This window comes from Schistocerca serialis, chromosome 5 (genome assembly GCF_023864345.2).
Source record: "Schistocerca serialis cubense isolate TAMUIC-IGC-003099 chromosome 5, iqSchSeri2.2, whole genome shotgun sequence".
In the NCBI taxonomy this organism is placed as follows: Eukaryota; Metazoa; Arthropoda; class Insecta; order Orthoptera; family Acrididae; genus Schistocerca; species Schistocerca serialis.
Genome location: NC_064642.1, coordinates 560,257,123 through 560,318,070, shown reverse-complemented (window position 1 = coordinate 560,318,070; position 60,948 = coordinate 560,257,123). Strand labels below are relative to the sequence as shown.

General features: G+C 38.7%; 1 protein-coding gene across 1 annotated transcript; it reads right to left on the bottom strand.

Moving 5' to 3' along the window:
- Window positions 1–6,951: 6,951 nt before the first annotated feature.
- LOC126480739 (60S ribosomal protein L7) lies at window positions 6,952–27,027 on the bottom strand. The gene is made up of 7 exons (XM_050104009.1): window positions 26,893–27,027; window positions 25,842–26,016; window positions 23,245–23,420; window positions 23,053–23,143; window positions 20,715–20,871; window positions 17,730–17,827; window positions 6,952–7,098 (listed from the first exon to the last, which is right to left on the bottom strand). The coding sequence occupies exons 1-7, from the start codon at window positions 26,901–26,903 to the stop codon at window positions 6,988–6,990; spliced, it is 819 nt and encodes a 272-aa protein (XP_049959966.1). The 5' UTR covers window positions 26,904–27,027; the 3' UTR covers window positions 6,952–6,987.
- Between the last annotated feature and the right edge of the window lie 33,921 nt (window positions 27,028–60,948).

The following is a 60,948-nucleotide window of genomic DNA, read 5'->3' as shown; positions in this document are numbered from 1 at the left end:
CGGTAAGGTCTTTGAACTTACACCCCTTATTGCAGCTATAGTCTGTCAGTGAGTCACAGGCCTTTTATTGTTACTCGCAAATGAGGAGTCATTGACATGATGATTGTAAGGTGCAGTACAATACCCGGGGACATGACCTGCAACTGTGTATATACAGAAGTTAAAAAGTCTATCCCTCCCCTGCAGACCTGTATTTGTTATGGAGAGACTGAGTACCGGCACCCTCTCAGCCTTTGCACTCACAATTTAACATTTTAAACTAATTAAGACAAAAGTGAAACAGTTTCAGAGCAATGTCTAACTGTTTGAACTGAACTGATATTTACCTCTTTCTGAGAGTTCCAAGTGACTTCCCAGGATTATCTCTACAAATTTTTTAAACTCTACAAACAATGCTGTAGCTTACTCCTGTGTATGCTACAGCTCATTTCATCGGCTGTGAGATGGGGTGAAGCAACTCTTATTTTTGTTCATCTGCTCGCAGTATTCAGCGAAATTGTTAATATTTGTGGCCCCACTCTAATGTGCAACCACCCCTCACTTTGCAACACAACACAGACAACAATCACAGTGCAATGCCTACATACAATATGCAGCATTCTGTATTGCACGGCTGAGGTTGGCAGCAGCCGGAATCAAAACACTTGTGGCCTGAAGCCAAACTACTTCTGACTATCCACAACTAGCTTGAATTTAGTGCAGACTTCAATACGGGATGCTTATAATAATTTCCACAATACTTTGCCTCAAAACCCAGCAGAAAATCCAGAGAGATTCTGGTCGTATTTAAAGTATGCTAGTGGCAATACTATCAATGCCTTCTCTGCATGACGGCAATGGAGATACTACCGAAGACAGTACTGTCAAAGAAGAGTTACTAAACACAGCCCTCCGAAATTCCTTCACCAAAGAAAAAGTAAATATTCCAGAATTCGAATCAAGAATAGCTGCCAACATGAGTAACATAGAGGTAGATATCCTCGATGTAGTAAAGCAACTTAAATCACTTAACAAAAGCAAGTCTTCTGGTCCAGATTGTATACTAGTTAGATTCCTTTTGGGAAATGCTGATAATAGCTCCATACTTAATCATAGACAACTCTTTGTTCAATGAAAGGTCTGTACTCAAAGACTGGAAAGTTGAACAGGTAAAACCAATATTCAAGAGATTGTACGAGTAATCCAGTAAATTACAGGCCCCTATCATTAATGTCGATAAGCAGCACAATTTTGTAACATACAAGGGTTGCCCATAAAGTAGTGAAGCGTGTTTTTTCTTCAACAGTTCTGTATTAAACATAATGCAAATTACACACATGAAAAAAATGGGTGTTTTATCTACACACTATTTTTCCACATAATCTCCATCCTGTTGTATGGCCTTCCTCCAGCATGAAACAAGGGTGTGTATGCTCTGTCTGTACCAATCCTTGTCCTGGTGGCATCATTTTATAGCCCAACAAGTGGTAATCCAAGGGAACTAGGCCAGGTCTGTAGGGTGAATGGAGTAACACTGCCCAACCCTGTTTTGTGATGTGTTTAGCAGTCCTTACACTTGTGTGTGGCCAAGTATCATGTTGCAGCAAAACATCTGGGTTGCTGTGGTACGGAGTTTTGTTAACATGTCGACATATGCTTCTGAATTAATAGTACCACTTCTTGAAATCACATCAATGAGAATCACATTCACAGTCCCAGAATATGACCTTACCAGAGGAAGCAGTTGCTTGAATTTTTCCTTCTGTGGGGGAGTGGATATGGCACCATTCCATCAATTGTCATTTCGTTTTGTGCTAAAAATGGTGTACCCAGGTTTTATTACCTGACATATACGGGACAAAAAGGCCTCCCTCTCAGCTTCAAAACATTGCAACAAATCAAGACAAATGCTTTTTCTGTGCGATTTGTGTTCCACCATTAGACACAGCAGAACCCGTCTTACACTTTTGAATATCCAAGAGTGTGTAATTGCAACCACACTTACTTTGCTGAGTGACAGATACGGCATCAATGGCCACGTCTTAACCCTCGCAAGACTGAGCCATTTTCAGTAATGTGTGTTACCTAGGGGGAAGGGGTCCTTTGTGCCCACCATAAAAAATTTAGAAAATAGATTTCATTGAATTACAGTAATAACACACCTTTGAAAGATCTACAGATCCATAATCAGGATCCAGAACCTGAATATTTCTTTTAAAACTGTTTTCAATAATGCATTTTATATCTTTCACTTACTGAGTCATTTAAGTTTCCAAGTCTAAATTATCTCAAGAAAAATTAGTAGTAAAAGTCTTAGTACTATTGAAGTACACTTTACTATACTACTGGTATGCTACACCAAGAAGAAATGCAGATGATAAACAGGTATTCATTGGACAAATATATTATACTAGAACTGACATGTGATAACTTTCTCATGCAATTTGGGTGCACAGATCCCGAGAAATCAGTACCCAGAACAGCCACCTTTGGCTGTAATAACAGCCTTGATACGCCCGGGCACTGAGTCAAGCAGAGCTTGGATGGCGTGTTCAGGTACAGCTGCCCATGCAGCTTCAACACGAGACCAGAGTTCATCAAGAGTAGTGACTGGCGTATTGTGACGAGCCAGTTGCTCGGTCACCGTGGACTAGACGTTTTCAATTGGTGAGAGATCTGGAGAATGTGCTGGCCAGGGCAGCAGTCTAACATTTTTTGTATCCAGAAAGACCCGTACAGGACCTGCAACATGCGGTCGTGCATTATCCTGCTGAAATGCAGGGTTTCGCAGGGATCGAATGAAGCGTAGAGCCACGGGTCGTAACACATCTGAAATGTAACGTCTGCTGTTCAAAATGCCGTCAATGCGAACATGAGGTGACCAAGACATGTAACCAATGGCACGCCATACCATCACGCCGGGTGATACCCCAGTACGGCAAATACACACTTCCAATGTGTGTTCTCAGCGATGTTGCCAAACCCTGATGCAACTATCACGATGCTGTAAACAGAACCTGGATTCATCCGAAAAAATTACGTTTTGCCGTTCGTGCACCCAGGTTCATCGTTGAATACACCATCACAGGTGCTCCTGTCTGTGATGCAGTGTCAAGGGTAATTGCAGCCATGGTCTCCGAGGTGATAGTCCATGCTGCTGCAAACGTTGTCGAACCGTTTGTGCAGATGGTGGTTGTCTTGCAAACGTCCCCATCTGTTGACTCAGTGATCGAGACGTGGCTGCACAATCCGTTATAGCCATGCGGATAAGATGCCCGTCATCTCCACTGCTAGTGATACGAGGCCGTTGGGATCCAGCATGGTGTTCTGTATTACCCTCCTGAACCCACCAATTCCATATTCTGTTAACAGTCATTGAATCTCGACCAACGCGAGCAGCAATGTCGCGATACGATAAACTGCAACCACGATAGGCAACAATCCGATCTTTATCAAAGTCGGGAACGTGGTGGTACGCATTTCTCCTCCTTACACGAGACCTAACAACGTTTCACCAGGCAACGCCGGTCAACTGCTGTTTGTGTATGAGATATTGGTTGTAAACTTTCATCATGTCAGCATGTTGTAGGTGTCGCCACCGGCACCAACCTTGTGTGAATGCTCTGAAAAGCTGATCATCTGCATATCACAGCATCTTCTTCCGGTCGGTTAAATTTCGCATCTGTAGCACATCTTCGTGGTGTAGCAATTTTAATGGCCAGTAGTGTATAATTAAAAAATATTACAAAAACTTGAGGTAATATACAAATAGCTTATGTACATAAAACTTTTGTGAGAACTATTCACCACTTTCTTCAGAATCTACTTCACACTGTGAACATACAACAGTTTTTTGCTGTTTACAGCATGTGTATCTCTTATGACTGTTGCAGATTATTGTTGTTTCGTTCACTTTGTTGTACTTTTCTGCTTTTGAACAGCTTCCACTAACACGCAAGTGATATCCAGCCTTACCTCCAAGAGCTTCCTTTGCACTGAAGTTCTGTTCAATTTTCTGTCCAAGAATACCCTCCCTACTTGAAACTACAGGCTTTGACACTCCTGCAATATTTGTAGCCCTTTCTTCAATGTATGGTTTCATGAGCTGTATTCCCAGTTCTTGAAGAAAAAGTCGTCACTTATAAGGTTTTTTCTTATTCCAGTCCAGGAAGATCAACAAAAATAGTGTGTCACTATTTAACGCTGCTGGGCCCACACGAGTATAGAAAACAAACAGCGGCCACCTTCTTGTCACCCTTTTAGTTGAATATTTCCTTACCATTTGATCTATTGTGTCAGTGTCACCTTTAGTTCAAATGGCTCTAAGCACTATGGGACTTAACATCTGAGGTCATCAGCACCTAGACTTAGAACTACTTAAACCTAACCAACCTAACCACAACACACCCATATATGCCTGAGGCAGGATTTGAACCTGCGACCGTAGCAGCAGCGCAGCTTCGGACTGAAACACCTAGAACCACTCTGCCACAGCGGCCGGCTTTCACCTTTAGTCTCACAATATAAATTTGTAACTGTTTACGTCTTAGTGTCAATAGGCGAACCAATTGCAGCATCATAGTGTTGCCATGATAGAAACAGATTTTTTTTCCACGGGGGATATAAGAAACAATTGTGATTGGAATATTTCCAGTACCATTATCACTGTAAGCAAATTCACTAGAATATAGTTCTCGTCTTGAGGTATCTTCTGTTCTCGAGGTTTTCTATTAGCATGTAATGTTCCCATGGGAGTTAGCTCGTGATTCCTCGATAGATCTTTGGCCAAATCAATTGAAGTGTAATATCTGTGGTGACATTCGCCCTGAATTATGTTCAGGAACCACCAGGCATTTGACCATAGCAGCAACAGAACTTGATTGTTGTGTACCATCATTTCTTTTCCCAGCATGTGGCTCCATGCTGGTAACATCTGGTTTTAGCATCTGTGAGCATGCATGTACTGTATTTACCAAGTTTTTCCTTTATGAAGACCTTGAAGGAACACCTGACACAGAAAAATGACAACATTCATCAGTAACAGTGGGCATCCAAACAGAATAATATTTTGGCAGTAATTCATTCATTTTATCAAAAACTTCTTGCATTGCAGCCAACTTATCACATTTCCTGTGATCACATTGCGACTAAGCTGCTGGAATCTGGTTTGACTCATGACAGCAGTAAAATAAACCATCCTGAAGACCATACATCTGTAACAGATGACTTGCCTTTTTCCTTCCCCATAATAGTAAGTAGCCCTATATAAGCCATGAATTAAAGTCTATCTTAGTTATTTTCTGACTAAATGCCTCTTCATCATTATACTTTATTATGATGTTGACCATTTCTGGTGATAAACACTTTTCAAATGATACTCTTATTGTTCCCATGGTACCTTCGTCTCTTATTCCTCCTCTTTCTGTCGCTGTTTTGTGCTACTCATCTTCTAATGTGAGGAGGTTTGGAGCTACAAATTTTTCCTTTGTTTGTAATTGACTTGTCACTAACCTTGCAAGCTGAATTATCATCTGTTTGAGGTGCCCCGAGTCCATCTTCAGCTTCTGTAGGTATTCTATCCTCGCGCACAACATTCCTCCTCAGGTTCACTCACTACATCATCAGTGTCATCAAATGCAATTTCAGAATCTGTAGATGCTTCCACAAGCTGTGATATTTCTGTCAGTCGATACACTTTCAATCATAGTTGTATAAAATACTGGACTAAGTACCACTAGCAGGAAACAATAAAGAACCACAGGGAAATGAATCATTGTTGACACCATTGTTGCTGTCAACCCAGAGAAATATGTCTGTGTGTTCTAAGGTCACGTAATGCTATTATCTGCAGAGTTAGACGACCATTGTGGGAAGTCACATCTACTACCAAGGGAGGTAGATGTTACAACCACTTAAATTTTCCGAATAAATTTAAACGAAAAATGTAAAACAGTAATAGAATCTGGAAGAAAACTTCACTAAAGACAAATATTTTTTACAAAATTTCAAAAAATGGGCATAGAGGTCACGGTTCATAGTAATTGACGGTAAGTCATCTAGTAAAACAGAAGTGATTTCTGGCGTTTCCCAAGGTAGTGTTCTAGGCCCTTTGCTGTTCCTTATCTTAAACAATTTGGGAGACAGTCTGAGCAGCCATCTTAAGTTGTTTGCAGATGACACTGTCGTTTATCGACTAGTAAAGTCATCAGATGATCAAATTAGAAAACTATTTAGAAAAGATATCTATAATGGTGCAAAAAATTGGCAACTGACCCTAAACAACAAAAGGTGTGAGGCCATCCACTTTAGTGCTGAAAGGAATCCATTAAACTTCAGTTACACGATTAATCAGTCAAATCTGAAGGCTGTAAATTCAACTAAATACCTAGGAATTACAATTATGAACAACTTAAATTGGAAAAAACACACAGAAAATGTTGCAGGGAAGGCTACCCAAAGACTGTTTCAATGGCAGAACATTTAGAAAATGTAACAGATATACTAAAGAGACTGCCTACACTACACTTGTCCATCCTCTTTCAGAATACTTCTAAGCGGGTGGTAAACTTACCAGATAACAGTACTGAGAAGAAGTTCAAAGATGGGCAGCATGTTTTATATTATCGCAGAATATGGGAGGAGTGTCACAAAACAACACAGGATTTGGGGTGGACATCAATAAAACAAAGGTATTTTTTGTTGCAGTGGAATCTTCTGATGAAATTTGCAACTTTCACCTCTGAATGAGAAAATATTTTGTTGATGCCAACATACATAGTGAGGAACGATCACCATAATAAAATAAAAGATCAGAGGTCACACGGAAAGATATAGGTGTTAGTTTTTACCCCGCGCTATACGAGATTTGTATAGGAAATTTTTGAAGGTGGTTCGATGAATCATCTGCCAGGAACTTAAGAGATTTGCAGAGTATCCATGGAGATGTAGGTATGAAAAGTAAGTACTGCAAACTTCACATTTAATTACATATTTATTAAAGTCTTTCAATTACACCATTCTGCGGAGCAGTTCATTTATTTTGTCCTCCCTATTTCCAAAGTCACCACCTTCAACATAATGGTTTGTCTTCTTGCGCCAACCACCAGTTGGTGTATTGAGCTGAAACAAAAAGTAAAACTTCAGAATCTCTTTCCAATTACAGCATTTATCCTCAGTAACAATAGCTATTGCAATTATAAATGTGGATACCATGACCAACACTTTATAGCTATCTATAGGTTGATACAAACGATAAACTGTAATAAATTAATTAGTCAAATGAATCTACAGATTTATTTGTATGCAGGGCCTGCATTCACATGGCAGCCTAGTTCTACCAAAATGGAAAGAATAGATTGCTGCTGACCCCCACAGACAAGGCTCAAGTGTTATAAAATGCACAGAGAAAAAGACTGTTATAATATTAAGCATTTGGACAAAACTGTTCCAAAATAGAAAACACACACACACACATGCACACACCCCGTGTTCACACACCCACTGTCTCCGGAGCCCAACTGCCTGCAGGGTTTTTCTATTGTTAAGTCCATCCACGACTTAGTTCTACACACATGGTTTCAGACTGCACTTGCAATGTTTTTATTCTGTGGCCAGGGCATGAAACCTGTCTCAAAATGAATAAAGAAAAACAACCCCCAAGCACTTCATTCTTGGTCTTCCACTTTTATTTGTTCCTCTTGTGTCTTATGTATTTTATATTACCAACCCTCCCCTACAGCTCATTGCTGTTTCTCAGAATTTCTAATATCTCGTGCCAGTTTGAATTAAAACTTTTTCTATATCAATAACTCCATGTGTATTGAGTTTTCTAGGTTTTGCTTCCACTATCAAGTGCAACATCTGAACTGCTGCTTCCTTTATCTTCCCAAAACCCCAAACTGCTAAGCGATCAAACAGCTCAATTTTCTTTTCTATTCTTCTCTCTATGATTCTTGTTATTAATTTAGAGCCCAGATACATTAAAATGACCTCACAGTAGTTCTTACACCTATCTGACCTTGGTATCTTTGGGATTGTGTGAATATTTTTCCACAAGTCTGATGGTATTTCTACTGAAAGTGATGGTAATTCTAATGTCCCCAATTCAACATACCAACTTTAATTATCATATGGTTGCCACTTCCCCAATGTTTTAGAAATTAGATTTTTTTTTTTTTTTGTGGTTTTCGGGCGCACAACTTCAATGGTCATTAGCGCCCTGACTACTCTAAGAATGCACCGCGAGGCACAAGTTGACAACAACAACTAAAAGGGAAAACACAATAAAAGACAGACTGACAGGCATAGGATTAAAAAACATCATCAAATGTCCTTAGCGAGGTTTGTCAAATTGATAAAACAAAGAACACGAGCAGCTGCTCGTGGGTCATCCGCTAAAATGGCATCGAAAGTATTAGGCAGGTTAAGATCGAGGCGCAGTGTGTTAAGATCAGGACAGGACAGAAATTAGGTGTGTTTAACCCTTCTGCCTTGTCCAATTGCAAATTTTCCTAAACTGTATCTCTAACACTGCATCCTTTGTGTCTTCCACATTGACTCCTAGTTGTACCACATCACGAGACAGATTCTCCCAGTCAGAGGGGTTCATAGTATACTCTTCTCAACCATCTGCTTTCTCCTCTGTATTTAACAGTAGAATTCTCACTGTATTCCATGTTGATGACTTCCATCAAATCAGTCTAACAAACTATTTCTTTTCCAATGCTTTAGATTTTTCCTGCATCTCTGTCACCTTTGCTTCCTTGCACTTCCTGTTTATTTCTTAACATTTTTTTCCTTTCTTTCATCAATAATGTATTTCTTCTGTTACCCCATGTCTCTTCACATTCACTTATGTAGCTGTCCAATTTCTGTGATTGAGCAAGCAGTAAAGGAAACAAAAGAAAAATTCGGAGTAGGTATTAAAATCCATGGAGAAGAAATAAAAACTGAGGTTCGCCGATGACATTGTAATTCCGTCAGAGACAGCAAAGGACTTGGAAGAACAGTTGAACGGAATGGACAGTGTCTTGAAAGGAGGATATATGATGAACATCAACAAAGACAAAACGAGGATAATGGAATGTAGTCGAATTATGTCAGGTGATGCTGAGGGTATTAGATTAGGAAATGAGACACTTAAAGTAGTAAAGGAGTTTTGCTATTTGGGGAGCAAAATAACTGATGATGGTCGAAGTAGAGACGATACAAAATGTAGACTGGCAATGGCAAGGAAAGCATTTCTGAAGAAGAGGAATTTGTTAACATCAAGCATAGATTTAAGTGTCAGGAAGTTTTTGAAATGTGGTACTACAGAAGAATGCTGAAGATCAGATGGGTAGATCACATAACTAATGAGGTACTGAATAGAATTGGGGAGAAGAGGAGTTTGTGGCACAACTTCACAAGAAGAAGGGACCGGTTGGTAGGACATGTTCTGAGGCATCAAGGGATCACAAATTTAGCATTTTACTGCATAACTCAATTATTCATTCTTCTCTCTCATTCTACTATGAACCCCACATTCCCCTGTAAATCTTGTATTCCTTCCTCTATTACAATTCAATCACTCATGATAATCTAATAATCACCTCCCATTACATACTGAATCGAAAGTTAAACATCCTTACTTACTTTCCATAACTGATTCACTTTCAGCTTCAACATCTGAATCAAATAGTAAAATATATTGTAGAATTTGCATCCAGGCAGACAAGTGGAACTCAACTTTGCCACTGTCCTAAGTATTAAGAATTTTCTGTCTTGCATTTATAACAGATGGGTATAGGTGATGTCTTTACAAAATTTTTCATGTTGAATGGTCCAAAGGATTACACTCAATATGAAACAGTGTAATGGCAATTGCCCCCAATTTCTTTCCAGGATTGTAGTATGGCAACCTACATCCTTTCATAGGAGTTATTTGCAAGTGGTTCTAGCTTATATACTGACACTCTTAGTAACATGTCAGTCACAGCCTCTCCTTAATATCTGTAGACCGTCCAAAACTACTGGAAAGTGGGTCTCCTACAGGCAGTCAAGTTTTCAAGTGAAAATTTTCAACAATTTGCTTTGCTTATCTTCAAACTGTGTACTCTTCAGTACAGGATGCAACACCGAGTTCACTTTATATTTAAACACTATACTGCCCATTGCAAAAAATCTCCACTGGAAACCTAGTACAGTGCAACTTGCCTGTACTTTAATATATGGCAATCACAGATAGCTGAACATAAATATATTTTGCCTAGAAACAGATCTCCAGAATCTAAGCATAAACCTGCACCAAGTTCATAAGGAAAGTGGAAACTGGTCTAAATTGTCTCTCTCTGCATTGATTTTAGTGATAAGTTTCTTTATAGATTTTAGTCCTGAGAAGGGATTTAAGGCCCTTCTAGCAAACAATCTGTTCCAATTTCAGTAACTACTCTATTAAATTCCAAGGACTGGCAAGACAGAACGGTTGAATAATAAATTAATAAAAAATGCACTTTGTAATTTTTACAAATTTATTTAAGGAATAATAAAATTTAGAAACTTAATGACAAAGTTCAATTCAAAAATGATAAATATTGATACAATTATCAGCATTTCTCTCTCTCTCTCTCTCTCTTTTTTTTTTTTTTTTTTTCAAAGTATGTACATGGAGACCACAATCTGGAAGCTGTACATTAAGCTATAATGTCAAATTGTAGCACTAGACACATGCAGCATGTAACACATACATGTCACTTGTATACGAAGTGCACTATTATTTTCAACAAGCTGGAAGGCAACAATTCATGTCAGAGTTGTTGCCATGGACTTGTTGACCAATACCTACAATCCATGCATCATGCTAACCCATGCATACAGATTTTGAGCCTCCTTTTGGAGAACTATAAACTACGAAAATTAACATTTTGCAGTTTTTGTCCTCTACACTAAACATAAATTAAAATCATTATTAGTGGTACAAAGACCAGTTTGATGCAGCTCTTCACATTAGTTGCCTAGTCCAAATCTTTCTGTGTTAACTACTGCTAACTACAGGTTGAAGGGGTTGCTTACTTGATTCAAGTTGGTCTCACTCTCCAATTTTTATGAACACCCCCTCCCCCCCAAACACACATTTACCTTCACTACAAAACTGACTCCACAATGCCACAAGATGTGTTAACGGATCTTTTAGTCAGGCTGTGGCATACATTTCTTTCTTCCACAATTCGATTCAGTACCTTCTTGAGTTATTCAATTTAACAGTCCAATCTTCAGTATTTTTCTGTAGAATTATTTCAAAAACTTCTATTCAATTGTTACCTGAACTTTTAATCTTTCACATTTCAACTCTGTACAAGCCAACCTCCAGATAAATACCTTCAGGAAAGACATCAAAACACTTTATATCTGATGTTAACAAATTACCATTTTTTCCCAGAAATGCCTTTCTTGCTACTGACTACACTTTATATAGTCCCCGAGTTATTTTGCTCCACACCAAGCACAGCTCCTTTACATTTAGTGTCTTATTTCCCAATCTAATTCCATCAACATTTCCTGACTTTATACAACTACATTTTGTTACTCTTGTTTTACATTTCATGTTCATCTTATACTCTGTTTCCAAGACACTACTCACTCCATTCATAATATGTAAATTGAAGGCAAAGGGCTAGAAAAGAAAGAAGGAACTACTGATGTCAGCTGCATTGAGACTTGATGCAAAACTCAGCAGCAACGAGTGAAAATGTGTGCTGCATTAACCACTGCACCATCCAGGCACAGCATCACACAAGACCATCTCGATACACCCATTGGCTGACCCATACTCCCACCTAGCACAACCTATCTGCTTCCTTTTCACATCCTTTGACTGTTCACTGCAGTCTGATATCTGTACAAGTTGCAAATAACCTTTTGCTCCTGTGTTATCCCTGCTACCTTCAGAATTCTAAGTAGAACTCCAGTCATCACTGTCAAAAGCAGTCTCTTAAATCCACAAATGCTTTAAACATCTCTAAGTTAAGTCATTGGGTCATTAACTGGAAAACATGCCAACACAAAAAAATATCACCTGACAAGAGGTGACAGATGCATCTAATGTGCAACACCACACAGTACTGTTTATCCACAGTGTGGCAACAGGGCACTTTACCCACCAAATGGCTGGCAGTGTGGTAGGGAAAGCTGACCTGCCATTGGTGTCACCTATGCAATGGTGTCTCAGCCCCTCCTGTGAGCCAAACATCAGAAGTCACAGCTAATTTTAACCCTTTTAGTGCCAGACGTTTTCTCAAAAGATCATGTTAAAAGTGCCATGCGATTTTACAGTAAAATGCAGACTTCTGACATACTTGCAATAAAATCTAAAATAATGCATAAAGGAATGTAATTTTTGTTTACTTTTTAGGGAATGCTGCTGGCTACAGTAATATGTGTAATACACATTGTCAAAGAACATATTTTCAGAGAAAAAAATTATTTTCATTATGGGGTTTATCGAAAAAATTAAAACTCTGATTTCAGTTTACTCTGAGGCCCATCAAATGATGACATACTCAAAAATTTCAGGTATACAGTGAAACCACTTTATAACGTTCCTCCATATAATGATTTCCTCTATGTTACGTCCGTTTTCTTCGGTCCCAACTAAAAGCCCATATAAACAAAGTTAAATTTTCCTCTTTACTGCGTTTCCTCTATATTACAGTTTCCTCCATGTAACTCTCATATTTTTGGAACCCTGGTCAATTATTTACCTCTTTATAACGGTTAAGTGACTGGATGTAGACGCATCGTTTTCCGTTATGTGGTTTCACAGTTTGCACTGGCTCGGAAAGCCCGCGCTCAGCGTATTTCATATGTCAGCGGCAAAACCCGGTCACGTGACATGTGACGCACATTCTGCTTGCGATCTTTTTGGCGCCATTTCAGTCGATGCTTTGTATTAGTACTTAGAAGCATGTTGTGTGAGCTGAGCAGCAAACAGTTCGTGTGCCTAGTGTGTGTCTTCGATATAACGTTTTTTTTTAAAGCTTTCATCAGTGGACATGGGTGAAAAGCGGAAGAATATTTCTCTGGAAGAGAAGGTTTCTATTATTAAAAAAGTGGAGGCATCTCCTGGCATGAGTCGCGTGGAGCTAGCGAAGCAATTGGGACTGGCCCCCTCAACACGCAACACTATTACGAAAAACAGATCGTCGATAATGGAAGGGTTTGAGAAGTGTGGAAATTCGAAACATATGCGTTTGAAACAATCGACTTACGACGAAATGGAGAAAGTTTTATTAACTTGGTTTCAGCAAGCATGTGCTGCAAACATTCCTATAAACGGAACTATTTTGAAGGAGAAGGCACTTCAAATATCACTTCAGTTAGGAATGGACAATTTTAAGGCGTCCAATGGATGGATTGATAAATTTCGGCAGTGTCATGGTGTTGTGTACATTTCGGAATGTGGAGAAAGTAAAAGTGTGGACGAACCAACTGTAGCTCAGTGGATACAGACTCTTCCTAATCTGATACAGGGCTACAAACTGCGTGACATTTATAACGCTGACGAAACCGGCATGTTTTTCAATTTAATGCAGGATAAGACATTTACTTTTTGTGGGGAAAATTGCCATGGCGGTAAGAAGAACAAGGAACGTCTTACCGTTTTGTTGTGTACAAACGCTGATGGCAGTGAAAAACTGAAACCTTTGGTTATCGGGAAGCCAAAAAATCCGAGTTGCTTCAAAAACATTTCCACGTTTCCGTGCAAATATACAAACAATGCCAAGGCATGGATGACGAGTGAAATATTTTTACATTTTCTAAGAGAATTTGACGCCAAAATGGGGAGTGCTGCAAGAAAAGTGCTGCTGTTTGTGGATTGATGTGCGGCACATCCACCAGACGTACCCTTTCTGAGAAATGTTAAAGTAATTTACCTGCCACCCAACTGCACCAGCCGTCTGCAACCTTTGGACTTGGGCATAATACACGCCCTTAAGGTTAAATATAGGGCAGCCCTTGTAAAAAAGGCCTTGAATTTGATGGACCAAAGAAAACTGGGAAGCCAGCAAAGCTCACAACTGAAGCTGAACATTTTATAGGCAATAAATTTAATTATGTACTCGTGGAGGGAAGTAAGTGCTGAAACTATTAAAAACTGTTTCACAAAAGCGGGATTCTGTGAGAATGAGATGGCAGCTCCTGTGGAAGAAGTTGGAAGTGATTTGCAAGAGTTTCACCAATTAATAGGCAGTGCCCTCATATACTAAGGCAGCTGAAGCCTTTGAAACATTCAGGAGGTACTTGATGGCCCATAGACTTGAGGACAGAACAGTAGTTCAACTTGCTCATTTGGAGCAAGAAATGATTGCCATAGAGTCTAGGAGAAACAGAAAACAAGCAAGCCTGCTTGAATATTTTAAAAAATCATAGGTATGTTATTTTCTGATTGCTTAGGTACCTAGAGTTTTGTGCAAATTTAAGTTCCATTTGATAATTTAATTATTGAAGTAATTTTTTTGTAACTAATTCTTTTTTAATCTGTCCCATTTACTGTGTTTTTATGTAATCTGTTCAGTACTGTATATCATAAACAAAATTTAGCTCATATTCTATAACTGGGTCAACTGAAGAATGGGATACCACCTGTCAGCTTTGGAGAATGATGTCAATCTTAAGAATGTGTTATAACTTTTTTGTACAAACTTATCCATTTACTTTCACCCATCCACCTACCGAGCCCCATGTTTTAATTAAAAAAACTAATCAGTTGATACATTGATCATTTGCAATGAATATATCATATGTTGTGAAAATTTAAAACGTCATCTTTGGCACCATTTGTCAAAGCTGATTAGTGGTATCCTGATCTTCAGTAATGCCCTATAATTATTATTTGGAAGCCTTCCTCTTTATAGTGTTTTCCTCTACACAGTGTTCAGAATTTGTGGTCCCTTGAAAATGTTATATAGAGGTTTCACTGTATATGGAATCTCTGTAGTTTCCTTAACAAAAACATCATAAAGGAATACAATTTTTTTTATTTCACTACGGAAAAAATAAAGAACATAACATTACAAAAAAAATGTTTTGCTCTGAACACGTTCTCAGTTCTTCAGTCATAAATCACTGACAAATGTGAGGTGACAACTACTTGCACACATGCTGACCACCACCACCACACGCTGACCAACACATGAAGGATGCAGTCCTTTCTTGCAACAAACACATACTGATTGTGAACGCCGCTTTTTATCCTTCGTAGAACAAACACTACAGTAGCGTTCCTTTCTCCCCGGAAGAGTCTACACCATATAGTGTTGGAGCAGGTACATTTATATCTATTGCACTTGTGGTTGCAGTCCTTGCCTGAAACCACTGTTGAGAAAGTTTGCATATGACTATGCCGTTAAACTTCAGCTGTGTCAGTGGTTTGTCGCTGGGGTTTAGGCTTTCCTTATACAAAACATATGCATTCAGCAACATCCTGGCAATTATGCTGAACACTACCTTCTTCCACCTCTTGACAGTCCTCCTCATCTAAATAGCAGTATGCCATCAGATGAGTCAATGCCACCCATATACTTATTGTATTCAAAAATTACATCCGGTTTCTTGACTGACTGTCTATTGCGAATTGTCTTTTCTGATGATGTAGCAGAGGATGATGTACTCACAAGGAGGACTGGATTTCTCTGATTTCTTCTGTCTGAAGCCACAGAGAAGTATAAAAGATTCCTTGAAAAACTTTAGCTGACCTACAGCATAATTCGACAGAAGACCACGTGGCAGGAATTTTCTGTTTCTTCTAATTGTTCCCGTTAGATAAGTGCTAACTGAAAACAGCTTTTCTGCCATAGGAATAGATGTAAAAAAGTTATCGCAAAACACATGGTAACCTTTTTGCATGTAGCTCCCAAGAGCTAGTAGTTTCATGACGACTACATATCCCAGGCCATTCTCTTTTATTTTGTTTTTGTCATCATCACTTTTGCACCACGGTATGCATAAAACCCTAGACAGTAATTTACTACTGAATCACACAGCATCCAAAATTTGACTCCTCATTTGTGATTATGTTTATTGGGAAGGTACTGGATTAGCTGTGAGTGCGCCTTTGTCCCAAAGAGACTCATCTACACTCAGTTGCTGGTGTGGAGTGTAGTACCGACAGAAAACACTGTTGGCAATATCCACCAACACTTGAAATTTGGATGTTGGGTCATATAATGGGTGACCAGGAAAGTGAAGCTTCGAACTGTCTACAAGAACCGCAGCAACAATTGAAACATGTTGCGTGAAAACATTTGCGAAAACCACGGTGTCAACAGGTTTGGATCAGTTGACCAACAACTAAAAATTGTTTTTTTAATCAGTCCCATATTCAAAATCACTGCTATAAAAGCCATCATTTCTGCTACAGTTGTTGGTTGCCACTGTGATTCTCGAAATTTGGCGATAAATGCGTTGACTGAATCACCTGGCGAGCGTATCTGTTAGTCTCAAGTCACCATAATCTTAAGCAGCTGCTGCAAGAAGAACAAATTGAAAAAAATCAATTGGTGTGGCGTTTGCTGGTATATGTTTAGGGCCTGGTGCTTCTGCATACACAAAGCTTGGAGGGGGCAGATTATCTGATGTCTCATCCATTATTTCAACAAAAGTATTTGCACTGCAATTCACTTGTGTTTGGTCGTCGTCGTCATTTGCTGACGCACAATCGTCACTTGAAGAAGAAAACGACGAGTCTCCTTCAACGGACATCTCATAATCCGATTCACTTTCTGCAAATTCATCTTCACTTTCACTACTTATCATATTATTGTCTAAATCACTCGTATCGAACCGCAACTTCCTACTTGACAACGCCATGCTGCTGCGAAATACTCTGTAAATAAACAACACCAGAGAAGTTTATTTTACTCGAAATATCGTACTGACAATCGAAAAGAAGATCGATATGCTGTGCCTTCGACCTTCCTTCTGCGTCTTGGCTAGGAAATAATAACTTTGCCTTCAAGCGCGGAAAAAATGAATGAGAAGGGCATCACAATCAGATCGTGTTTGGCACTAAAAGGGTTAACCACACTATAATACTGCACCTCCCACTCTTGCATCTTGAAGCATGGCTCACAGAAAAATAATGTTGAAGTTCACTATGTTTTCAAACTTCAACTATTTATTTCATAGTTCTAGGTCATTTTGCTTTACTCTTTCAAAATTTAGAAAGCCTGGTATACAAGCACACTAACAAAGTTACACACAGCCATTCACATCCATCTATTGTAGGTGTTCCTGAAAACTTATCCACCCAATGAACAGTGTGGATACAGTTTCCATATGTATTGCACAAGTATGTGAATGGGTCGTTAAATACAAATCTAATAGCACTCCTATTACAAAAAATAATGTGCAGATGTGAACACATTTTTTGTTCTTGAAATAGGTGTAAATGTGGCCTAAATTTGTTAACTTGCTGCTCCATACATCCAGAAAACAAACAAGAAAGGATTATGTTTGAAGTTCAGCCTCCTGAAGATTTAACCACAGTGGTCATTCCACAAAACCTAGATTTATTATTGCTGACAATTTTTCCTTAAGCTGAGCTATACGTGCCCTGAAATCCCAAGTGCTGTCTATGAACAAAGGACAGACTATTCCAACAGTTAACTTAGAACAGAAAACTATCCAGAAGTCTAGGCTCATTATGCTACTACACACATGTATTTACAAAAAGTACATACACAGCACAAAAAAATGAAAAGCTTGTTACCCACCTTAAATGGCCAGAGGAAGTTCGAGGCATACTTAAATTTAGGTCCAACAGTGAAGATTTCATGGATCAAGTCTTCAACACAGATTATGCCCATTTTACCTAAACAATAATTAAAACAAAATCTTTAAACAATATCCAAATACTTAGTAACAACTGAACCATTCTTTAAAATATTAAGTAACCTCAGTAATTAAACAGTTATTAAACATGCTGGGAAAAGATTAATGATAACATCAATGAAACCATGACCAATTTTTAAACATATTGCTTAGACCAAAATGTGATGTAAAGTACTATTACTGAATGATTGAAAAACACATTAACATGTCATATATAATTCTGTTATAATAACTGAAGCATGTGACAAGAAATATTATGGATATTCACCTGCACTAGCCACACAATATATGTCAGTATGTACAGAGAACATGGGATTAAGAAACACAGATGTCAATAATATACTATCTGCTTGCGAGATGATTAAATGCCAAATGTTAGGAAGAAAGGCATTTGAAAAAAAATTTTTAAATACCTATGTTCAGAAACAATTTATACTTTTTCTCAGTGCTAAATTTTCAGTTTAAGTCATATTTAGATCTGTATTATACTTTGCAAGCCACATTAAGAATGTACGGCAGAGATTACTTCCACCTGCCTTGGTCCATTTATGTGGAAAGAAGGACTGACTGTAAAACTACATACAGGCCTTAACTTCTTGTTTGATTGTGGTCATTTCTTGAGCAGTAAAACATTGCCCCATTCTTTATGAATGTTCAGCAGTGAACTACTTATGCACAACACCTCTTGTAGCATCTGCCATTTGAGTTTGTTCAGCCATCACTGAACAATGCCATAGAAAAAATGTGCCACTAACCTGTTGTTGGGTTAGTACTTCAACCTCAAAAAGATGACTACAGTGCAAAAGACGCAGAACACCTAACAAAATTCTGACAAATATTTGTGTTTAACAATGAAAAAAATTCAAGACACATATGCTAAGCATGAAAAGTGTGTAACTGGCACAGTGTTCCATTATTTAATAAATGGATGGCAGTTACAGGCTTTCCAAAAACATCTATTATGATGTACGAAAGTCACTACTTCCCATACGGTTACCAGTTCTGGATCAGCAGCTAAACATACTACAATGAAACCTGACTGGCTAACTCCAACACTAAATAGCTCTGAAATGGCGCAACGTATCTATTTTTTTTTTCTTAACATTTGTGTCTCAGTACAACCCGTCCTGCAACACTGCTACAAGCATTTCAGACATTTTCTGACTACCCTGTATAATTCAAATACAATCCATTACTCCCTTGGGGTACTACCAAAATTAAATTTACAATTGTGGATTTTGTCCTGTTAAGATCAATGTATTTAGTTCCATCTGCTAGAAAACCCTCACTCAAGTAATTCTGGTCAAATATCCAGTAAGCTTGTATTCTGTTTGAATTTACATATCTAAGAAAGTACTTTTTATAATGATACATGCTAAAAACTGACTGGACAATAACAGTATACAGGGACTATATTACAACTTACAGAATCACTACTTTCTAAAATAGAAAACTTTGTATGTGGTGGTATCTCAGTGAAACCAATATCATAGGAAAGTGATAACACGAAGATACATGGAAATACAGAAATAAAATCTGTTCTACCAAACAGCAGCAAGAACAAAGATGCAATCTGCAGCCACAGGTTCCTTATTCCAGCTGACGGAATTGATTTCCTTTTTATTCTGCAGACATCTTCAACCCAAAGTCTCCCTAACTTCCCCTATAATTTTATTTTTGTACAAGTTAAGCTACCAATGATTCCAAGACCTTGTTTATGTGCTTTTTTGAACAGTCACTAGTTCCAAACATTTTTATGAAAGTTGCGCTAGCAGAGACTAGTCACACCATCAGACTGAAGACAATACAGAATTGTACACGAATTTGTCATAGGAACCATCACGGAAGTTCTTTAGGGAATTCAATATCAAAATCAGGATTGCTGGTCAAGGAAATCAATCCAGCTGCTACAAATCTAATCACTGTGCTATTTAGATCATGTTTCATTTAAAATAAAAATGTTGAAACAATGAAAAAATCAAAAACAGGGTAGAATAAGCAAAGAAAATTAGCCATGCCCTTTAAAAATGAATCACACCAGCAAGTCATAGCTGATTTAAGAACCTAAATCAGACATCTGAATTTTGTTCTTTTAAGCAGAAGTATATCAACTCACGCACACTCTTCAGGTTTGGTATTCCCCAAGTCACATATGGTTCACAAATACGAAGCATATTTATTGTCTAGAATACGGGCTAGTGAAATGAAGTTCCAGAGGAGCAGGTTAGGTGTAACAAGACGAGACAGATTGCGAAATGTGTATGTGAGGGAAAGACTAAAGGAGGAACCAGTACAGGACAGGATAGAAAAATCAAGACTGCAGTGGTATGGACACATGAAGAGAATGGATGAGAGAAGAATTCCAAAGAGGATGTTTGATCTGCAACTGGAGGGGAAGAGGCCCAGAGGAAGACCAAGAGATAGATGGGTGAAGGGAGTGAAGGAATGTGTGATGAGAAGAGGAGAGAACTGGACGAAGGTGGAAGAGGGGGAATGGTGGAAAGACAGAACACGATGGAGAGGCTTGTGTTCCCGACAGACCCAGCCAGTGGCTGGAAACTGTCCAAGATGATGATGATGAAGCAGAAGTTAGGTGCTACTGCATCACCTCGTTAAGTGCACATATCATACAGAAGGAACAATATGCTACGGGAGAAAAAATACAATGAATTTCATATAAAAGTATGTCAAGTTCATTTAGAACTACTACGTATAGATGCATTAGGAAGATTGTTTTTTGTGTCATCTGATTAGCCGCAAAGGACACACTGCACTGTAGACAAACCAACACAGCTGACAACACATGCTATTAGCACAATTTGTCAATTACCGATTCATACATGCCTACTTTAGAATTAAGTACTCACCCAATTTCTTCTCAATAATCTCATTAGAAGTAATTGGTATTCTCTGCCCATTTATCTTAGCAAATCCTCTCTTGTATATCAACTCACGCACACTCTTCAGGTTTGGTATTCCCCAAGTCACATATGGTTCACAAATACGAAGCATATTTATTGTTGCCTGTGAAAGATACAGCCAATGAGCACTCCAACCAAAGGAAAAACTTTTAGTACATTTTAAAAAAAGAAGCTTAAGTTATGAATAAACAAACCTATGGCTGACTTATCAGATGACTGCGTAGTAAGCCATTTTCCCATTTTAGACTTTCTGAACTTGACAATAATACAACAAAGAATGTTTCAACATTCAATGCCATTAACGAAAAAGCTCAACATTCAATGCCATTAACGAAAAAGCTCAACATTCAATGCCATTAACGAAAAAGCTCAACATTCAATGCCATTAACGAAAAAGCTCAACATTCAATGCCATTAACGAAAAAGCTCAACATTCAATGCCATTAACGAAAAAGCTCAACATTCAATGCCATTAACGAAAAAGCTCAACATTCAATGCCATTAACGAAAAAGCTCAACATTCAATGCCATTAATGAAAAAGATCAACATTCAATGCCATTAACGAAAAAGATCAACATTCAATGCCATTAACGAAAAAGCTCAACATTCAATGCCATTAACGAAAAAGCTCAACATTCAATGCCATTAACGAAAAAGCTCAACATTCAATGCCATTAACGAAAAAGCTCAACATTCAATGCCATTAACGAAAAAGCTCAACATTCAATGCCATTAACGAAAAAGCTCAACATTCAATGCCATTAATGAAAAAGCTATCTCCAAACACTACCGCACAAAATCCAACTTCTGGTGGAACATTTATTTTTAAGGCTTTGTTTGGCTGTTTAAATAATTATATGACCACCATGGAAGCAAGTAACTCAAGACATTTTATTTACTTTTGAGGCTGAACAAAAAGGGACCACATGAATTAAAAAATTAAAATACTTCTTAAAAATATGGCAAGTCACTTGACTCATTAATGCTTTTACATGGTAAATGCAATTTATCATGTTCATTGACTCAAAAGTAATATAGGACTTTTTCAGATAATGTGTGTCTACTCTGTTTCTTAACAAAAAATAAATAAAATAAAAAAATTCACTGACATAAGTAATTTTGACTTTCAAAAACCTCTACCAGAGGATAATTCAGATTTAAACAAAATAATATGCTGGTACGACCAAACTTCATACTAGATAAAAGATAAATACCCAAATGATAATTAGCACCTACACATACCAGTTACAAAGTTGAAACTACAGTATCATGTGCAAAGGGGAAGCAAAAGCCAAGTGTGTAATACAGAAGCTGGAAATAAAGGACAGAATCCAAGGGGAAATGTACAAGAAAGTAAGACCAAACTGTGACAGGTACACAATGAAAAATGAATAACTTCCAGGATGGTGTATACCAAATGGACAGTCACCCATGTGACCAAACAAATATAAGCCACTGGAATTTTATAGCTGGTTAATTTCCATCGGCAGCAATTATGGTTAAGCAGTAAGCAGATAATTTCCTTGTCCCATAATTTTTCTATGAAATTTGTAAAAGGTTACCAAACCGCAAGCACTCTTTGGGCACTTTCCAAGAGCCATTTCTTCAGAAATTTCCATTTCTGATTAAACTGTATGTACACCTCCTACAATTACGAACATTTTAATATTTGCACGAGACTGCTATCAAAATCTAACTTGTCAATGTTTAACTGAAATTAAAGATCTCCTAGTTTCTCATGTTGGCAATTCATAGTTCAATGTCACATTCTAATAGAACCATTATTACATACACTAATTTCTTAGCAAATTTGACTGAGGGTACTTTTTTAAGTTTCTAACTAATCTGCTATCAGCAAGTGCTCTCTGGAATATAAACATTAAGATCAGTGGATAGGTTTAAGTTCCAAATTCCTTGTGAAGTTAATGGTTATCACGATCAAGGGTGTTGGAAAACACCATTGAAAAAAAGGAAAGATGTTTTAGTCCCAGCAAGGTTTAAGTTTCTCTATTTGTAAATCTTCCATTTGTCACAAGAACAGGTACATGACAGCAAACAATGGTATAGCAGATACAATAAATATCTGTTTTGAGATCATGCAGCAAGACATTACTGAAAGCATCCATCAAAGATAATTAGGCCACCTAAACAACATGCAGAAAAGAGAAACTCTGCTGCAATCTCAAAGTACCCTCACCAACCAAGTAGTGAACCAAAAACACATCTTTTAAGGCACTTTTAACTGTGTAAAACACTGATATGCTTCTTATAAAATAAACTTACCTTGTTCAGTTTCAGGAAGATGCCATTGTTGATCTGTTTTAGCCTGAACAGCTGCAGAACTTTTCGCACCTTGGGAGCTACCTGGTTAACACTGTTAAGAATGAACTTTTAAATGTAAATGTATTTACAGGTGTATGAAAACGCAATGCAAACATACCAAATCACAAAGCAGTAATACAAATTTGTTGTTACCCTCTAATACGGATGACAAATGCCAAACGTGCTTCCCCAGGGACATAATAGTTCCCACGGTTTCTTGCTTGCCGAGCCAAACGAACTTCATCTCGCTCCTTCCTGTGGTACTCCCTAACATATTTCTCAGCTCTTTTGAAAATCTCTTTCCTCTTCTTGTACTTAAGCGCCTTTTGCTGAAAAAAATAAAAAATGACACCAGTTCAAAATTATGCACAATGAAACACCCTGGCCATAACATTAGCTTTAAAATTACATCACATGCTAAACTACCAACAGTCAAAGTCAAAATCAATAAGTATCTGGCAGAAGTGATAGTGCCTTTGAAAGGTATGAACTAGCATCAACACTATACCTCTTGATACCTTGTCTCACTACAAATGGACATTCAAATGCAATTAAACCAGGACATTACTCAGCAAAGTGAACTTTGTACTCTGTAAAACTATTTTGCAAATGACAGATTGCATTGGGGGAGGGGGGGTGTCAGTGTTGCCGGAATCCAGCCTGTCACATTTTAAAAGGCACTGCACGCACTTCATAAACAGGCAATGCAGCAAGGCTCTTGAGAAAGCCCTACAATTAGATGGCAGCTGGGATCTACTGCTATACTTGCTGAAATGTCAATCACAGAGTAATTCTGATCCCAGTATAGATTTACACTTAAGCCATCACAGGTACTTTAGCCATATAATGAACAACCACATTCCAATTCAAAGCACAACACATTTATTACCTCACAGTTCAAGCATAACTGTCTGAATAAATATTTTCGCATTCCTTCCTACATATTAGTTTGCTATTTACTAGGTTCCGAGTCTCCTGCACCACCTTTATAATATGGGCGTGTTGACAATTTCTATATCTGTGTTTTGAAGTGAAAAATATTTGCTATTAATTGGTAGAACCAAGTCCTGCCCATATTTATTGTTAATAGGTTTGCAGGAACCCCCCTTCAATTTTACAGTTACCCATCTACTACCTCTGGCCAGTTATTGGGAGCCATTATAGTCCTAACCTCATTTTGTGGCAGTCCTTTCCATGGGTTTAGACATTAACACATACCTGCAGATCACTCTCTTCCAAGTAAAACTTAAGTCTTCTATTTTCATCACTCAAATTTTAATTCCTCTTGTTTGTAGCTAAGCAATAATTAACAATTAAGAATATCTATCATCAGATATTGCGTTAGGTTTTACAATGTTATCTATCATTTTGAAGTTGTCAGCACACCTTGGACATATCCATTCGGCACTTTCTTTAGGTACGTCATTTTCAATATTGTTTACACATGCAAAATGATTCCAACAATCACACAGACCACAATATACCGTTTCTCATGTTTCTATTACATTTAATACATTCAATATCTCAAATGAACCAGCATAGAAAGTACTTTCAGAAAAGTCAGTCAGGTGGAACTTCTTGTTAAGAAGTAAAGTTGTGTGAGCCTCCACAGAACAAGGCAATGTTTGAGCAAATGCTGACAAACAAAATTCTGTGACTAGACATGCAGTACTTTACAAGAAACGCCAGGTATCAAACTCGTGCCCTTACTGCAAGCAAAATATATTAAACAACCGACTGTCGAGATGGGGAGTCGGAATATTGTGTTCTGCATTGACAAGGGTATAGGGTGTAACACTGTCAACAGACATGATTTTACTTAAATTGTGGGGAGGAAGGTAGGTGGATCAATGTTTTGTAATTAAATCATGGGAGCACAGAGGTGGTTCAATGTTTATTAACATATCAAATGTGTTACTAATATTACCACCGAGTCATTTGCCTTCTACCGTGATTTGATGAAAAAACTTTGCTCCACTTACTAAGCCTGCCTATTTAAACAACAATGACATATGGAGCAGAATCAGGTACATTCTCACTGATGATTTACTAATATGAATAAATGAGTTCTTAAACAGCAATTTCTGTAATATTAACAATAGTACCTACAATTTTCACCAAACCATCACATCACAAAAAACTAGTTCCAGCTTACAAAAATGTGAAAAACAAAACCGACCACAAGACAGGTCTTTAAAAAGTACCACAATAAATGAGCCACGAATGATCGGGGAGTGGAGTGAGAACTAATTAATTATGGGCACATTTATATTAGACTTATTACAAAGAATTAAGCACCACTACTTAGCAGCCAGTCTTATTTAGACCAAACATTCACACGAATTACTCTGGGAATGAATGTTGGCAGGGAGACAGGACGCAAGGACTGAAAGTGCCATTTTTATATGAGTGTTTAGACTTATTCTACCATGAGTATTAAATTCTATTAGCAAGACAAAAAAATCCCACAGAATTGACAGCTACCACACTATTCTTTACATGTGCATTATTTTCGATAGTTAAATGTCTGAATAAAATTACTGTACTTCAGATTCCAGGGGGGAAAGTGTGAGAAAGTGGCCCGTCTTGCACCTAGCATTTTGGGAACAAGAAACTTCAAATTGCCACTTTCATAAAAAGAGACATGCAATACACATTCTGTGCCACAAAACCATTCAAATAGCTACATGAAGTAATCACTTGGCATTCAACATAAATCAGTGATTAAAATATAAACATCAATTTTGTACCTTAAGAGTTGCCTTCAGCTGAGCAACTTTGGATGCATCACGGCGTTTACGCCTTTTGAGCACAGATTCAGGCACTGCAGGTAACTTCTTAGACGCTGCATCGCTCTTTTTCTCTGGTGTTTTTACTTTTTCTGCCTTTTCAGGGGTTTTTGCTGCTGGCTTCTCAGTTTTCTGACTGAAAATGAGTAACATGTATAAGAAAAAGGGTATATCAAACTTCTCCATAATACATCAGGTTTAATCTAAACGTGGTTTTAAATAAATATTCCGAGACCACCACAAAATAATTTCACGTAACGACTTGTTACTTCACTGTGAGCATACCAGATTTTTACTAATAAGAGGCACATTAACTGTCGTGGATTGGTGAATTAGGGCTACTGTCCTGGCATCGGCATTTGCTGGGAGAAAAACACTTCCCGGGAATAGGGGAACAAATCAATGTCATGTGCATACAATGTTCTGAACATAACTGTCTTTGATTGTTCCAGCTCAGAAAACTATACCTTCAACACACGTATAATAAACAGACGTTTTCTGGAGTCAACACATTACGAGTTTGAGTTCAATGAGAATGTGTAATAGTTAACACATCTCCTTAGTAATTAATTTCAAATTACCACTTACAAAAAAGCAGCAGTGCACTCACCGTGATTTAACAATGCTATCTTACGACAATTCTTCCGGACGAAACAGATGATTACTGTAGCCCCTCAAAACACGAGTACCGTAACTATACACCAAGGCGATTTCCGCGATTTTTGTTAAACTTTACACACTAGAATCTTACAAATTAAACAATTAAAGCAGCTGTAATAATGGTGGTATCACGCTTAACGCAGTTATTACCAGACAACTTCTCACTCAACACCAACAAAATACAATCGAACCCGCACATGATGCACAAGTGTTAGAACATATGATTATGTGCGTTACTTGCAACTACAACGACTTCAAATTTGCAGTCTAAATTAAATAGTACATGCCCGTTAATGATACACTATATTAAACTAGGATGTAAACAGATATTTATCAAGTTAACCATACTTACGTGTCAGCCATGATTGTAGAAGAAAGGAACAGGAAACTAACCAGACACCACGCTTCCAAAGATAAAACTTATCGCCAAATACCTAATCCGCGATGTTATACACGTTTGCCAGTATCGCCAACAAATGAATTGTGTTGGCGTATTCTCGGCTCCCGTGGCTGTGACACAACTCCAAAACGAAGAAGATAGCGAGAGAGATCAGAAATTACGTGCAAGGTCACCCATAGATTTGTTCCTGACAGGACACGCCACAACATCGACAGTGATCGCTTATTGGAGAAATGAATAGCCGATACCTTTTAAAATTTCGCTCTGACATATCGAAACATTCTACTTGGAAATAGAGCTGTGAGCACTCAAACTTCGCTACTCACGTAACTTTAATGTATTTACTGAAACAAGAAGTCATTTACTGAACTTCCCAGTAATAAAGAACTTACAAACTCCCTACAAAGTAGGATCTGTATATGTACAAGCTATCCAACGTTAAGCGATCTTCAAGGTCATGCATCGACTTCTACAAGCGCAACCATCCATCCCTTTCAGGTGAGCCAAGGTGTGAACGAGTCATTTTACAGTTACAGTACACTTTCTCAGTAAAAATGTATCTATTTAAATAGATAATCCTCTTTTACATTATACTTAATTTCATTTACTTTAAATTTTGAACTGATTATTTTAGGACTTATTTCATACAAAGCATTGAGACTATTCAGAATGAGATTTTCACTCTACAGCGCAGTGTGCACTGATACGAAATTTCTTGGCAGATTAAAACTGTGTGCCAGACCGAGACTCGAACTCGGGACCTTCGCCTTTCGCGGGCAAGTGCTCTAACTGCTGAGCTACCCAAGCACGACTCACGACCTCGCCCCACAGCTCCAATTCTGCCAGTACCTCGTCTCCTACTTTGCCCACAAAAGGCAATGGTCTCGAGTTTGAGTCTCAGTCCAGCATACAGATTTAATCTGCCAGGAAGTTTCCATTTTTACTATTGATCCGTCTGTAGCGACAAAAGTTTACTTACCATCAGTACAGTCAAGTGTTGCATGTGTTGTGCACCAGTGTGGTTTTATTCACGTCGCGTCTGTCAGTCAGCATTCCATGCCAGCCATCAGGAGCATTATAATACGCATTGAATATTTCACAGCCACCATGGAGCATACATATTGTTTTGAGAAATAATAGTTCTGCAGTTATTTCCTAGTCAATTATTGTTCTCTTGTAGTTACCTCGAGTAAAAGTAATGTTCTTCTTGGAGATACATTTATCTATGTAAGATTGTGTATTTATCCGATCTGTATTGGCTAATTATTGTTCCGCGCCTCATTCCTTCGGCAGATGCAAATAAAGTTTTGTTCTGCAAGCTCGACATAATAATTTCTTGAGCCTTCAGGCTATTAACAAACCAGTCATCAATGATACGTCAGTAACGACCAAAGTGGTGACCCCGACGTGATTTGACACTAGAGAAAAGCCAGGAGGTGCAATTACAATGGATACGACATGACAGAATCGTCAGAAGAAATAATTCCAACAGTCACGAGACTCGCAGTGCTTAGCCCCATTGTGGCCACACAATTCGGCGCTTTGGTTTGCACAAGTTAAAGCCAGCTTCCTCTGCGGCATTATTACTATGGACCCCTCAAAATCTGTGCTTGTCATCAGCCAATTAGGCCATCGTTACGCCACAAAAGTACTAGATGCTATTACTGCACCACCGGCAGTCAACGCATATAAGAGACTGATATGACATGTTTCCACATCAGAAGAGGAGCTTGTATGACAGATGTTAACTCAAGAGGACATGGGAGACTGAAACCATTGCAGTTTTTACAGCAGTTGCGTAGCAAGGTAGGCATTGGTACTGTGCCCAATAGCCTTCTGCGTATGTTGTGGAGTCGCCGTCTACTGCCACACACACAATTTGTCAATGCATCGCAGACTGACAGGCAATTGGACGCAGTGGCCGACTTGACCAACTGTGGATGCTACAGGCCAGACTGCAATTAGTACATCGGTAGCAGCATGCAGCGGTGTGCCAGCAGTGTCGAACAGTCTAACATAAGCCATACTATCTGCAGCTCAGTCTAGTACACTGGCAGCGACACATCTGAGTCTACTGCCGGCTCAGCCACGTGTGCCGATCATGATAATCTGGCAGCGAAAGTCGACCACCTCACCAAACAAATTGAGAAGTTACTCTCTCGATAAGACAACAGTAGCGACATGCACCGGTACTGCAGGAGGTCCAGTTGCCATTCCTCAACTACCTCTTCTACCATAGGACAAGAGCAATCCTTCATCTGTTAGTACTATAAGAAATTAGGAAAGCAGGCACATAAGTGTACATCTACTTATGTACACCAACGCCAATGGGCGTCACATCTCGGACACTGTCTCTGATTGCGACACGTCAACCCAACGTCTCTTTTTCAGCACCAGGAAAACAGGCTACAAAATACTAGTAGATACCGGCTCGGATTGATGTATTCTTCCCTGGAGACTACTATGTTGTTGTGGACCTGCAACGTTGTTCGACCTGTCTGCTGCCAATAACTCGTTGATCAAAACCTATGGCACTCAATGCATGGAACTGGCCTAAGACTACGCCGAGCATTCATGTGGGGCTTTAACGTCGCAGACGTCAATGAGCCTATCATTGGTGCCGATCTGTTGGCACACTACAACTTACTACCCAACGTCAAGAAAGCGCGGTAATCTGATGGTGTCACCAGACTGTCGACTTCTGGGTTTTGCTGCTGCGCAGCTGAGTACTCTGCCCAAGTCATACAAGCAGATGCTGGGGAGTATGTCTGTCTACTCAAACAGTTTCTGTCCATGATGCCGCCCCCAGGAGCACTCAAAGAGTTATCTTGCGACACCTTACATTATATCAAGACCACAGAGAGCACGCCAGTCTCTTGCGGCCCTCACACGACTGGTTAGCTATCGCAAAAGCTGAATTCTATGTAATGCTGAGAGAAGGGATTGTACTACTATCTAGTAGTCCTTGGACCTCTCCGCTACACCTCATGCCTAAATGAAGTGGTGCCTGCCACCTGTGTGGGGATTACCATGCTCTCAATGCCAGACAGTACCAGATCGATATTCTGTGCTTCTACTGCTTGACTACAATTACACACTATAAGGCACGAAGATTTTTACTGTACTGGACTGCACTAAGGTACCAGTTAAAGAGGAAGACATTCCGAAAACGGCAATTGTCACCACTTTTGGCTTATTTGAAAGCAAGTACATGACATTTGGTTTGAGGAAAGCTGCACAAACTTGGCAACGTTTTATTGACTCAGTACTGCAAGGACAGTCATGCTGTTTCGCATATCTAGATGATGTTTTAATTTTTGCTTAGACTTGTAACGGAACCTATTAAAGGCTTTACTTAACCGAAGTATGCGATACCCTCCAAATTCAACCAGTTTAACGAGTATTTATGATTATAGAAAAGTTATTGTGTATGTTAACAATGGTTGCATAACATGTCTTCATAAACAGTCAACCCATTAAATTATACTGAATAACTGACCCACACAAAAGTTAATATCACTTGATCACTGATACAGCAAATGTCATCATGTAAAAACACTAAGTTCATCTTAAATAATTAATATGAAGTACGAAAAATAGTGGCCAACTTATGTATTTTGGATGTCCTTAAATAAAAATCACCCAGTGAAACCTATTTGTTCACTAGGACCGTTTTCACTCAGTATTCACGTAAACACTCCTATTTTAGACGAAAACCAATGTAATTCTTAATAATTAATGTTATTTACTTATTTATGCAAATTAGAGAAGTCAATTGACAAACGTCTAAAAAAATGGCCTTTTTGTAACAAAGAATTATTCTGTCAAGTCAACAAATCTGTCTGTCATTTTAATAACCTGTTAAATTATGTCACTCGAAATAAATTAATAACTTTTCTGCACAAATTACGATAACAGATGTACATGTGACTTATAAACTATATCTCTTTTTAGTAGTTCTTTGACAAGGTTATAAACACAAGCAGTAAGAAGAGTCGGGAGCGGAGTCTGAATGTCACTTTGGTAAAGTTTATGTGTGTTATTGTTCGAGGTGGATAAACATTGCAAAGAACATGTAAAAGAAGTGCTACTTTGTGTTGTGTCATTGTCTTTGGTGGACAGTGGAATTAAGATGGCCACCAGAGTAATAAATATTTGGAGTTTAGATATTTGTTGGTTTCGCTCATTATTTATCATCAAAAGCACATCAAAAACACGGGACCTAATCTTTTTACCCCTAGATAACCAGATTTAGAGCCAGCATTAGCATCAAGACACAGCAGCGATCCAGCAAGCAGCAACGATTCAGCAACCAGCAGCGATTACCGCAATGCATTTTAATGGCGCCAACCTAACATCAAGTGCTAACAAGCTCCGTAAATGGGAGTGAAATAGTGCGATTATAGCAATATCGACGACTAGATGACCATTATAGACTGCAGATCAACACGAACAACATGTGCTACAAATTTTTCGGGGTAGTATTAAACACAGACAAATGTGTGTTTGCGCATAGCAGATTTTCTTTAATTTTTTAGGACACAGAGTATCGTCCAAAGGCTAACTTCCCATACCAGAAAAAGTGGAAGCCATATTGCAGATCACACGCCTGCACACAGCTCGTGACCTACATCGGTTTCTTTGTGTGTTCAATTTCTACTGTCCACACGTGCCACACTCTGCTGACGTACATGAAGCACTCACAGCAGCATTGGCTGGTCCGAAAATCACGGGAACTTCGTCGATTCAGCCACTGAAGTGGATAAATGCAACATAGCAGACGCAGCACTTCTCGCTCACCCTGTATTACACATTCCATTTGCTTCAGTAGTGGACACACTATAACAATTACATGAAGGCGCATGGCAATATTTGACACTTTACTCAGAGAAGCTGTCGGCATCTCAACGTTTGTGAAGTGCATACAATCATGAAACCCTCACAATATATGAGGCAGTAAAATATTTTCGACCTCAAATGGATGCGAGGGAATTTACTATTTTCACTGATTATCAGCAATTTACGTATGCATTCAGACAGAATAGCAACTGTTCATCGTGCCAGGACAACCAACTAGTGCTTATTGCACAATTCAGTACTGACATCAGACATGTATCTGGAATTGACAACGTGGTAACAGATTCCCTGTCCTGTGCTTCTACCATTACAGACAACTCGAATGTAATAAACTTCTAGGAACTCGCTGAGGCACAAAACACAAATCGAGCACTTTTCAACTGTCTCAATGATCCAGTGGCAACAATCGAGCTAAAGATAGTAGATATACTAGTTTCTGACGTCAAGAGTAGAGGGATAATGGCGGCATCATCCCACTCTGCATTGTTGCTAAATTTGTTCAAGATGGCAGCAATAGAAGTGGCAATGCTGCAAAGATGTCATGGCAGGCAGTTGATAGTGCGAACAATTTTAGCAATTTTACAGTAATTTCAACACCGACCAAAATGCGACAGCATGTTTCCCAATTTCAGTATAATTGCTAAACTGACCATTCTCTACTTTGCAAGTATCATTGCGAATTTAGAAAGATGACTGTACAGTATGTCCTTTCACTGTTAATTCTCAAACATATACATCATCAAAGTATACCAACAGTGCTCTACCTATTTCTAGCACCTCGAGCATAGTGCATAATTTACGATCTGTCTCTATGCAGATGGGAGTCACAGAGCATTCTTGTAGTCTTAGGATAAAATTGGAGACTGAAAGACCCGCTTGCACTGTCTTGGACCAATCCACTATGCAGCACCATTACCGATTTAATCTTCAGCTGACCAGAAGGAGACCAGTACATTCTGTGTCTCATGAAAGAATGGACCTTGCCACGTCCTCGCCCACCCAAGTGTACAAGATTTCTCCAGATGCGTCCATGTGGAGGAGGTTAGCACCCTTACTGTAGGATAGTAACAGATTTGAAAGTGTTGTAATAACAGACGATTAATAAGAACAAGAAACGGGTGGTTTTTATTCATGATGGAGCTCCAGATGGATGGAGTTCGAAGCATTTTACGTAAATCAACTATGCTATCAATTTTAAAGTATTGTTCTAGTGTCTGGGATCAGTATCAGGAGGGTATTGGTCAGAGAGAACATAAACACAAGCACTACTAAGGCTACACGGTTCTGCACTTAAAACAAGTTTCAATGTTAGATCACTTCAGTTTCTGACCTATCAGTCATATGGAATGCAGTGCTGCTAATATTCCACTATAAGAAATATATTTCCAGGGCATGACATACATCCTTCTTGCAGGTTTCTCTACGAATCAGTGCTATATAAAATTATCGCTAATAATGGAGAATACCTCTTACAAGGAAACAGGTAAACACATAGCAGTGGCGTCCAACATGTGAAATTACACATCATGCCGCAACTAACTCTGAAAACAACACATCTGTCAAGAAGTTGTATACACGAAGATTGCAGTGACTCACAAACACCTACCACTAATTTAGAATCATCTTAGTTATGAAACTGAAGTCTCGATTTTATACCCAAGATGCGACAGGGGAGTGGAGTACATCACATAAATCTTCATTTGTTTAGAGGAATGTCTCGAAGAAAGAGGGTCCACGTGTGTCACGTGTATACTCTGTGGAAATTTGAGAAGATTCAATAAGACGCGTGTTCGAACTGTGAGTATTGATAGCGTTATACAGAGATGTGGGGTCGTCCATGGCCAGCTGGCCTCTCTCTGGTTGACATGCTCTTATGCGGCTGTGGTTATGGGCCTCATTTACAGCAGTACTTTCCTCCATCGGCGATCACAGCGGCATGGTGAATACGTGGGATGTATTTGACGACCTGTAGATCACTTTTTACAGGATTTTAACTGTTAGTGTAATATGGTACAAAATAGTTTTGTCGCTAAAAGTCTCATCTGCAGAAATAAAAAGGCGGACGGTGCTTCCACACCAGCAGCATCAGTAATTTGGAGGGTGAATTCAGTGAGAATCAGTCAGAATGCTCCATTCATTCACAAGACATGCTTTGTGCTGGGGTGTAGGAGCCTCTACATAGTGGTGAGAACGTTTGTGTTTCGGAGATGTTTGTTGAAAGCAGGACTTAACGATTTCCAGGAAGGATGGCACCTTAGTACCATCAGGAGGAATGCGTTCGATGTTATTCTGGGCTGTATTCGTAAACAGGTTCTGTTAGGACAAGAATTACCATGTGGACAAGATGAGACTTCACGAAAGCTTCTACAAAAGCGACCATTAACTATTCTTCGACACATTAGAGTTTCCGAGAGGTCGACTTGGCTCTTATTTACATAGCCATGTGATGTCATTATAACATTGAGAACCTTTTAGATGCACCTGCGATGGTGAATTGCTACACTAACATTTTGCGGCGATGTGTCAGCCACACTGGGCAGGTAAACATGTGCATGGCTAGATGCAGCTTGCATGTCCTATTAGGATTGCTAGGAACAATGCACCCTGTGATATTCTGGGAAGCATTGGAACAAATTTCTATAGCACAGCATGTGACGTTAGTATCCACAAGCAGAGAGGTATCACAGCAATTATAGTAAATATACGCATGCGGCCCAGAGGCGTTTAGTGTATGGGACTGGCGTGAGTGCGCCGCCTAGCATGTGCGCCTTGGAGTCCTGTAGGGGGCAATTCGCTGATACATCATGGATGATGATGGTTCGAAAGAGTTTTTTTCTTACATGCAATGAGTGTTTGTGCACTGCATTATTTTCGGCTGCTGAAGCATTGTGAGCATGTTTGCATAACGTTACACATGCAATATCTTTTGACAATTCACGACTTGTTTTCGTGTCTGTTGCATTTTTTGTGAACAGGTGTGCAGGCTGGGTAATGCATGATTTCGACAGCTGACGATTAGGAAGTGTGTTTGCAGAGCCATTTACATGCATTATTTTGACAATTTACGAGTTGTTTGCGTGTCTGTACATCAGTGAACTGCATTATTTTGGTGATTTACGAGTAGTTTGAAGGTCTGTAGACTATTGAGTGCTACCTCAAGCAGGTGAGTGTTTTGTATCAGTGTAACAAATAAACTACGTGAAATCCGTCCCTAAAGAAATTGTATGCATTATTTCGACAGTTTATAATTAGTGAGTGTGTCTGCACATCAGTGAACTGTATTATTTCGGTGATTTAGGAGTAGTTCGAAGTTCTGAAGGCTATTCAATGCATTATTTCGACAGTTTACAATTAGCAAGCGTGTTAGCAGAGCATTATACACGCATTATTTTGACAATTTACGAGTTGTTTGGGTGTCTGTACATCAGTGTACTGCATTATTTCGAAGATATACGAGTTGTTTGCGGGTTGTAGGCTATGTGTTGTAACCCGAAGCATGTCAGAGCGAGTGTTTTACATCAGTGTAATAAATAAACTTCGTGAAATTCATCGCTAAGTAAATTGTTGCAAAATAAATAAAGTTCACTCCTTCCTCTCTCCAGCAGCACAGAACAGGCTGAGTCCTTTTCTCGCCATTTTCCCACCCCAGACTGCCCTCTTGGATTTCATTAGGGGAGGGACGATAGCGCTCTCTGGTGGCAGGACTGTGTACTAGGGCAGTTGGACTCCAGACATCATGGTGAACACACTGGATGGAGCTACTGCCTCAAATTGTTTAAACAAACACTGCATGCAAAATAAAGACTTGGGTCCATCCTATCCAGCAGCCCAGCAGAGACTGAGTCTTTTCCCTGCAAATTCCTAGGAAGAGGTGGCGGTCAAATGACTTACGTTAGTCAAAGTAGCCCAAGTGACCTATTTTCCCCGCCATTTTTTAGGTTAGTGGAGGTAGCCATGCTGTTTTGTATAGTCCTGCTGGAATTTGAACTTCCCGTCATTTTCTGGGGGTGGGGAAGGGAGGGGGTTAGGTTAGTGGAGGTAGCCCAATTGACCTATATTCCCACCAAATTTTGAAATTCCCACCAAATTTTGAAATTCCCACCATGATGTAATTGCAATGTTGCCACTTCTATAGCCGCCATCTTGCATCCACCATCTTGAATACATTTGACAACAATGCAGAGTGGTGTGACGCCGCCCTTGTCCAACTACTGTCAAGCTTAATTGCGATTCTCGACCGGAAACTAAGACCATTCCTGCCAGCAAGGTTTCGTAAACTACCTTTCGACAGATTACATGATTTAAATCAGCCTGGTGTCAGGGCAACAGGTCGCCTCGTCACGCACCAATTTTTGTGACGCAGAGTGCAAAAAGACTGCCGAAATGGGCACACTCCTGCATAAAATGTCAACAAAGCATGATTCATCGTCACATTTACGCTCCAATTGGAAACTTTCCAGTGACCTACAAGAGATTCGCACACTTCCACATCGACATCGTTGACCCACAGCCTCCTTCCAATGGACAGAGATACATTCTAACAATGAGTGATTTCCTGACATGCTGGCCCAAGGCAACTCCAATACACAATGCAACAGCAGAACAATAGCTTCTGTGTTTACCTCAAGCTGGATTTCTCACATCGGCTTCCCACTACATGTAATGACAGATTGTGGCCATCAATTCGAGTCTGAGCTATACCCTCAATTAACGAAGTTCTGCGGCACACTGTGGCTATGGACTACTACTTACCATCTGGCCAATAATAGTTAAATAGAGTGCTGGCATCGCACACTCAAGATGGCGAACATGCGATCATGTGCGATCATGCGCCATGGATCAGACTGTGCTACTATGTTACCGATGACTTTACTGGGTCTCCAGAAGGTGGACAAACCTGGCTTAGAAGCGGCACCCCCAGAACTAGTGTACGGGGAAACACTATGCCTTTCTGGAGAATTCATCAAAGCACCACCACCACAGATATTTGGCCAGGATCACAACAACTTTACAGTTAGACTCAGGGAAAATGTCACTCGACTTCACCCTCTCCAAGTTACGAGACATAGCGTTCCTGCTACCTACGTTTGCCATGATTTACTGTACTGAAATCACGTCATGCTCCGAGCAGAAGGCGTTAGACGGGCACTACAACAGCCATACTCTGGCCCGCAGAAGGTGATGCAACTAGGAGAACACACCTTTTAAAAACTGTAAATTGAAAACCGTCTACAATGTCAATGGATAGCTTATGTCCTCACAAGGATCCTGCTTACAACAGTCCATGATCGCAAATTCCTGCTCAAGCACTGGAACCGCCTACCTCTGTCTCAGAACCACCACCAGCTGTTGCAGAACCACTCTCCACGGTCGCAGAACCGCCTTCTGCAAACGCGTTACCATCATCACCTTGCACAACGAGATTGGGATGGCGGGTGCACTTCCCCGTGCATTACCTGGACGATGGTCTGGTTCGTGCAAGGGGGCTGCTGTAGTGAGAAAGTTCATTTTCCATCAGTGCAGTCAAGAGTTGCGTGTGTTGTGCACGAGTGTAGTTTGTTTATATTGTAGCTGTCAGTTGGCTTTCCATGCCAGCCGCCAGAGGCGTTGCAATCGCAATTGAATATTTCACAGCCGCCACAGAGCGTACTTATTATTTTGAGGAATAATAGTTCTGTAGTTATTTTCTAGTCAATTTTTGTTCTCTTGTAGTTATTCTAAGTATAAGTAATGTTCTTCTCGGAGATACATTTATCTATGTAAGATTGTGTATTTATCCTATCTGTATTCGCTAATTCTTGTTGCCGTCTTATTCCCTCAGAGGATGCAAATAAAGCTTTGTTCTGCAAGCTCACAGTGATATTTCATGCGCTTTCAGGCTATTAATAAACTGGTCGTCATTGATACGTCAGTAACGATTAAAGGTCTACCACTGTCATGAAGAATGAAACATAAAGTAATGCATTTGATTTTTCCTTATAAACTGTTACAACTATCATAATGGATACCTATTGCCCCTCAGCAGTAAATGGAACATGTTAAATGAAAACAATTGGAAGAGTACTGTAGCTGGCTGTTAAACACTAAACTTAAATAATTTAAAAATTTTATTAAATTGTACTGAGATGGATATTGCACTAATACTGAGTGTAGAGATGCATATGACAGATTAGAAAACCTTTACAGAAAAGGAATCAGCTTTGAGAAGAAAACGCGAATGACAACTATATTTCACAATCTACCAATAACTTTAAATGAACTTGGAAAATAGTTGAATCAGAAAAATGGTTCAGAACAGGGATTTTATCTGTTCCTCTAAGTACATATGGGTCAAATAACAGTTTCATAAATTCTGGGAAATTTGCCGTAAGACTTATAAATAATTTAGATAGCCAAGTGGCTAGACAATGAAGGTTACAAGATGCATAGCTGGATGTAAACTTGCCGAAATACAGGTGGAAAACTAATTCTCCTAACTGTGTACTAAATGTAGTCAAATCACTGAGATACTACAGAACTGAAGACATTCATGGTTTCTCTAATTTTACACAGCCTGAAACTGATAATAGTTGCTTACAAATCACTCATGTGACCGGTTCTGTAACATTGCTCAAATGTGTGGGACCCATACCAGGTAGGACTAACAGGAGATATTGACATATACAGAGAAGGGTAGCACAAATGGTCACAGGTTTGTTTAATCTGTGGGAGAATGTCACAGAAATACTGAATAAACTGAACTGGAAGACTTGTGAAGATAGACAGAAACTATCCCAAGAAAGTCTATTAACAAAGTTTCAAGAACCAGCTTTAAATGATTACTCTAGGGATATACTACAACACATAGTGAGTGTATGGATAAGATTAGAATGATTATTGCATGCACAGAGGAATTCAAAGAATCATTCTTCCTGCATTCTGTACAAGAGAAGAGCAGGAAGAAACCCTAATAACTGGTACAATGGGATGCACCATTTGCCATGCATCTTATGGGGGTTTACAGAGTATAGATGAAGATGAAGATGCAGATGTAGAAGACCAGTGAAATGATTTTGTAGTAAAAACTTACTACACAAGGAGTAGTATGATTTCTGAAGGGGGCTATCCATAATTAAGTCAGTTCAAGATTTGTATTATCAGTGTTACATGGTTTTGATGACAGACACAGCAATTATGTAATTATAGATGAGACTAAGGCTTTTGACGCTATCTCACATAGCATCTTCAGTAAGCAACCCAAAAGATATGTAATAACTAAAACAGAACTAGTGCTACTCAAATCATATCTGACAAACAGAAACCAAATATTTTTTGTTAATTCAAACAAATAAACTGACTTTTTTAAAGCAATATATTGAGCCTCACAATGAAATGTACTGATATCTTTACTACTTACTGTGCATGTGAATGACATGCTCAACTTATTACCACACAAGTTTGTGACATATACAGATGAAAAAGCTTTCATTACATCACATAATGATGTGACTGTTGTGAAACAACTAAATAACTCTATGATGTAAAAGGCAGCTCAGTGGTTCCAAGAATATAGGTTGACATTAAATGGCAATAAATCTTAACATAACCTCTTACCCTTCAGAAATGTTAATAACAGTCACTCTAAAACCATTAGACATTTACCTCAATAGTAAATTATGGTGTAATACCAACAGAGAGAATCTTTGCAGTAAGTTGGCAGGAGTATTGCATCTCCTAAAGAAACTTAAGAATTGTGTAAGTTAAGAGGTCATACTTGTGGCATACTATGTCTTTTTTCATTCACAGTGACACTGTGAAATACTTATTGAGGGATACCCTGCTGTGTTGAAAGAAGTTCTTCTCTAGCAGAAGAAAACCATTAGATGTATTTTTGGTTTAACTAACTTCTTTCTGCAAATACTCTGTCATGTACAAAATACTTATATTCCTCAGTTAATATATACTCATAGTACTTATACATGTCAAACAGAATATCCACATGAATTCAGTTAGGTCTGATGCACACTCACAAGGCACCAGGTACTGGAAATTCCCTGTACTAGATTATGCGAAGTCACATATAATTTTTTACATGTTCCAAAATATTTTTCAACAGTGTATCACATGACACACTTAAGTTGCAAAAACAAATTTAAAATGATGTTAGAACAATGTTTGATTGAAATATTTTTTATTCCACAAATTACTTTATAGATAATGAAAAAAGTGCGATTTTTTTGTCTCAAATGTCACTGTGAACAAACCAAGCAGTAAACTATGACATATAATTTAACTTGTAGTATATATAATATGCATAACAAAATTAATATATGACAGATGTGAGATAAATAATATGAAACACTCATATTGTAAACCATCTGCACCAGCATGTATGTACTGATGGTGTCTCACACAAAACCTCAGTTGTTGATAGGCAAGTAATTCAATCTGAATTTGGAAACTACCTTCCTTCTAATCTCTCTCTCTCTCTCTCTCTCTCTCTCCATGTCTCTTTCACACACACACACACACACACACACACACACACACACACACACACACACACACACACACAGGCGCGCGCGCGCGCGCATACACACACACACACACACACATGCACAAACAGACAAAATTAATGTACATTCAACTGTGTGCATTTGTGTGCGTGTATTATTATTAGACAATCAAAAAACCTGTCCTAATAGAATGAGTTGTCAAGCATCTATCATTTCAGTTGAGTTAGTTAGTTATATGTTCTACACGTTATTTAAACGATTTTTTTATTGAAATAATGTGAAATGAGTCAGTTCACAGAATGGAGATCAATGTGAAATGAGTCAGTTCACAGAATGGAGATCAATGATTAGTTTTGATTAGTTTTAACAGTAATGAACATATCACTTTGAATATATTAATTTTCAGTTCTGTTAATGGAACTATACTTACGAAATGTTTTTAACAGTGTACCAATTTATAAATAGTTTATAAATTTAAATTTGCCATGGGATAGGAGTTGTCCAGAAGAAGTGATTTTAAATTATAACCAAAATTTGTTTTGACACTTGACAGACATTTTATGTAATTGGGCAGATTGTCTAAAATTTTTGTTGATGCATATTGAAATCCTTTATGAGCCACTGGCAACTTTAATAATGGGCAATAAAGGCCATTTTTCTTCTAGTGCTATAAATATGGACATCATTATTCTTCTGAAATTGTGGTGGATTATTTGTGATGAATTTCAGTATTTCGTAAGTTTGTTGTGAAGTTTTAGTTAAAACCCCTATTAGGTATATACAAGAAGATAGCAGATGAACTCCATATATTATTCTTGTTGCCCACATTTGTTCAATCAGTACTTTCTTTCTAAATGATTAGTTACCCCAGAAAATTATTCCACATTATTATGCGAAAATATGTTAATAGGCTGATTTATCTGTTTCCAAGATGAACAATAATACAAAGGGCAAAAGCAATCAATTTACCAGGTGTAGAAATATGAAACAGGAATTTGCTTGCAATAATTACATGTCCACTGTTTGAAACTGATAAACAATATTTTATTCAAAATAATCTCCACTGCTATTTATACATTCCTCCCACCTCTCCGGCAGCCTATGGATGCCACGCCAGAAAAACAGTTCTTCTTTGGAAGTGAACCAGTCAGCGAGCCAATTTTCGTATATTTTCATATGAAGTGAAGCGTTGTTCAATGAGGGCGTGTGCCAGTGATGCAAATAGATGATAATCGGATGGAGCCATGTCTGGAGAATAAACCATATGCCCTAGTATTTCCCAACTAAACGCCTCAATCTTTTCCCTGACCCATTTTGCTCTGTGTGATGGGGCGTTATCATGGAGCAATATGCCTTTGTGTTGCCTTTTTCCATAGTCCGGTCATTTTTCAGGTAATGCTCGATTTAAATTGATCATTTGCTGTTGGTAGCAATCAGTGTTGACGGTTTCACCAGGATTTGGTAACTCACAATAAACGACCCCCTTCTGTTCCCACCAAACACAGGGCATTGTCTTCTTTCCAAAACGATTTGGTCTTGCAGAGGATGTCGATGGTGTGCCTGGATTCACCCATTGTTTACGATGCTTAGGATTCTCAAAATATATCTATTTTTCATCACCTGTCACTATTAGATGGAGAAACGACTTTCTTTTGTATCTGGCGAGCAGCACTTCACAAGCGTCTTTCGATTTGCTTGCTCTCTTTCATTCCGTTCCGCGTGAACCCGTTCTCCCACTTTTTGCAGCTTTCCCATAGTTTTCAACTGAAGAGAAACGGCTTTCTGCTTCACATTCAATTGTTCTGCGAGTTATTTGAGTATCACCTTCATCCAATAAGGCTTTCAATTCGTTGTCTTCGAACTTTTTAGGTGATTTCCCATGCTGGTCGTTTCTCACGTCAAAAACACCATATTTGAATTTTTTGAACCACTCGAAACACTGTGTTTTTCCAAGAGCATGTTCGCCAAAAGCTTCGACAAGCATTCAGTGCGATTCTGCAGCAGTTTTCCTCAAATGATAACAGAACACCAATGCTGTCCGCAAATCGTAGTTCGTAGGCACTAAACTCGAGACGTTCACGAGTTTGAAAGAGATACCAATGTATGTAACTTGGGTTATAGTGTGTTGACACTAGTCGTCAGCCATTACAGGAAGCTAATGGCATTGCAGATGCGGTCTCAAGGGCTCTACACTGATGGCTAGCACCATCTATAGGGAAATTTCGGTTTAATACTTTTACACTTGGTAAATGTTGAAGCTGCTTAGTTACAGGCCCCTTCCAGTTCAGCTTTTCATAAAACTGGTAATTCTACCCTATTTACTAACTCCTGTTCTTGTGCTACATTAGTAGTTAGTATGACTGTTTGTTGTACAGAACTGAACGTAGTGTGTTTTCTCAAGATTGAGGTAGAGTCCATTTTCAGAGGACCACTTAGTAACTCTTTCAAGGACATCATCAATAATTCCTTTTGTTTCTTTCTTTCTAATAGGATTTATTAATACCACTAGGATTGTTTGTAAAATGTACCAAAGCTGCTTGGTCAGAGTTAAGGAAGGTCATTCATACATGTAAGTAATAACAGAGTATCCAAAATTGTCTCACCATAGGACTCCTTCCATGATCTGTTTCTTATCAACAAAATATTGTCTCTTTCCAACATTGTTTAAATTATTGAGCACCACTTTCTGCATTCTGGTTGTTAAGTATAATTTAACCTAGTTGTTTATAAAGCCATCAGTTCCAGAAAACTTAAGTTTTCCTAAGGGAGGAACATTACCTATATAATCAAATGCCTTGGAAAATTCGCAAAAAATATTAAATGTCGATATTTTATTATTTGAGGATTTTAAAATCTTGTGAGTGACTGCAAAAATAACTTTCTCAGTCAAGCAATGTTTATGCAATTCAAATTGTGATGTGCTAAGTAAATTATTTCTGCTTGAATATGAGAGTACTCTTGAGTACATTACTTTTTCGAATGTTTTGGAAAAATATATTAGTTAGGAAATTGGATTACAATTACTAAAGTTTTTCTTATCACCTTTCTCATAGCTAGGCTTAACAGTTGCATACTTTAATCTGCCTGAAGAAATTCCCTGTGCTAGCAACAAATTGCATACAATTCCTAATTTTCATCTCAAGAGTCTGCTATTATTCATAATGCAAAAGTTGCAGAACTTATACATTTAGGAAATACTGTAAAATGTTTAAGAAAAACTGTAAAACGTGTTTTTCAATTGAGGTCTTAATCAATAAAATAACCTAACAATTTAAAATATATTGTTTCATTTTTTTATTTTCCAACAGTCATCATTTCTAACTGTTGTGTCAAGTCTTGTGTTTAAATCAGGCAGTTAAATATTTTAATACACTCCCTAGATTATACTTTTTCTCCAGCTATGCACACTTCACATTCAGTCAAAGACCATTCTTAATATTTTTCACTCAGTTAATAGCGTACTACTGTATGCCATGGTTGTACTCAAGTTCTCAATTTCATGTATCAACAGGTAATCATCAGATTTTTTCTTACTTTATAGGATATTGTAACATGTTTACTGAACTGCAAAACACCCTGCCACAATATATGAATAATGATTACAGACATAGGACAATAATGTGATTGTGCTTCAAATTAGTGAAAGGCTTCGTTAGTCAGTAGGGATTCTTTAGTTGGCTACATACTAGAGAAGAGAAAACTCACAGTCTCCTTAGAAGAGCATTGTGTGTGGATCTGTGGTCACCTATAACTAAATTTCAGTTGTTACAAGTAGGACAGTTAGAGCTTTTCAGGTTAAACACAGAGAATATAGCCAGCATCAACAACATCAGTATCAGAACAACTGACATGAAGACATCCACCTATAGAAAAAGCAGCAACCAACATACGAGTGTGTGATGTGATGAGTCCCATACTTCTTTACAGAGCGTAGGGGAGCAACGCTGGAGACCTGCGCCGCCTTACTAGGCAAGGTCCTAGTGGAGGTGGTTTGCCATTGCCTTCCTCCGACCGTAATGGGGATGAATGATGATGATGAGGACGACACAACAACACCCAGTCATCTCGAAGCAGGAAAAATCCCTGACCCCGCCGGGAAGTGAGAACGCTACCACAAGACCAAAAGCTGCGGACAACATACGAGTATATGGGAATAATACCATCACATCAGGAGGACATAGTTGTGACAAACAGCACAAACGTAAACAGTAGGCAAAAGGTAGAAATGTAGATTTTTTAACACTGCTATACAAGAATGTACAAGATACAAGCTGTACAGTGGATGAAGCAGAAGTGCTCCTAATTGATGGTCTTACAGGATCCTCAATTTTTTATGTAGGTAGGCATAAGATTGGAGAAACTCAAACGTGAAGCGCTACAACTATGGATTTTGAAATCTCTAGCCAATCCTATAGCTGTGAGAAGATATGTGTAGTCTTAGAAAGGGCTTGTTGCTTACATCTGCAGATCACAAAAAAATTTTAGTTCTAGAAAGTGTGGAAATCATTTTAAACATACATCAAATTCAATTAAAAAGCAGTCCAGCTTGATGATTTCAATGTAAACTTCAGAAAATAAATACTAAACAGAACCAACTGTAGATTTTATTGATTTCTTACAACCTGCCACCAACAGTAAAAGAGACCACCTGATACTGTCAAAGGAGTGAAATAATAACTGAAAATATGTTTTTCAGCGAACAGATATATCATTGCGACATTAAGGTGACAGAAACTGGGTTTGTAGACCACAAAACAATTCAATTAGTGATTTAAAATGTGGTTAATAATAAGTGCAACATAAACATGAACTATATCAGAAGAAGGGCCATTAGCAAAAGCAACAGTGGTACTTTCAATTGCATGTTACAAAAAGTATTCTCTGGAAACCTGTCCCAAGGTAATGTTAACAGAGCATTACCTTGCTTTAGTGTTGCACAACGAGAGAAAAAAATAAAAGTTAAGGGAAAGTAAAACATGTAACTAACACTGGACATTACAGAATTACCAGAAACTGTTAGGGAGTTTAATAGTGCAACAGAACAAAATGCAGCTTGGTAACCACATGTAAGAAGCAACAGAAAGGTGTAGGGGAATTTTATGGTAATGTTGAAAGTGTTGGCAAAGCACTAAATTATCAAATGAGGAAGGAACAAAATGAAATTAATTCGAAAAGTTATTAATCCTTAATCAGATAGAAATTAAGTAAGGGGCAATAACTACACTATAAAAAGTGCAAGAATAATATTTAGAATTCTACCCAGATTGGCAATGAATTTAATGAACATTGTACAAATACAGCACAAAATCTAATTAAAAAAGAATATAAACCAAACAGTATTGTGAAAACTATTGAAAGGAAACCATATTCAACTTTCCAGCAGCAACAGCAAACATAAGAAACACAGTCAGTAGACTGTAACACATCCTGAGGTCCTGATGGTATTTGAAATACGGTCATTTAAAAAAGACCAAAAATTTTTAATGTCTGATTGAACTAATAATAGTGGGTAGTTGTTTACACATTTCTTGGTACAGTTGCTTATATGGTGCCCAGTTCAAAACAATCAACAATTTTTGTGACTGATTAACATTATCATAAAACAAGATTGGTCCAACTGTTTCTGTCCCATTGCCAAAAGATGGTTTGAGCAAGAAGCTTACAGATGACGATTTTACATTCGGTTTTCCCAGTTCCACATGGTTCAGTCGACAGTGCTTGAAGAGCAAACAAGTAATTTCCACATGTGCTTATTGACTGTCGTTTTCTCTCTCTGTTTTGTTCCACATGTAAATATCTCTATGTTCCTTTATCACTTGTGTGCTCATGAGAGCAAATAAATTGGGCAACCTGTCTTTTCATAACTGTCCCTTTTCTTATTTAAATGATGCTGCAAGGCTGGCATCCATAAATCATTTGCAAGGATTCATTTGCGTTATTCATTGTGAAACTTTTTTTTTTTTTTTTACATTTTGCATCTGACCTCATGGGGAGCATACTGATTTCTAGTAAAGTCCAGATGTGATCAAGTATCAAACTGGTTAGTTTAAGTCAAGACCACATGACTGGCTTTTTGCACATTGAATGAAACTTTTGGTTCATGAACTTGAAGGTACCATGATGACAGGGCTCTGAGATTCAGTTACCAGACAAAAGACAAGTAGCCTTTATTTCACTCAAAGTGAGGTGGATGAGACAGCTATCAGAAGTACGTGGAGACTATTTGCCCTTATGCAAAACTAGTGTGATGTAGGGTTTGTCATTAACAACGATTTTCTAGCATTAAGAGAATGTATATAAATGTCTCATTTTACACGATACATCACAGAAAGTAAAATAATTTTCTGATGAGTAATACAAGAATGAAGCAGTACTGTGACCTCCCAGAGGCCACAATGTGGAAAATGGCACTGGATGATCAAATTCTACTGTAAGTATTCATACGCAGTTGTCCAGATGAATTTGGCAGAAAGATGATAATAAAACATGTAAATTAATATCTGCATACATAATCAGCAAGACACTGTAAGTGTATTGTGAATGGTACTTTGTTCATGGGGCCCACATGGAGGCTTGAAAACAATCCTTCCCACATACCATTCATGACTGGAACAGGAAACAGTGAGGTGAGAGTGGTACGCGAAGCACCCTTCACCATGTGGAAAAAGGAAACTTGCACAGTATAGATGTAGATTTCATTTCCTTTCCTGCTCCACTAGCAAATAGGGGGAGGAAAAAGATGATTGCTTGTTTTTTGTACTATCCTTAATCTCCTTTGTTGGCCCTTACGCAAAATGTATGTTAGTGGCAGTAGAATCATTTTACAGTCTGTCAAAAGGGCAAGTTTTCTATAATCAGTCAATAGCATTTCATGAAAAACCTCTCTTCTTTTATTTGACGATTCCCCTCTAACTATAAGACATGGACTTTTCTGCCAAAGTCATCATGAAATCCACAACAGTCACTCAAGATCGATAGTTACCCATACACAATAGTCTCATCATCAAACAGCCACAGATTACCTCCCACCGTGTTCGACAGATCGTTTTTGTAGACAGTCAACAGGTGCACTCCTCTCACACTTCCCTAAGCCACTTCTGATGTTACTTTTGTCTCTTAATGAGAGTTGTCCATTCTACAGCGTGGCATATGTCAGAGGCTTCCAAAAAAACTAAGAATTTAGAATCTGTTTGTGATATTTCAGCTTCTCCCAGAATGGTTGGTTGGTTGATTTGGGGGAAGGGGTCGAAATAGCAGGGTCATCAGTCCCATCGGATTATGTAAAGATAAGGAAGGAAACATCCTGGCATTTACCTAATGCGATTTAGCAAAATCAAAGAAAACCTAAATTAGGAAGACCGAACATGGATTTGAACCGTCGTCTTCCCAAATGCGACTCCAGTCTGCCAACCACTGCACCACCTCACTCAGTCTTCTCCTAGTATGTTTGTTGACAAAATGGTCCATGAGTATGTTACCAGTTTTCAATGTCCAAGGGGCATAGGATTTCGTCCACCAATCCTGTTGCAGTCATCAGGTGCTTCGATGAACTTACTTCCAGGGGCATGCTGGTAATTTACATCACTTCTCCCCATGCCATCAGAGTGGTATATCATATGCAGTCTGCGCCTAAAAGTGCATGCAGGTCAGGTCGGTGGCAATGCTTGTGCCAGCTGGTGCAGGGACTGCAGTCACAATTTATTGAACAAAGGACTAGTTTATAAAATGGTGGCTATGGCTACATGCTCAGCAACACCTGGGAAAAGGCCCCCTGTATAACTAAGGAGAGGAATGAGGTGTTCAACGACCCATCGAGATGGCTTCCATGGTAGGTAGAGCGCCAAGAGTGGTGATATTGCCTTTTCAGCTCTTGCAGCTGCAAACACTGCCTCTGTCTCGGCCAGCATGTGCCTTTGATTGCATACCACATATGGAATGGAGCTCTGGAGATGAAGCCTCTGGGTGCAACATACATGGAGACCCTGCATTATCAAAGACAGTGACTGATACCTCTGTGATTGTGGTAGTGTGGTTCTACATAAAGCAGCCGCTCAAGAAGTCGAAAAAATGTAGCAACCAATTATAACTGCAATTGCTACATTCATTGCAAATTAATAAAAAATTACTATCCTTTCTTTCTGCCAGCTTTGTACTCGTTATTTATGTATGTAGAAAATTAATAACAAGGTGCTCCCCCTGCTGTTTTATTATATTAAGCTGAGTTTCCACATGCTACTAAGGTATCGACACAACTAGTGGCTTGATGGCTGATATGGCACTGGCGCCGTGTGCTGCTGTTTCCACAAGCTCCTATGAAAATTCTAGTCCCATAGTTTCCGATAACTCGTCAACTGAGATTATTCAGACAGATATTTGTGTTGTCATTCAGGTTATGGCATTGTAATTGAGCCAAGAAGGTAACAAGAGGGAAAGAAAGCTTAAATGTAGGATTTGGAAGTGGATTTTGCTCAAAAATTATACAAGGGCGTCAAAAACTCTTATAAACGAAGTAGCACTTGTAAACAGAAATCCATTCTTGAACAACTTTCCAGTAACAAAAGCAAAATTCGAGCATTTGTTGAGCTGAATATCGAGCTCTATTAAAAAGTCAATACTCAAGTTAGAGGTGTAGTATTCACTTGAGTGACATACTGATATTTGCCATCTGGCGATTACCTGTCTTATCCCTCAAATATTTATATCTCGTCCTCAAACTAAAACATCATTGTTACTGTGTGATGTGTTGGATACTACTTACAGTGCCCTGAAGACTCATTTGAAAGCTAATATTTTCAGTCTTGCATCCCATTTCAATTAATTATTACTTATTCTTAGAGTTATTCTGTACAGACTTTCGGAATTATGCTTTGTGCAGGTGGACTAAAATACGCTGTATATTGGTGATTTCCTTTATTGAAAGCTACACTCAATCTGTAATTACGCTAATACCAGCAGTCATGCTACTTCTTTTCTCAAATCCACTGCTAAATTTTCAAGAGTATCGAAATTGCCAGTACAAGAATGTTTATATACTGCCCATATTGCATTAATTTTTACCATTTGTAGAATTGATATAGCTGCCGTGAAACTACAAGTTGCCTTTCACTAGATGCTTAATAATAAATACTTATTAATACACAAATCTTATCTATACATCATATAACAGAAACATCATATACAGCACTTTCATGGCACAAATTATTTATGATGTGTTCACAAAGGGCTTATACAGCATCGTCTCACTTCCTGTTACTGTAGTATAACAAACTACACTGAAAAAGATAAATCTTTGAGAGATCTTGAAGGTGGTCTTCAACTGAAACTGCATGTGTTCGTAATACACAAATATAAACAAGAAAATCACAGAAGATGCATAGTAGCATTAGAAGAACTGAAATTAAGGTGATGACTGCTTGATTTGTTTCTGATGCTAATCGGTGGTGGGGGAAGTAAGGTGGAGTTGACAATGTTAAAGTGTATTTAACTTTTGTGTCATAGCGAAAAGTGTCGTCACTCGAATGGCGCTACAGGAATTCGGATGTTTCCACATGCAATTTTCGTGACGCAATTCAAATGGCAGGCAAGTGGCGTCACTTGCATCTGGGAACTCGGCTTTAAGATGGCTTGATCAACTGTGGCACTGTGACTCAGTCATGTCCAAAAAGGATTACAGTTTGCTACAGGAAATCCACTTTTTTTATCCAGCTACAGGCCAATATCAATGTTGTGATGATTCTCAAAAATATTAGAGAAACAGATGTTTAAAAAATTGTAAAGCACCTCCACATTCACAATACCCTCAACAAAACCCGATTTGGATTCCATAAAAAAATTCAACACTGCAGGCTATTTACTCTCTCACAAATGAAATTCTTGGATCAATAAATTACAAAATATCACCTATTGGAACTTTCTGTGGTTTGTCAAAGGCCTTTGACTTTGTAGACCACAACTTTCTCCTAACCTGGGAATCACATTATCCAGTCACATTAATATGACCACTTGTCAATGGCCTGAAGACCCACCTTTTATAGTGCAGAATGCTGCAAGACATGCAGGAAGAGAGTCAGCGAGGTTCTGGAAGGGATATGGAACCACACCATCCCCAATGCCATGGCCAGTTGCGCTAGGTTTCTCTGAAGTGGTCCTACAGATTCGCGATTCTGTGTAAATCTGGGGCGTTTTGTGGACAGGGGAGTATGGCAAACTCATCCTGATGTTCTTCAAACCATGCACACACACTGTGAGTTGTGTAATATTGCATTGTCCTGCCATTGTGTTAGGGAAAACAAATTGCATTTGGGATTGGAATTGATCTCAAAGGATATACCCATACTTTTGTCCATCCATTGTGCCATCCAGAATGAAGAAACAACACAGAAAATGTCTTGAAAACATTCCCCAGACCATAACACTCCCTCTTCTCGCCTGGACCCTTTCAATTATTGTTGCAGAGAGCTTTTGTTCATGCATTGCACACTGTACACGCCAAAGGTAATCTGTCTGATGGAGCATAAAATGTGATCCACCAGAAAAGACCACCTGTCGCCACTCAATGGACTTCCAGTTGCAGTACTGGTGTGCAAATTCCAGTCTTTATCGCTGATGGACATCAGTCAACATGGGTACATGAACCGGGCAAATTTTGCTATCCCCCATACATAGCAACATTCACTGAACACTCATTGGGAAACATTGTTGATAGTCCCATGGTTCATCTGAGTGGTCACTTACTCAACAGCTGCATGTGTATTAGTTTGTAAACATCTCTGCAGCTTTCATTCCCCTATCATCTATGGCCTGTGGGGTACGACAGATGGTCAGCAACAAATCTGGATAGCGTCATTTTGTCATGAAAAGTGTACGTCAGATAAATCTCTCCATTTCTGCATTACAAAAACAATTGCGCTGCTTTCTCTGAGGAAAGACTTAGTATTCTCACTGCATGAGCAAAAGTAGAGTATAATATCAAATGACAATTGATATCTCATGTTACCATCTAAGTTTAGAAATAAGATTTTCTTTCAACACTTACTTACAACCACATCAACCATAAAATCAATGGTATTCTGCATTACTTATCAAATAGGTGCCCATTTTCTACCACATACTTATTTTTCTAGGAGTGGCAAACAAGTATCAAAGAGAGCCTTGTCATTATTGTATGTTTCTGTAGGATAAAGGCTAAACGCTGATGCAGAAGTCTTCAACGCTGAGCCACGATTTGTAAGAACAGTAGAACACTTTGTCTTGGTAAACTGATGTGATGACTCTTCATTTACACTGGACGTACTTTTAGCACTGAAATATATTTTTACTTATGTAGCTCTTCTTCTACAACGTCTTTATCACATGGTTCCAGTGACTATTTCACTGCTAGGTCTGCCAAACGACTTTGATGTTTTTCTGTATTTCATGTTTACATCACACAAAGTGTGCAACTTTTTCCTAATACGAACAACAGTGTTCATAGGTATCATACAATGAAATATTGAAGTCATTTACGAAAAATCTAGTGTAGCACATATTCTCTGTGTTTGGAGGAAATGTAGAAAAAAATGAAAGATTCTGATCCGAACACATGATGTTGAAGTTCATTCAAACTAAGCTTTATGGAAATTCTCTGAAAATGTTGAGCTGTCTTTGACTGGTGAGCTATATTTCATTGGAATGTCTTGATCCACAAGCTCTTCCTTGTGCTGTCATTTGTGAGCCTACATTTTCTAAACACGAAAGTTTGGAGTCAGGGAGACAAAACGTCGAAATGAATAGTCCATTTTTAAACCAAAAGTATTATGTCAGCTAAAGTATTTACCCATAGATAATAACAACATACTTTCTGCTTCTGTTTGTGGATCTATAGGCAATATGACTAACCATTTTTATGCATATTTACGTTTGTATTTCGATGAATATCATTACAGTACACATATGCTGTTCACAATGTTTTGGCTTCCATAACATGACGAAGTGCTGGCTTCATGTTTATGGCTTTAGAGCACCTCCAGAGATTCTAACCTCCTTGATGGAAGCGATAATACCTTCGAGGAAAGTAGTTTGTCATGCTGTGACCATAGCTCCAGAGATCTTAAGTAACATGTCATACAGGAAGGGCCATTAAGGCTAGTTCACACTAGATGTTATGTCACATAATGTCACGTCAAAATGTTCCACAGTGGATTTAAATGACAGCATCCACACAGCTTACCAACAGAAAGGAGCATCATGTCACGTCCTGTTACATCACCATTAAGTTTTCTCGGGAAGATAATTTTGACGTCATCGTTTGTGGAGTGGGGTGTTGAGGGAGAGAACTGTGTCATACCTATTCTCACTGCATTCACTTACACTAAAGTACTGGTTTTCATGCTTTCATTTAATGTTAATCTTGCTTTGTTTTTGTAATGTATTGCAAATGTTCTCAGACAACTTAGATATTTTTCCCATTGAGATCAAGTACAAGAAACCAAGAAACGGTTTAAGTTTTGCAACAACAGAACAGGGATGACACCTAGACTGTATATAAATTATAAAATAAATTGATGAAGCAGTTTTGATTCAATAGCCTTTTATTAAATGAAAAATCTGCTCTACTGCAGGAGAAAAATACATTTGTTTATGCTGCTATTTGCTAAATAGGAAAAAATTTATAAGGCAAATAGGTTCGATGTATACTGTTGTAAATATTTTTCGACGAGTTTGTATTTATTTTTGCTAGTAAGTAAATGCTGATGTTTTATAATGTTGTTTACCTCTCAGCAATTAACCATACAAAATTAATCAAGAATATCTGTGATGAATTTTGCCTTGACCATTAATAAACTAGATCTTCGTTAGTTCCTCAGTTCCTATACTATACTATGACTTTTTTAGTCATAGAGGGCCTGTCATAACCTCACTTTTCCTGTTCAATACTTGGCTAAGTGAACTGATGTGATGTCTAGTGTGAATACACCCTGATGTTGAAGTGACATGATGTCCTGTTCCATTGGCGTCTAGTGCAAATCGGCCTTTAATCAGCTCCAGGAAAGAAATACCTAGCCTAACAAATGGATCAGCAGTTTGTGTTTTCTTGCTGAAGTCTCTGTACTTGGATCCTCAAATACGAGTACAACAGATTTCCTTGCTTACTGTCTGATTTTGTAACTATGATTGTGTGTGCCATTGTTTACAATAAGTCTAGCTTTACTCATTAGTACTGATTGAAGCTCATCTTACTTGTCATCATAATTTTGGTTCTGTATTGTACATTTGATGAGGAACTTTGCGACATTCTTGATTCCCAGCAGCGACCTGTATGTGTCTGTCGTGCTGCAACACAAAATATTTAATAGCAAGAAACATAATGGTACGTTTGTCATATCAGTTCTCTATGCATTGTTGTACTTAATCTAGCTTGGGACAGAAACATAATACATAGAAAATCTTCCACGACACCTGCTACTGAAGATGCCTTGCAGTGAATAAAGGTGAAACGCGTATGGCACGAAAACAGTGTTTCAATCAATTGTAGTCAGATGGTCCAAAAAGCAAAAGTTATTAATAGACCGTAATATTACACGCAACTGAGGAAGACAGGACTACAAAAGTCGAAGGTGGTCATGTTTATTTGCACTATGTGCAAGGGAATTTGAATTATAAAGAACTTCACGTCTCTTGTTCTCTGTTCCACTCTAGCTAGCACTTGTACAATAACTGAACAGTCCATCCAAAAATGTTGAGGAATGAATAAGAGTTACTATCAGTGGATAGCAATAGCATCACGCTAATTCATAGTTGTTGTCTCACTACAATTGCTACTGCTACCTCTGTGTGAAACATCATCATAAAAAGTCAAGGGGACACATACATTACGTATGGTGAATTGAATGGAAGATGCTGTTCTCTGGTGGCGTCCTTAGTACTACCCCTAGGAAGACAATGAGTCCTCGACAGACCTTGGCTCATAATAGCTTGCTGGCAGCTGGTTTAAAAATATTTTCTGTCATGGAGATAAGAACATTGCATGGCATGTCATGTGCAGTCCACAAAGACACCATTGATATCGCATCCTTCCTCTAGTGATTGCGCACCGTCGTCGCTTTGTGTAGGTGCAGGAGACAACATTAGAAAGTTCTGTGCCATGGTGCAGCTCATGCAGTTGAATGCAGTGTGATGGTAGATGACACTAATCGACCTGCGTCCTGACATTCGCCTTGCGAACCACTGGGAATATCAGCCAGAGAACTGGAAGTAGGACGTTCATCCATCAGCACAGGTGGATGCAGAGTGGTGCTGTTGAGGACAACAAGGACTTTGAGGCTGATACAGTCCCAATGTCCATGACTGACTTCGCTTCGGTAGCTGTTTGAGTGGGCAAGATTTGACTTCCATGTCAGAGTCACTCACTGACGCATGCTCACAAACACCACACACCAGTAAAGGCTGCTCAGAGGCAGCAGCTTGGATCGTAGGCAGAATGTCTGAAAAACGAAAATCTGCACCAGAAACACAATAATCTCGAAGTCATAGTTGGTTTTGATGTTGTTACTGTGTTTTGCTGTGAACAGTACAATAAGTTTGACCAATCATCTGAGTGATGATGCCAGATTCCCAGTTACGAGGTTTGTTAGAGACTTTTTCTTTGTGAAGAACTTCGTTCCGAAACTGAACGCTGAAGCAGGATACAGAGGGTGAAATAGATGTAATGAAGTGCAGGGATGATGGTCATTCTGCTGCTGTAGTGTCATGAAAGGGCAGACTGCGATAGGTGCTGGGAAATAACAATAAACCATTGTCACTTGAGATTGAGGCACACAGTTTGATCATCTGAGCCTTGAAAATGAGAACGAAATGTTTGGTTTCACCGTTCAAGTAAGGAGGGAATGGAGCCAGTCGCAAATCTGCTGAAACCCAATGAAGAAAACTGTGGACCATTGTCCAAGACGATTGTATGTGGCAAGCCTACCGAATAAAAGACAGAAGCACGTTCCTTGGGTGTGCTAATGCTGGTCGTCGAACTCATTGGAAGCAAAAGTGGATAACTACTGTATGCATAGACGATAATGAGCCACTTTGTGTTTCAGGTCAGACCAGCAAAATCAATGTGGATGCATTTGCCAAGGACTGTCAGGTTGTGGCTAATGTGTCTGCTGCTTAACACAATTTCCACAAAAATTTTCTTAACATATGAAACAAAATAGATGCTAGTCCTTCAGTAAGTGAAACAACATAAATAATCAGTCGTAAATAATGGTGCCACTGAGACTTCCAGAATCACAAAGTAAATAGATAAGTTCCACAATACTTGAAAGAGCCACACAGGTTTCAGTGAACACAATCTTAAACTCTTAAGAGCTTTACGTTAAAAACAGTGAATTAAGTTTCTGTAGTCACACACTCTTTAACAAGTATAATCTTGAAGTCGTAATAACTTCAGGTTAAAATGGAAAAATAAGTTTCTCACTTCAGGTTTGAAAGCAAAGTTAAAATTCCAAGCTACAGTCTAGAAGAACATACACTTAAAAACTCTTATTGAGTAATCCGCTGAAGAAGTGATGAGAGCCAACAGTAATGAAATATCTGAGTTCGCCATGGATAGAAACTTCCGGTCTAACACTACCTTGTCGATCAATAGAACAACAGCGCAGTTATATCGAGTATCAATGAACATGTAGCAGATCACTTAGATTTCCAGGTGAGGAGGCAATGTGCTGTCCTGAAGTTTATGGCCCAGTCCTTGGCACAGCATAGTGGAGATCAGGTTGCTGGCTGCGACAGAATTGTCTGTTTTTGGCTATTGACATGGTCGATGGATGAAGAACTGTGGTTCGCCAACGAACTCTACTGTTGCCGTGTATGCCACCAGGTGGCCTTGCTGGAGTGCTGTTGTCCCCCTCTGCTAGTCTGCCCATAGAGTTCTGGGTTGAAAAGCTCCATTATCTGCACTTTATGGGCTGGGCTCACTGCAACACAGACGACGAATAAGTTGTGTACGGTGCCTTCGACACCTGATGTCTAGGTTGCTATGGCAGTGGCCAACTAAAAAGTAATTGGTGCGGCTCTCGGGATTGTCTGTGCAAGCACAGCAGTGGGCAGTCTTCTGTTCTGTCGTCTTGTCAAGTCCAAAGTACATATAATGTTCGTGTGCTAGCTTCTTAGTTTTGAGAATACTTGCGCTGTTGTTGATGTAGATGTGATAACTGTAACTTGGGGTGTCATAATTGCTCATATGTGTTCTAATTAATTAATGTGACTGTAACATCACTGTCTAACTGAAACGGTACAGTTTCATTGCAAACCTGTAAGGAGATGCACAGTTTGCAGTTTTTCCTTTGAATGAAGTTGTCAGCTATGACTTTTGCAAGACTACCTTCCTCTGACTTTTGAGTGACTTGAGTATTCTTCTGTTTTACTAACTGAGTAAAGCTGATTTGAATGAGCATAATTTTCCACTGAATGTGTTACTTTTCGTTTCTTGTCCTTGTGTCTACAGTTTCTGTGAGTACTTCCACGAGGAGTAGGCGTGGAATCGGAACGTGAGGGCATATTGACTTCGATTTTCTCAGTTTTTTATTGACGTGAAACAACATTTACTTTGTGACTCTTGGCAGGAACACTTGCTGAGTGTGCCCTGACTTGGCAGTGTTGGCATTTGGCTTGGTGAAAGAAACGGTGTTTGCGGGCATGAATTATGTAGCACATAGCGCAAGACTTCAGAGCATGTAAAGCAGGAAAAAAGGCTGAGTGCCTCACCTGCCTACGTCGCAGCAGCTGCAGGTGTTGTCAACATGAGCCACACAGGATGGGCATGCTTAGAATTATCCGCTGTCAGTGTTGCAACAATAGGCGCGTTTAAGTCAAATTCTGTGAAGTATTGTACTTCCTGCGTTTCAGTCACTCTAAGTACTGGCTGGCGGGCTATATGACTGGTGACAATCAGGTTGGTATCCCATGATGCTTTGGGTGGCTTGCGATCTCATTGACTGGAGCAGAGTTGTCTTCAGTGATGAGTCTCGCTTACATTAGTGTACATCAGTGAGACCAGGATTGCGATGTTTTAAAATCTCAGCCTGTATTCTGTTGTTAATGAGGTACTGACTAATTGTTTCATGAAGCATTTTCTCTTGAAAAGATGCTGTACAAGTGCAGTTAAATTTATATTTCCTCATGAAGCCCCTCAGTTCAGTGATCCATTCATTGGAAGTTTGAATACTATGACAATGCGTAACAAAAATTTGAAATGTACAGTAGTTACATGAATTTGAGTTTCAAAAAACTCGTCTAACTTCTTAATGACTTCCTCATAGGATAGGCTGTACTTGGGGAAAAATATTACTACATAATCTAAACATGTTCACTCCTATCCACAAAAAAGAAAGAATATCGTGAGTCACCTGAGATTTTGTAGGCTGTGAAATATTGCTCCATCTGCAACTTATATTCCGTCCCGTCCTTTTGTTTTGTATCGAAGGAATAGACGGGAGGAGGCAGCTCCTAGCTGCTGGAATTCTTTGCTTTTGTAATAGTTTGTTGCTGGCCTTGCTGAACATTCAATAGTCTCATAAGGGTCGACAGTAATATTTGTATTTGTTGGATTAGAAATAGAATAAGTGCATTACGCGATGGCTTTCGTGTAATTGACATTTTATACAAGAAATCAAATATACTTTAGTAGATTATGAATATAATGGAACGACAAACAGTAAGTTTGATTACTGTCTGACATTGACCTACATCCGACCTCATTTTCAGAAATGTCTGTTGTCTCCATGGTCGTAAGAGATGATGTAGACACTGCAGCCATCAAATAAGTGAGTAACACATGAGCTTATTTATTTACACTATACACAAGATAACTTAAACTGACATAACTTGGAGTCTGTGCTACTCTGTTCACTAAAGTACCCATATGACTACAGATCAGCCTGTGCATAAATGTCGATCACTGAACAATGGTTTCTACCACTGAATATCAGTGGCATCATATTAGTTGTTCAGAACTGAAGAAACTGCAAAAAGATAGGAATTTAAGGAGATAAGACCTGGATAAACTGAAAGCACAAGAGGCTGTAGAGAGTTTCAGAGAGAGCGTTAGGGAACGATTGACAGGAACAGGAAAGGGAAATAGAGTTGAAGAAGAAAGAGTAGCTTTGAGAGATGAAATAGTGAAGGCAGCAGAGGATCAAATAGGTGGAAAGACGAGGGCTAGTAGAAATCCTTGGATAACAGAATGTATATTGACTTCGATTGATGAAACGAGAAAATATAAAAATGCAGTAAATGAAGCTGGCAAAAACGAACACAAGCGTCTCAAAAATGAGATCGATAGGAAGTGCAAAATGGCTAAGCGGGGATGGCTAGAGGACAAATGTAAGGATGTAGAGGCATATATCACGAAAATCAAGAGCTCAGATGGAAAACCACTTCTAAGCAAAGAAGGGAAAGCAGAAAGGTGGAAGGAGTATATAGAGGATTTATACAAGCGCGATGTACTGGAGGGTAATATTATGGAAATGGAAGAGGATGTAGATGAAGATGAAATGGGAGATATGATACTGTGTGACGAGTCTGACAGAGCACTGAAAGACCTGAGTCGAAACAAGGCCCTGGGAGTAGACAACATTCTATTAGAACTACTGATAGCCTGACAAAACTCTATCATCTGGTGAGCAAGATGTATGAACATGCGAAACACCCTCAGCCTTCAAGAAGAGTATAACAATTTCAATCCCACAGAAAGCAGGTGTTGACAGGTGTGAAAATTGCCCAACTATCAGTTTCATAAGTCACAGCTGCAAAATACTAAAACGAATTCTTTACAGACGAATGGAAAAACTGGTAGGAGCTGACCTTGGGGAAGACCAGTTTGGATTCTGTAGAAATGTTGGAACACGTGAGGCAATACTGACCCTACGACTTATCTTAGAAGATACATTAAGGAAAGGCAAACCTACGTTTCTAGCATTTGTAGACTTAAAGAAAGCTTTTGACAATGTTGGCTGGAATACTCTTTTTCAAATTCTGAAGGTGGTAGGGGTCAAATACAGGGAGCGAAAGGCTATTTACAATTTTTACAGAAACCAGATGGCAGTTATAAGAGTTGAGAGGCATGAAGTGAAGCATTGTTTGGGAAGGGAGTGAGACAGGGTTGTAGCCTATCCACGATGTTATTCAATCTGTATACTGAGCAAGCAGTAAAGGCAAAAAAGAAAAAAATTGAGTAGGAATTAAAATCCATGGCGAAGAAATAATGTCATCCACCTTGCATGATAGCTCCCTTTGCAGCATGGGAGGTACTCTGTGAAATAGTTTTTCTTGTATCTCATGCCTGCAAGACATTTTTCAAAATGTTTCCTATGTAAACACATGCTCTAAATGCGGTAGTATTTTATGCCATTGTGACAGAATCTAATTTTCTAACAAAAAGCCATTCAGTGGGACTTTGTTTAACAATTTTTTTCCTTCCTGTTTCCATACTAAGTTAAATGATCGAAATATGTGTAAAATTATCAGCAATGAGCCAGGAGTGGATTTTTCTTTTCTTCTATTTTCGAATATATTTGTGTGTAAAATTTATCTTTTAAATAAATTAATGCATAGTTTATTGATTTGTTAATTTACATATTCGCTTCACTGTCATCTGTTGATGGCTGCCTATGCTTGCTCAGAAGTTGTTTTTCTCAAGTAACCTATGACTGATTCTATGTATGTATGACGGGACTCTTTCGAGTTACTGACTGATCAAAAACTGGTTATCTTTCTGGATTGTATTCAAAGTAATGACATGTGTTATGGTTGGCAAAGTTTTGACCAAAAAAGTCTAGTTTCTTTTCACTTGTTAAGTTTTGATGAGCTCCCATCCTATCTATATAGTTGCCGCCACTGCTGATACAAATCTTGTAATTTTAGTAACCAGCGTCTTCTGAGTAATAAGTCTATAATTTTTCACATAAATTTTCATTTCCCAACCGTATGACATTTTGATGTGTAGCTAATTGACACACTTGCAGATTCTAGACTTAAACGATTTATGTTAGTTTGAGAGATGATGGTTTACTACTGTTTATTTCATGTTAGTAGTGGCTAGGCGTATATAATTTTCTGTAAACGAACTGGAAACAAGAAACTGTACTTTCTAAGATTACAAGCTTCCCTCGAAAGTGAATTGGGGTTGTCTGCACTGAGTTGTGAACAGGTTCTGCAATCTGTACTTCCGTTCACCTTGTCCTGCCCTCTCTCTGTCTGGCTTTCAAGCATTGTCGTGACATCCCCCACGTAATGTGATGCTTTCTGAGAACATATGCAGCTAAGAAAATCGAAGTAAGCAACATTTCTAAATTCGGTAACCAATGAATTTTTCATGTGGAAGTAATACTTGTGCATTTTTAGTGAAATTATGCAGAACTATTCAAATTTTGTACAGAGAATTCTAGAACTATAGCATATCTATCGCGAACTCAGAAAAATGTGTATTTCTCGAAAGCTGCTTGGCAACATCATAGTTATTCACCTACTCAGAATTGTGCCTATAATTTTTTTCGAGAAATTCTACACAATTCTTCAAAGTTTGTGCAGCAAATTCCAGAACTATAGCATATCTATCAAGAACTCTAAACAAAATGTATATTTTCGAACGTTGGGTGCCACCTACACATAACTGTGTATCTTCTTCCGT

Bases quoted from the DNA above. Each gene is read 5' to 3' on its own strand.
- LOC126480739 (XM_050104009.1), bottom strand. The intron at 23,144-23,244 runs GTAACAACAAAT...CATTCTTAACAG, and splicing joins TTTGTCATCCGTATTAGAGG to TGTTAACCAGGTAGCTCCCA. The intron at 7,099-17,729 runs GTGGGTAACAAG...TTTTTGTTTCAG, and splicing joins ACTTCCTCTGGCCATTTAAG to CTCAATACACCAACTGGTGG.